Here is a 70069-nt window from a genome sequence, read left to right on the forward strand (position 1 = left end):
CTTGTGGATGTAATGGGGATTTATATATAAATTTTTTTTTCACAGTACCAGAAAGAAAATGTTTTATTTTTGAAAATTGTTTTCGCACTTTGATTTCTACAAGGTTTTAACCTTCTTTATAGTAAAATCAAGTATTTTATTAGTATAATGCACATGAAGATGACAAATACACTTAATTCTTTATAGTTATAGAGACAAATTAAATATATTAATGGTTAATTTAAGGTAGATTATTAATGTGATTACTGTTTCCACTATACACTAGGGGTTTTGGTGTTGTGTTTGAAAGTACAGCTTTTACAGTCACCCTGAATTTGACATACTCTAATTTATTACTTATCTATTTTTTAAGTTGGAGGTTTATTTTTATTGACCCCTTTTTCTTGTGGTTGTTAATTGTTACCACTACTGGCAAATTCAGATGAACTTTACTCTTTTTATAGGTCTGCTAATACACACAGCTTTAAAGTGTAGTGTAAACTTTCATATACTAAGTAACCTGTCTAACCTTATTGGCAGCATTTCTAATCTTGCTAGAATTGCTAAGTGGAGAGCCTTTATAAAGATGTTCACGTATTCATCTACTGCAGATGTATGCTACCAACTATGTATAAATCATGGGGTTTTTTTCACTTACATGGTCGCATGCAAATATGCCATGAGTGATTTTAACTTACTCAGAGTAGTATCAGCATGCTGTATTCTGCAAACTAGATTTCTTTTTATAAAGTTAGAGTTCTGAATCATTTGTATTTTCTGAAAACATTGAGTCACTTTAAAAACTTGCTTACTCTTTAGGAGATAACAGAATTATGTTGCTTTTTTCACAGGCTGTTTGGAGTTTCTTTGTTAGTGATTATCAGTTACAAAATCATGCTTGTTAATACTTTTTCCCTAGACAATCATGCAGATTTGATTTAGAAGTCTGAGACACTTTATTTCATAATTTTTATTTTGCTAAAACTTGAAATGATTTAAATTTTTATTTCATTACATAGCTGTAACACTAGCTTCAGATGAACATCGTATAACAGTAATATAAAAATGGAAAGCATAGAAGCTTCAAAATGCTTACTTTATTTGAAAACAACTTTTGAACTTTTAAAAACACTTCCTTTTTGTTGCCTTGAGCAAACAAAGAACAGTTTTGAGACATTGATGAATGCAGCTGGACCCACTCAACAATTTAAAGAACAGAGTGGAGAGCCTGGTTTCTTTCCCACCTCCAGCAATTGTTCATTAGATTAGTGTGGTGTGGTTCCTTTACAGTGTATATTTTAAGTTACAACTCTGTACAGTGCGCTCTCTCTTTCCTCCATTGCTTTCTCAGCCACGATCAGTGCAGCTCAGAAGTTGATTTCAGTGCCCTGGTCAAAACCCCACTAAATCAATGGAGAGCTCTTCATTGACTTTGGGTTACTAGATTCAGCTTCTGCTATTTTTACTTGGTCACTTTTGTCTCAGCTTATACATTGAAACAGTGTAATTAATGTGAGATGTTATGAGTATTGAGAAAAGAAGGTAAAAAATTATGGAGAAATACATAAAATGGAGGCCCAAGATAATGAAGTGTGTTGGTCCTTGCTGTTTCTTTCCATTGTTCTTGCTCCTTTGTTTTTCCACTTTCTTTAGCCTTCTCTGGCTCATCTTTGCTTTTCCCTTGTTCTGTTTCTCTTCCTACTCCGGGAAGTCTTAAATGGAGATCAAATTCATAGTGTCTATTTACTTCTCTTTACTAAATGAATTTAACCCCTGAATTAATTTTGGTAAATTTAACTAGTTCAGCAAATCTTTTAATATCTAAGGAACACTTTGACAGTGAGACTGCTTTTTTTCTCCATTTAAAAAAATCACTTGATATCTGGCATTGTATTTAGAGAAAGATAAGCCGATTCCTTCAGATGAAGTCAGCCTACTGTTGAGGAGGAGCTGGAGTCGGTTCTTGCGAAGAGGTTTTTGAGGGGAGCTGTCCTGCTAGAAGGAAGAATTGGGTGGAAACTAGCCTACTATGAATATTGAGCCAAACTTTTTAATTCGCTGTCAGGAAAAAATGTTAACTCTACTGTTGATTAGAATATCTGAGGGAGATGGTTCATGCTGAGATACACAGGAGAGTGAAACTGGCTGCAGAAGTTTGTTTTTCCATGAGACATCCTGTTCTTTTGGTTTCCTCTTGGTGATTATTCACCATCGTTTAGTGATCTTGGTTTTGTCAGGCTTCAGTGATTACTCAGCTTTCCAGCTCAGTTCAAAAGTTTATTCCCTCCAGGTTTTGCATCAGTCTGACAGTCTTGTGTTCCGTTCTTTTATAGACACAGCTCTTACTGTTGCTGCATTGCCTCTGCCACTAGACAGCTGGCTCATATCCAACAGATAGTAAAGTAAAACTACCCATAAAACCAGCTCTTACAGAAATAGAAAATGGCATTTAACGTTAAAAGTGCAGGTAGGGTTTATTTTATTGTTTTCTAGAACTGAAACAGTTTTAGCACATATAGGCTGGAGTTAGCATTCCTGTTGCTTCTGAAAAAGGTACTATCAGCTTTGGAAATACTAACAATATTTTTCCATTTCTGTTGCTCAGCAAAGTATCTGTTTTAAAATAGCAGCTGCAGTTTTCAGGAACAAGTCCACAACTGGAGGATTGTTAAATTAATCTGGAGGATTGTTAAATTAATCTGGAGGAAAGTTTATTCTTATGGATGACAATGAGATAATAAATGAAAAAGTTTATTTTCAGATCTCTTTAGAAAAAAATATTGAAAACCAGGTACATAAAAGTGCAACTCAAAGGCATGACGATATTGACGTTCCTTGCAGTGCTTTAGTTACCTAAAACTCATAACCTAGAACTGTCTGCTTGTGATTTGCTCTCGTGGACTCCTGTTTAAATGTTAATATGGCTGGTACTAACTGCTGGCTATAAAATGATCATTGATTTATAAAGGGTACAGTCTTTCAGTAAATATAGTGCAAAAACCCCAAATAAAAGCTGCTTTGATTAAAAAAGTTGCACTAGAATTGCTTATGCTTGAAGTCATTTGATTCCAAAGCAACTAGCACCAACTCTGTAGGTAATCTTAACCGTTGTTATTTCTTAATGTTATTATTTATTAATTATGACTGTAAATGTTACATTGATCCAGAATCAGTCAGTCAGACATGTGTCTTTGTATCACAATGCATTTGCTTTGGGCTTTGTATAGCTTGTATATTGATATCTCTGCATATTACTGTTAGTCTTTGTAGTCACATTGAATGGTAGAATAAAGTAATTAGTGAAATAACATAAAATATTTAAAACTGACATTTTTGTAATTTTTCTTCTATTCAGCTATAATCCTCTGATAATCATGGAGCCATATTTTGCTGGTTTTAAGCATGTGCAGCAGGACTATGAAGTCACTCTTGAACTTGCAAGTGAGGAGACTCAAAAAACTAGAAATGCACAAAATTCTAGGACGGGGTCTTATGGTGTCAGTATTAGAGTCCAAGGAATTGATGGACATCCTTACATAGTACTAAACAATACAGAAGGATGTTTGTCAGAAAATCCCCCTCCTTCTGGAAAAGAACAGCAGGTCATTTCTCAGACTGTAAGCAAGCCAGCCACAGACTCCAGTACTGCTTTTAAGTTGGAGGACAAAAACAGTGAACACACAAAGTTTCCTGGAACACAGCACATGCAGCCCTGTGTGCTTAAAACCCTAAAGATAACCAATCTTGATGAAAAGGAAAATGGAATATCAGATTTTAAAGATGGAACAACGAAATCTTCCAATTTGTTGAACTTTCAAAGACATCCTGAACTTTTACAGCCTTACGATCCTGAAAAAAGTAACATTAACTTGGATAATTATCAATCTTCTGTGTGCGGTAAATCTAAATCTTTTGCAGATGAAGATAAGACTGAAGCACATCCTTGGATTTCCTCATCTAAAGTAGTGTCCCTACAGAAAATGAATACATGTCCTGCAGAGCCAACCAAAGCAAATTCAAAAAAGATACATTTGAACAGACCAGGAGAGGACCAAAGTAAGCAGCTGTTGGATTGTCCCAGTAACACAATCAGCCCCGATGAAGTGTGTGTTTCAGAATCATTTTCATCTGCAGGAGGATCCCCATGTGTTAGTCCCACTGCTTATCCGGAGACAAGAAAACCTAGACCAGATGTTCTTCCCTTCCGCAGACAAGATTCAGCTGGGCCAGTACTAGATGACTCGCGAAGATCATCATCCTCATCAGCTACTCCCACTTCTGCAAATTCCTTATACAGATTTTTACTTGATGACCAAGAGTATGCCATCTATGCAGACAATGTTAATAGACATGAAAACAGAAGATATATCCCATTTTTGCCTGGAACTGGCCGTGATATTGACACTGGTTCACTTCCAGGAGTAGATCAGCTAATTGAAAAGTTTGATAAGAAAGTTGATGCTCACAGAAGAGGTAGGTCAGGAAAAAGGAATAGAATTCATCCAGATGATCGTAAAAGATCGAGAAGCGTTGATAGTGCCTTGTCATTAGGGCTTGATGTAAATTCAGATTATTTAGGTGAATTCAGTAAAAGCTTGGGTAAGTCAACTGAGCACTTGCTGAGACCATCTAAAGTTTGCCTTCACAAGCAGTTATCCAGAGATGAAAAGTCACTTTCCAAAGAGATGAAGATTTCTGCTCGAAGTATTGGAAAACTGCAAACGCCTGATAAAGACGCTCAGAACAGCAATTTCAATTCTTTGCAATACCATAAACAAAATGGAGCTGATACCGAGAGCTTGATGTTTAGGTCGTCTACGCTGCCAGGACAGAATAAGAGAGAAGAAGTTAGAACAGTAACTTCTACTTTGTTGTTGCCAAACCGAATCACAATTCCACCTGATTCAGGAGCCAAGAAGATTTCTGTAAAAACATTTTCATCCATCCCTAATACACAGGTATTTTTAATGTAGTCTTTAAGTTGTGTTTTGTAATCTAGGATACTAAAACTGTCATATTGTTAAATGCATATTTTTCTGCTCTTCATTAGAACAAACTCCCATCGCACAATACTTCCAAATGGGATAGCTGAGTTGTTCTGGAGAAATGTAAATACAAAAGTTATTCCTGTAGTTGCAGGTATAGACAACATGGGTAGTAAAACAGCTTGTTCTTGTGGGGGTGAAGGAAGATGGTGGGGCCAAAGAAGGTTAGTGTAAATGATATTAGGATGATTCTTAAGCATAAATGCACAAAAGTAGAATGCTGAAACATATGTAACTCCATGCAAAATTATGTTTTCTTTCTTTTGTTGTGGAGTAGGCTTTCTTCTTGCACTAAGCCAAAATTCCAATGGATCTTTGTGAACTTCAGGTCCACAATACATAAACTTTTTCATAATAGAATAGAATGGGGAACTTAAATTGTACAGGTTGTATTTACAACCCTCATAGGATTATATTTTTTGACACTTTATCTTGTCCTTTTAGGCAACTCCTGATCTCTTAAAAGGGCAGCAAGACCTTGCACAGCAAACGAATGAAGAGACTGCTAAACAGATACTTTACAATTACCTTAAAGAAGGGTTAGTAAACATAGTTAACTTTTGGAGAGGAGATTGTTTTTTCTCAGTGTTTATCTTCTATTACATTTAAAATGTGAAACTGTAAAATCAAAGCTATAACTAAATGAAATGTCTGTTTCGTAATTCTGTAGCTCAGCTGTGTCCTTTAAGGCATTCTAGGATGTCAAAATACCCAGGTAATCAGGACTTACATCAGGTATTGTACAGGATTTAATTAAATGTACTTGACATTTGTGAATTGGAATACGTTTTGTCATTTAAATACTTCTGGAGTTAAACTTCATGTGATATGGAGCTTCATGAAGAATTCAAATCATACCTCATGGGAGTTTAAGCCTGTGGATTTTTTTAAACAACAACAAAGGGTTGTCTCTTAAGGTTTGACAGAAGCTCTCTTGTTGCTGTGCATTTAATCCTTTGTCCACCTGTAACTCTTTTACTTGGTATTTTCTAATGATAACTTATTGAAAGATGAAGGAAGGAGAAATGAATTAAAACACACATGATGCACTTAAATTTCTTTGCATTCCTGATGTAGCAGGTTCTGGGAGCTGTTGAAGTGTTATTTTATGGTGCAGTAGTCAGGACTTGAAAAACCTAATACTAATTACTTCTAATTTAAGTATGTTTGAATAATATACGTGCTGAATACCTGTCTTTCCACAGCTATAGTCTTGTAGAAGAGAGTTGCAATTAGAGTTCTGTGATTTATTTATTTATTTAAGAAAACATTTGGAATACAAATTCTTAACAACCTCTCTTTAAAGGATTTAATGAAATCATAGTTAAGATAATTTCTGACTGGTTCATACCAGATTTTTTTTTTTATGGTGATTTTCAACAGTTTGGACACTCTGAATTTGTTTTGATATTAACAAAATAGTACCTTCGATCATATCGTTGCTTACTTGTACTGTCTGTGTTTTAGAAGTGCTGATAACGATGATGCGACAAAGAGGAAAGTCAACTTAGTTTTTGAGAAAATCCAGACTTTAAAGTCAAGAGCTGCTGGGAAGACACAGGTAAAAAGTTTTTTAAGTTGCTTTGGCTTGTTTCATAGCAATACAGTGTTCAAACAGGGCTTTAAAAATTTGAATCCCCTCACTGACTTCAATTAGACTGTTCTTGTAGTCCCTCAGTAGTACAGCTTAATTTTAATCATGCACTGAGGTGACTTATGGGAAATCTTTTTGTTAACAATTTAAAAAAAAATGTAAAGGAGTCTACCATGAGAGCTTCTACGTTTTGCTTCTACATTTAAGAAGGAGAGATGCAAACTTAACGTGAACATCAAAAGGTTGTTGGATTGAAGAAAAAGCTAACATACATAGCTTTAAAAATAATGGTGGAGCATCTTCTCATTATAGTGATGTAAACAGATATCTAAGTGGAGAGAGTATTTTGATCTGTAATTTAGAAAAGCGGTCATCTAGGATATTGTTTAAAAGCCATATTATAGTAATAGCATTTGCCAGTCAGCCTGCAGAAAAGTTTGTTTTCTGCTACGTGGTGCACTGTTTTTTCAGTTCTAAAGCAAAGTGAAGAAAAGCCCAGTTGTTGCAGTGATGGCATAAGTGGGATTAAATGCTTACTTTTGATGATTATTGTATCCTGGGCTATAATTAGTAAAAATAAAAATATAAAACACATCTTAAGAAATTACCAAAAAAACAGTGTTTGAAAATCTGTCTTGACATATGAGCATGAATCCCTTTGATGTCCGTTTTGTGTAACTGGTGATACCTTAGTCAAATTTGGCCCTAAGTACTTGTGATTTAATTCATATGTTGCCTAATTTGAATTTTTCTTTACGTTTATATGTTTTCTGTACTGTTGGCAACATGCCTTGAGCAATTACAAGAAGTTTTATGAAAATCAAATCATGGTTCCTTTGAAAATATTAGCTTGGCTTGACCCATATGAAAAGTCCCTGGTGAGCTCAGGCAGTTGATTCTACACTTTATTAGCCTTGCTTGTAGCTTTACTTTAGATTTTAAAAAACAATTGTCAAAGTACATCTTGGCTTTGCGGGAATAAACATCTCTAATTGTAGGTTTCGGATTCTTCAGCTGAAGTAAAAGCACTGGTGGAACAAAAAGCAGAACTTGAAAGGAAGGTGGAAGAACTAGAGAAAAAACTGGATCTGGAAATTAGGGTATGGCACTTCGTTGTTATAAAGCGCTTGACTATTTCAAATATACTTTTTTAAGTAAGTGACAACTAATCAACCAACTAAATCTTTTTTTGCTTCATATTCTTTTTAATCCAGATATACCTGGGGTTTTACAGAAGACTTTTTATTTTAAGTGTAGTTGCTCATAGCATAGTAACCCTTTTTAAGAAATATCTTCTTAGTATTTTAGGAGGAGTTTGGAGCAGCGAATAAAAATGTTAGGTACATGCACATAAAATTTCTTAGGTATCTGCAGAGGTAAATGTGAATCTGTTGACTGCAATGAGACAGACATGGAGTGACAGACAAACTGTATTGCTCATTAGCTGCTGTTTATTAATTACAGCATTATTTTTGCAGCACTGAATTCAAAGTAATTAAATACAGCCATGCTCTGAAGACATGAGAAGGACAGTTTGGCTTCTTTTGGTTTGCGTTTTGAGTCTGTGATAATAATCAATATACTTGAAACTGATTAGATAGTACTGAGGAGACTTCGCTTCTCACATTTCTAATAAAAAATTTAAAAAAGTGTTTTGTGTGTTTTAATAAACATGCTAAGCTTTTACTAGTCATAAATTAGTAAGAATTTCTACATGTGAAAAATATCGGTCTTGAAATGGCTTCTTTCATATAATAATAAAAAAAAGCCTTTAATTTATTTATGCTTGGTCTATTGTCTTGCTTAACTTGTGGTGTACAAAATTCAGAATCAGCAAAATTCCAGAGAAGAGAGAGATGCTACACGAGCAAGCCTGAAAGATCTTCAGTTGCAACTTGATGAAAGTATATGTGAAAAAGAAGCATTAAAAAAGCAGCTGGAAGAAAATGAGAAGGAACTCAGGCAAAACCTAGAGGAGTGAGTTAATTCTAGAAAAGTTATTCATTGGAATTTGTGCCTTTTCTTAAACCTTTTAGATTAAAAATACCTGTGTCTTCAGAATATGTTAATGGAATCAGACAGAGTGACATTTATTATTGTAGGAAATACTTCTACCATTTAAAAACTGCATGTTTTTAGAATATCTGGAAGGAAAAGAAAGATTCCTGAATTTACAGTCTCCTCAGTGCAAATTGCTTTTAATATTTCATAGTCATAATTTATAGTTGAAGACTTTAAAAGCACTTGAGTGCTTTAGTCAAGAATATAGTACCAGGTTTAGAATAAAACACAACTTTCCACTTAAATATCTACTTAAAGGACTTCTCATTTTTACCCCTCTGACATTTCATTTTTCTGCCTCTTTATATCCCATTCCCATGTGGGGAACATGGGAATAGATACTCTTATCTTTTTAGTACTTGAAAGAACAAATTAGTATTTCTATAAATTAAAAAATCCTGTCTGATTTTTCCTGATGAGGCTTTTTCAAGTGAAGATGGAGCAGGAGCAACACCAGACTGAGATCAGAGATCTTCAAGACCAGCTCTCTGAGATGCATGATGAACTGGATAACGCAAAACATACTGATGAAGGGGAGAAAGAGCTTCTGATTGAGGTTAGTTATAACCTACCAGAAGAAGGATGAAAAAATCAAAAGAATTGCATAAAAAGTGGGAACCAAGGTACAGGCAGAAGAAATACATGCCGTAGCTTTTCCCATTTTATCAATCCAAAACAATATAACGTTATTAGGTAACCTAAGCAAGCAGGTTGTAATAACTACATTAACACTAAAAGGAATACAAAGTATAAGTACCATTGTTTTATAGGAGAACATTGTAGAATAGGAGAACAAATAACATAATGGTTGAGGGACAGCTGAGTTATCCGCTATTACCAGATAATCATCTCAGTCAGTTTTAACAGTTAGATAGGATTTTGAGTCAGAACAGGGAAGATCAGTTTAAAGAAGGTGTACATACTAGCAAGGCCAGATGAGATTCAACTAAGAAAATTAAAAACTCACCAAAGCAGCCTCTAAATTGTTGGCTCCCTATTGATGGGACCAAGGGCGAAGGGCTAGAGTCTGAAGAGGAACAAGAGAGTTATGGGTTTTCTGTTACCTTGGGATGAAAGAGGAGTTGGCTGTAGCCCTGGTTATAGTAATATACTGATGATGAAATAGAGAACACTGCTTGCTAAATTTATTGATAAGGGTGTGTAAGAGTATCAGTGCATAATGGTTCAAGAGGAGGATTAGAATTCGGAATTATCTGAATACATTGTAGTACCAAAACAATTAACTTCACTTAATGCTAGTGCAAAGAACTAGCTTAAGTAATGGAAGCTAAATGTTAAAATGCAAAATAGGTAGCAAAAGCATAGACGGGAATATTAAAGATGTTCGTATGCAAGACACGCTGAGTAGAGTAACTACCTTGTTTTGTGTAGGTGAGATGTGATTACTCCCTTAAATTACTGTCTTAAATCTCAGGCACTGCAGTTGAAAGTTGTACATAAGTAGGGGAATATCTGCAATGATGGCGATAATACTGAAAAACATTACCTATGAAGAAGGACTTTAATCTGAATGGAGGAGTAAGGGAAGAGTCAAAAGCACATCTTATATAATGTTGCTATAAAGGAAAAAGTGATCAATTTTTTTTATGTTGTGTGGGGATAAAGTAAGAAATAAGAGAGTTAGCTGCAGAGATTTAAAGTAAGTGAAAACATTTTCTGTCAATATGGAGAATTAAACAGTGGAACACGGTTATTGGGGTGGTAGTAGAATCCCTTTCATTGTAGGCTTTTAAGGACAGAATAGATGATGTGTGTCAGGAATGGTTTAGATATTCTGATCCTGCTTCAGTGCAGGGGAAGTTTACATTATTTTTGAAAGTGCAATTATTCACAGCTTGAGAAATACAGAATTAGATAATTCTTGAAGCTGTACATTTTTGATTGTTGCTGTTTTATTCTGTGTCTGTATACATGAATGTGTGTATTTATTCTTCAGATTCACTGACGACCCTCTTCCTTCCCAGCAATTTGGAGGGGGAAATGACTTCTAGGGGAGAACACGGTGGGAGGAGGAAGGGTGTAAAGGCGTGGACTCAGTTGGGAAGCACTTGTTTTGTCTTCAGTACTTGCAGAAGCAACTTTCTTTATTCTTTCCAGCGGAAAAGACAACAAAGAATTATCATTGGGTTTGCTTCTCTTGCAGTGTGGGAAGCAAAGGTTTTTCTTTGTTCTTATCTGCCTCTTTGCTACAGAAGGTAGGACTGAGGGAGTTGTTGAATTGCAACCTTAGTTTGACTCCTGCTTTATTTACAGATAGCATAACATACACCAGCAAAGTCTTTTCATAGTTTTGCAGGATCAGATATGTTGACCCATTATATAAAACATCAACTATATGTTATACTTCTAATAATCTTAGGGTTTAGTAAATTTTTAGCTTACTATAAAAGGCGCAGAAAATACATCAGTCATAAAACAAAGTCAGCCTTGGGGAGCTTATACTTAGATGTTTTCTTTCTCTGAAACACAAACAGAACATCCATTGGAGCTATTTGTCATGCAGTTGTGTTTAATTTTGTTCTTTAGGAGCTGATGCAAATGAAGCAGGATCTGCAAGCAGTGTTAATAGCAAAAGATCAGCAAGAAGAGATTTTGAGAAAAAGAGAGAGAGAGCTTACAGCTTTAAAAGGAGCACTAAAAGAAGAAGTATCTAGCCATGACATGGAGATGGATAAACTTAAAGAGCAACATGATAAAGAATTGCTCAATCTACAACAGAGCCTGGAGAAAGCAACAGAGGTGAAATAAGTCATTACAGTTAATCTCTGCAGGGAAAAATCATGCCTCTCACAGATATCACATACTAGATGCTTTCAGATACTAATATTTTCTTAGCAAAATGAATAGGTAAAGATTTGGGCTAGGAGATTCTTAGCTGCTGATAATAAGTTTTATTTCATACACTTGTATAATGTTTTGATGGTTTGTCACAGCTGAAGTTGTGTCCCTTTCTTCAAGTGGTTATTTACTAAGTTTGCTTCACTTCAAACTTTGGGAGGGAATAGATGGGAGTATAGTAGAGAGGACAATTTGCTTGGCTTGGCTTAAATGGAATCACTGAAACCTTGAGGATGCCCTGAAGAGTGCCAGTGTGCTTTGCCAGTGATGCTGTTGAAATTACAGTCTGGGAGCTTCTAGCAGTTCTCTGCAGTTCTTTGCAGTGGTTCCTACCTTCAGCTCTTTGTGTCATGTCCTGTTCCCTGGTTACATTGTCCTACCTTGTCCCTTGAACTACTTAGTGCTAGGGGATTTTTTTGTTTTATTTTGTGTGCTTTTCATTTATTGAGCTTATCTTGTTTACTGAATGGTCAAACGAGTGCCAACACAAGGGAAACAGCAGGGAGTGAGTGTCTGGAAGCAGACAGGAGGAGAACAGAACTGAAGGAATTGCCTCTTCCAGCGTCAGCAGGCAGTCTTTGTGAGGGGGAGAGTAGGAACAGTTTTCAGATGTGAATATCTGTTACTGCTTTCCAAAAGATGTCCTTTGTGAAGTTATCTTTGCAGAGATGGCAGCTAGGAATTTATTGCAAGATTTTTTTTGTAAGGGAACAGTTCTCATAGAATTTTGAGTGTTATTTTTACAGTGACAGTTATTTGTGTCTTTTCCATATGCCCTTCCCTCATTTTATTTCTGTCAAATATTTGAGAAAATTTCTAAAGGCAAACTGTGCTTGACCAATATAAGTCAAAATTGTAAGCTCGGTTTTATGCTTAGAAATGTCCGTGCTAATTTATATCTTTTACCCACACCTCATTGGTATTAGGTGAGTTGCAGTTATCCTACAAGTCATGGCTGAAAACATAATGTAAAACTGAATTAAAATCAAGCTTGAAACTTGAAAGAAGTTTCCAAAGCTGTATATGCTTTATGAGCAAAAAAGGAGCACATATGGAAGATGCTGGATAGATATTGTATGACTGAATTCTGATAAAGAGTAACAGGGTTGTTCTTAAACGTGCAGTTTTCCTCAGTGGTTAGAAAAGTTTATATACACTGGTTTGTTTTTGCAGCCTAGGACTTCTACTTGAGATTGTTTGGCTTTGCTCAAATGTGTTGTTTCTCTCTGTTTACATCATCATGAAGATATTTGACTCATCTGAGCTGCTTGAACTGAATTAATTTTTTTCTTTGAGAGAAGTAGAACATTTAAATTATCATTTTTTAATTATACAGTAATTGTAGTGACAGCTTAACCTCAGTGAACCATCTTTCAGAGTTACTCTATGGTAATTTACTGTATTTCAATTATGGAACTGTAATTACGACTGACAAGAAATGAAAGAGTGGTCTGTTTGGCATAACAATAACAGTCTGGGAAATGGCCCTATGACTGGGTTGCTGTAGCTTAGTGATGGTTATAAATAGCATTTATTAACTTGCATGACATAGTCTATCTAATAGTAAATTTAATAAGATGTTCAAAAGTGAAATTTAATTAATTAATGTTGCTCTTCCAATTTTACTTCAAGTGGTTTTTGTTGGTTTTAAGTAAAACTTTCATCATACTTAATTGGAAGGTTGGGTTTTTTTTGTGGTGGTGTTTTTTGGTTTGTTTTTTTTTAAAAAAAATCTCACTAGTATTAGTACCCTTAATGATTTTTTTTTTGAAGCCCAGCATTATCTCTGTGCCTGCTGGCTGAGATTTGTTGTTGAGTTTGATATATCATCTATCAAGAAAGTATAATCAGTCTCTGCAGGGAGTTAGATGGGTGATCTGCTGTGATCTTACATATGATGTTAGTTATTGGTCTTATAATTAATCTGGAATACCCAACAGTGTGTGTGAAAATCATATTTTATACAATTGAAGCTGCTTGACCTGTTAATTTTTTTTTTTTAAATATTATTGCAAGCTGGAAACATTTATATTGGATGGCGGGATAGAAGAAATTTACAAAAAAGATTAGTGGAAAGGGCCATTCTGTTGTATTTAATGAGGGAAACAGGTGTGTGAATGCTGTAACAGTGGTTTATCATACAGAAAATACGGATACCGATGTTTGATAGATCAGGGTATATCAGAGTTTGTTAAAAAAAAAAACAAACCCAAAAACCACAAAACCAAAAACCAAACAAAAACCCCCAAACAAAAACCCAGAATTTTTCAGCTGCTAGAGATGTCAGATAGGTTGGCAAGTAATGTGCTGTGCTTTTAGTCTGTGTGATTAGAATGTCACATAGATCTGTTTTGAAACCATGTTAGAAACATACTCAAGGTTATCTGATAGGAGAACAGAGCACGATTATTTGTCATGTGCGATTCTGTTCTCATGCTCACTGATGTGGTGGTAGGTTGGGGTTTTTTGGGTTTTTGTGTTTTGTTTTGTTTTTTTAAATAGAGAGTGTTATATAAAGCCACAGATATTAAGATACTAATTTTCTTTGCTACAGTTTACCTTTTAAACTCATTTTTATGTTATATCTTTTGCTTGTGGTAGTCTTGAGGCAGCTGTGATTGTTCTTAACTTCATTGCTTGTTTATTAGGACTGAGACCAGACTATTTCCATTTAACAACAGTAAAAGTTTTACTCTTCCATAATATACCTCTGTGGGGTAATAATTACATTTAACTTAAGAAATTAAAAAATTAATGTCTTTCTAATTAAAAATTAGATCACTGCAAGTGCTAGAGCAGAAATGAATATGAATCCCCTCCTAGTTTTAATGTAGTACAAAAATTTATATTATTTAATCTGATCCTACAACACAACAGGCCAGAATTGTACTACTTAACCATGAGTGCTCTGTTACTGTAAATGAAGTGCCACTGTTTCAGTAAAATTTGGAAATATCTTTTGGAACGTAATGTAGGTAAAAGGTTGTAGCAAATAGCAACTAGTACTGTTCAAATTCCACTGAAATTGGATCAGCTCGGGAGTGCAATTGTGAACTGCCCAGCACTGTCAAATTTATGTCTGTTTTGAGAAGCAGGCTGCTCAAATTATGTTGTTCAGAAAAAGTTGTAATCATCACATTATGAAGAGGCTTACCTAAGCCTGGCCTTTACTGATTTTTTCAGGGTTCATCATACTTCTGATCTTTTCCTCAAAATGATAAAACAGACAATCAGAGTTTAGAAACCAATTCATTTATCAACACATTTAAGAATGCAATGAAGCTTCTGGTCATTTGAGGTTTAACTGACATGTATGTGTTAAGACATGCGATATGATTAAAAAGAAGACGGAATTTTGCCAGAGCAAGTGGTAGGAGCAGCAAAAGACAGTGGTTACCTTCTGCACATGTTACAAACTAAGAGTGTACTCCTTTAAAATAAGAAAATAATATAAAATTTTGAGCATTGTAGATGAGAAGAAGCTTTTGTTTTGTTTTTATTTTTTCCCCACCTGTATGAAGTGATTGTGAATTTAGGTGAACCTAGCACAGAGCTGTAAAGATCTTCTTCAGAGCTAAATAAAAATCTCCTCATAGAGCAGAAGCTTAATAAAAACTAGTTTAACATTGTAAATAATACTGATTTATACTGTGTGTGCCTTTCTTGTAGAAATGGCTTGGCATATATAGTTTAAATGTAAAATGATACAAAACTAAATTTAGTATACTCTGAGAACCTGTTTTGGAATAATGCTGTACAAACATGAAACAGTGGTTACCCAAGTTACTCAAGGTAAAGTGAAGACATAACTGATTGTGGAGCATCACAGAGACGTTTTGGTACATAAAGTGATAGACAAATTTAATTTTTATAACTATAAAATTATATATTTGGAAAAAAACAATAGGATCCAAACTAACTTGTGCCACTCCAAGATGAAATCTTGGGGATATAATAAATATAAAAACATTGTCTTGTTAGCAGTAAAAGAAACAAATTATATGATAGGAGTTACTAGGGCATAAGAACATCATTATGCCCTTGTATGCATACATCCATAACTCATCTGAATCTGCATCCTGAATGCCGTGTCTGAGTCTAGCCCGTTCACCTCAAACAAGATACACACAGCTGGAAAAGATTTAGAGAAGATGAACAAGCATTTCAGATGCCACTGCTGGGTTTTTTTTTTCTTTCCTCTGCTTGCCTCAGGCAGCCTTTGCCATGTTGAAATAACACTTCTTTCTGTTTCAAGGGTAGAAACCAGTCAGTAACTGATCTAAACTGTATACAGAGTCAAAGAATAGTGGAGTGACTGGTCCAAGTCAATGTTTCCTCTTTCATGACCTTCCCCCCTCCTCTTCATTTTCTGCCCTCCTTTGCCATCTCTCTAAAAGCCTGGTGTGTTTTTAATCAGTTTCTATTGTGGTCCTACAAACACAGATGGAGTGGGGGAAAGAGAGGGAGGGTGCACAGTCAGAAGTGTGATGGTGGAAGGAAGGCTACAGGCACTCCTTAAATAGGCATCATTATTGGAAACACATATTTTAGAATTGTATATGGAAAATGTGGGAGACAGATTTGATTTGTTTTGCTCTAAGTGTCTGTTCTGTGCATGGAAAGGAAGCTGTTTGGTAACAGCATCATGCGTGTTTTTAGGCACCCATTAAATGAAATACCAAACAAATTATGAAATTGTAGCTGTGTTGTTGACAAGAACAGTAAATGTGACGCTAAGGCGCACTGAAGATGTAGTTTGGTGACTTTTTGGTTTTGGTGCTAAAGCAGCTTTTTAAGTTCCAGCTCTTCTGGTCTTTTGTTTCCATGCAATTTACTCCATCATTTATTTAGTGTGGACATGAGTTTGTTTGGATGCAGACAGTACCATGAAACTACAACTGGGTGGTTTTTATAGTGTATGTAGAGTCAAGAAAGCCTCTGAACAAAACCGTCCTGCAAAGTTCTATCTGAGTTGGATTGGACCACTTCTAAACAAGACAAAGAAAATCTGTTTCATCTGTAATAGTAATTTCACCATTGTGAACCTTATTCACCCAGGACTATTTCAGTTAGTCTGGACTGAGACAGGGGGTTGGTTGGTTGTGGGGTCTTTTTGTTTCTGAAAGTTGGCAAGAGCCTGTGCAGTCAGATACTTCTTTAATACCATCAGGAGGATCTCTAATCCTTATCAGCAGAAGACAGTATATGTATTTTCAGGTGGTTTGTCCTGTGAAAGTATGTATGTTTGTGTATGTGTATGAAGTGTTTAACTGTGTAAGTCCATTCAGTAGGGTACAATGTGGACACAGAACTAGTTAATATTTTACTTCAGTCTTTGCAACAACTTCTGACCTTGCAAAAACTGTTAAGCCAGTCTGAGTATGTCATGATACATAGCTAGGAGGATAATATGACATTGATATAGCTACTGGTTGAGAGTTAATACTTTCCTGGCTCTAGATTTAACTGTGTAAATATTAGGTCATGCCTATAGTGGGAAATTTTGTTTAATATGCTCTGTAGTTTGTTTTTGTTTTGTTTTGTTTTAAAAAAAGTGCATTCTGCAATATCTTTAAAATGTAGGTATTTCAATCTTTCATTACATCTCATAAATGAAAACCTAAATAGTTTTGGAAATAATATTAAGGATATGATGCTGTTTAGACTGGTGAAAATGGCCTTGCAAGAGAACAAGTCTTGTCTCTAAACTGTCACAAATGAACAATTTTTAACTAGTTAATAGAATGGATCTAGCTGAAAGGAACGACTGACTTGCTTGTAAATTTGTGCACTTGCTTACTGAATAATCGCTTGAAGTACAGCTGAGGACTCAGGTTGGTTGCAGTGTACCTCACTAAGATAAAAACACACTGACCTTTTTAATAGGTAACTAATGATAGTTAACTTCCAAAGGCATAGGCACACGTTAAAGTAGGCTAGGCCTCATTTTGAGGTGATGGGAAGAATTAATCAGTGTAAGATAGAAAAGCAGTAAGTAAAGCCATTTAGGCCATTTAGTCTCTTTTCCAGAATGTTGGGGGTTTTGTTTAGGGTTTTGGTGGTTTTTTTGGGGGGGTGGGGGGGGGTGTTGGTAGCCTAACATTCCATTTTGCTTTTAAGGAGTTTTCACATTCCTTTTTTAGAGGTATGAGATTTTATCATTCATGCTATCCAACGTTACTGTGTCATTCATCCCAGGACTTCCAACTGCTTTAAGAAATAGTTCTGAGGTTAGAAGAATTGCCTAAAGGTACACAGTGGGGAAAAATACCGGAACTACAAACAGAGCTGCAAACAGAAATAAAGACCTGTTATTTGCATTCATGAGCTTTAAAAACTAGATGACTATACCTGAATAATACTGATTTCAGAAGCTCTCTTTACTGAAGAGCTAATAAAGATTACAATTAAAGGGCTGTCCCTATGTTGAGACTTGGTATGTTTGTCTTTTTTCCTTGGGTGTCAGTCTTTGGGTGTAGGTTGATTTTGTTTTTTTCTTTCTTTGGAAATCACCTGCATATTACCTAGGGAAATCAGTGTCTAGTTGTTTTATTTAAACTTGATTTGTTTCTATACAAAAAGGACAGGAAAAGACAATAGAAAGGGATTTGCTATCTCCATCACTGCTACCCCCTCAGGATTGTCTGAGGGAGCTGGGTAGATCTGAATCCCTGAAGCTGCATGAAACTCTTTACATGTAGTTCAAGAAGTTAAACAACTACTCCAGCATCAACCTAAAAAGGTAGTCCATAAGACTTTAGAGTTGGTTTCAGCAGACAATATCTTCCTTGATACCTTAAGTGTTCCACTCCAGGAACAAAATGAAGTGCGCAGCCACACCATACCCTTTTTTTCAGAAGGTTTTGGAAGATTATCGTGTCATTTGCTTTGATTCCACAAGTAGGAGTATGGAAAGAATATTTGAAAGTCTGTTACTTTTATTTAAAAAAAAAAAAAAAAACTTCTGTTTGTGCTCTAGCTCATTTTGAATGGAGATTTATTCTTTAGATTTGTACTTCAAGTATGGCAATTAAAGAACAAACAGTTAATTGGTTGAATTCAGTTTTACTCAGTTGAACTTGATTCTGAAAGGAAATGTAAAGGTTTTTAGAAAAATTGGCTGAGTTGTGCCTAATAAATGTTGAATCGAGCCAAAATTTAACAATTCTAATAAGCTGTGAATGAGATACTTAGCTTCCTCTCACTTTAGCTTTTCCTGTATTTTGTAAAAGGACTCTAAAGGTCCTGTACTGTGCGGTCACTGCCAAAGGGGGAATTTCACCAGCTGAAACACTGAAGTCAGCCAAAACCATTTTTTAATGATCAGTTACACAACTACTCTCATGTCTTTGCCAGTGTTGAGGGTGTGGTAAAAAAAGGTGTGGAGCCACAGAACATTTTCTGCATTCCTATCCAAGAGGTTTTTTGCTATATTCAGGATGAAATAGAATGTTTCATTTGCATCTCGAGGACCCTGTTTGTGTGTTCTGTCCAGTTTCTTTGGGTTTACACAGTAAGGGGCGGTGGGAAGGATTTTGATGCCCTTGGTACTAACTGAGCTTCATCTCCAGTTCTTTAAATCTGTTCCCTGCTTGCACCAAAGATGAGAGTAGAATAGTATATAAATACATTTGCTTTACTGAGATTTCTGCAACAAAGGAGTTGGAACAATGTTTATTGCTTTATTTAAACTTGGTCTTGACTAATTTTAATATATTTTAAAATATATCTGGACACATATACAACTTTATATAAGGACACAAACCCAAATTTTATTCAATTCATTTCTTGTTAGGCAAAACACCTGAAAGGAGCAGGATGGGAAGTGAGGGAATTGAATTTCACTGCTGAAGTGCCCTTACGGAGAGTAACTTCCTTAGGCCCAAAGCTGAAAACTAAATGCTGCATGCATATGAACTCCAGCAGCTGTGACTATGTGGGCTCAGATAAGCAGACCTGCGCTAGGTAAAACTTTATAAATCCGATATACATACCAAATCAAATAGTACACATATATATATGCAATGCATTCTCTCACTTTCTTCTCATCCATCTGAGTTAAAAGTAGCTTTGTATTGACTTAAAGACAACGTTAGAATATTTCATTTATCAATGTTTTTCAGACTTTGGTCTGTTCCTGCACTTAGTACATTCTATTAAAAACCTCTTCTGAAGAAAGAATTATATTGATTATTTCACAACCTTTAATTCCTTTTCTCAGCATAGCTGCAAGCTCGTAAGTAATGTTATTTGCCATATTAAGTATAGGAAAGTAAGAGGTAGAGAGATTACTGTCAAAAGGATCCATTAGTTGTGCATGTTCAAATTAAGGTGCCTAGGTTAACATAATGTTAACCATTATATAGTCCTTGATATATTCAGGGTACAATTTTTGCTGACCTCAGTTGCAGCTGTGCACTCAAGACTTTGGAAACCACACCCTAGTGTCTCAAATCAAGCACCAAGGAATTTAAGGAGCATGCAGTTATTGATCCCCTCTGGAAAGTTTTGGTTGAGTGATTTGCCTCAGGAGTTCTTTGGCAGAGTCAAGAATAGAGTCCAGATTCTCTAGGGCTGTATTTAGGTATCTTAGCTGTGAAACTATCCTTTCTCTTACTGCCTCACTCATTTCTGCCAGACTCCTTTATTTCTGCAGCAACAGACTTTTTCAGTGTAAACTCTTTACTTGTTCTTGAGCTGTTTGACTAATCCTTTAAGCTTCAGAGTTAAAATGTATGAGAACTATTAAAAAATTTCAGTGGTTATTGACCTCTGTAGATTATTTTCCTCCATGTGTGATCTTTTTTTGTGGTCAGAAACTGATTTTTTGCGGTGGACCTTTCTTTTAGAATTTGATAACTTGTTTTATTCATGGTGGCTTGAGTCCACTGTTGGGCTAGTAAGTAAAGCTATTGCATGTGCAATGTGGCACAATTACAATGTCAGAATGCAGAAGCTTATCTTCAAGCAGTCACAGAGGACTTTGTATTATGGGACCTCATCATTACAGCTATGTTTTCTTTCTTCTAGATGGCTTCTTTTTCTTTTCTCAGCTTTTCTCAGAAATTTGCAACCATTTCCAGCTTCTTTTGCCTAATCTCTGTAGCTTAAGTTTGCTGATAAGGCTCGCTCAGTCTTAAATCATGAATTTAAACATGATAAAATTTGAGAAAGCATAATAAAATATTTCATGTTTTCAAAACTAATAAATGAGAAGAAGGTATAAGTGTGTTTAAGAAGTCTGCAAGGATGTGGGTATTAAGAGGAAGGTATTCCTTCAGAGATTGAAGAGATGGAAATCTGAATGTGAAACAGGCTAAACATAGGAAATAGAAGACACCGAATGCCCTGGAAGACAGAGTAAAGACAGATTGGAAGGAAAGACAAAGCAAATGCAGGCAAACATAGCAAGGAAAATGCTATAAGGTTTTTACCTTAGATAAATATAATTCCATAATATAGTAAAAAGTTGGCTTACTAAAACATACTGCCACAACTAGCAAGTGGGAGTAAAAAGAAATAAGCATGTTTTATATGTTATAGGGAAGAAACTGCAGCCTTTGAATTGAGATATGTTAATTTTAAGATCCAAAGAGCCCACTTCAATCCTTGATACCATTTCTTTTTTTTTCCCCCTGTTTTCTGGGGGGATTGGGGTTTTTTGTTGTTTGGTGGGTTTGGGTTTTTTTTGTATGGCAAATATGTCTGAATATACAGTATTTCATTCCAGCTTTTGTCTGCAAGAATCTCGTTTAACCAGTTTTATCTGTTATGTGCTCCGTATGTGTTTACGTACATAATCTCATTTCAACTCTCTGAAGAGGCTGATCCACAGTTCTGTGAGCTAAAGATAATGTTACATTAACATGTTTGTTAATGTTTCATATTCAGCTTAAATAATTATTTTGTGACCTTTACCCAGTTCTGTTATCACGGGTTAAATTTATATGAACTTAGTTAAAATGATTGGCAAAACTTTACCAACATCCCCAAATACTAAATGTAGCAGTATAAAGGATTTATGAATGGGTACCAACAGGAGTCATTAATTGATCTAAGTCATTAAGCCTTAAGGACCTTTTGTTAACTCACGCTGTTTATGTACAGCACCATTACAAATAAGTCATGTGTGGACTGAAGGATACGGATCCACAGCACAAGCTGTACATGTGAGTTCTCCCTGTCTGGCTTTTTTCCTCATTTGTACTTAACTAGCCCTGTAGCGTTCTGTTATCCTTCTGCTTTCATCCTCATCACTAACCTGCTCTAATTCAACGCTTTTGCAAACACCTTTCAACTCCTTTTTTGAATGTGTGAGCCAGTCACTAAATTTTAAATGAAAGCTGTGCCTTCTTGCTCGTGTAGACAGAACCAAAGAGAATAGGATTACCGCTGGCTGTTAGTAAATACCATCTGTTGTACAGTTTAAACTGTCTATGCTGGTGCCACTTTCAGTTTTAGCCTATGAAGTGCAATAATTGCCATTCAGTATTTATCAATGTACCTAGTAATTTCTCTGTAATTTCAGTGCAGTGGTTTTCGTATCTTCTACTGGCATGTTTTATTAGGGGGAATTTTGTGCAGAACATTTTGTGCAGGCCATCTCTAGCGACAGAGCGGTGAATTTAATGTATGGTCTCTACGTGAGTAATATTGTCTTCTAGTTGCTTGGGGCTGGTTGAGTACACTGCCTGGCAGGGTTCCATAGTCAACGGACGCAACAATCTATTTCTGCTTCGGCAGTGTCCGTGTATGATTTGATAGCTGCTGGCCTGAACCTTATGTAACCGTTCAATATATGGATAGGGATCTCTCTCCACCAGGTTCTGCCCTAATGGTGTTGCTACAAGGTCTGTCAGAACTACATTTCAGTGCTTGCTTCCTTTGCATAGCCTTTCTAATGATACCTAGGCTCTTTTCTATCTTATTCACCTTCTTCCCAAGAGAAGACCTGGAGGGGAGGTAGAAGGTGATGTGGGGTGCCAGATGAGACTAACGGTGGAGAATAGGAGAAGGGAAGAGGCACGGAGTTTCTTGATACCCTAACTGTCTGTGGCAATACGCTACAGAATATGGCATGTATTGCTAAAAGCTATTATAATCCAGAAACTTCATTTATGCTAGTGAAGAGCTCTGCATGCAATTCTCATTACACTGGGGATAAATGAATATAGGCTTTTTTCCTATTGAAACCCAGCTGTGTAATTTGACTCTTCTGGAGAAGTGATGCTCTGTACGCATTTTCTCCTCAAAGAACATGTAAATTGCATTTGTGTGTTTGACTTTGTTTAAATTTCACTATCAATGTGAAGATACTTGTGTGTTGTTTTTTTCTAATATCATCCTGAATGATACCATGAAGGTCATCTTCCATGCCTTATGTGTATAGTACAATTGTGTAAGGTAAACTGATAGGATAGATATTCCTGTGTTTCTTTTCAGCCTTATCTGAAACAAGTTAAAAAAATGTTGAAACAATAGTGTACAGTGAAATGTGCATTGTGAAGAAAATTTCTCCTACTCCCCCCAGAAGATATGCAAGAAAAATGCCCGCTCTCCAACTACAATACAGCAAAGCTCCCCATATATACTAAGAGACTTTTTCCTACCGTCTTGAAAAAGTGTGTATGTGAGTGTATATATTTATTGCTGACATTTTTTAAGACATACCCCTTCCAGGTGAAATAAAGGAATTTTGTACTTAACATGTTAGAGAAATTGTTTGGGAGCAGTTCGTTCATGTGAAGGTGTAACCTTGTAATGATGCCAAGGCCATTAGATACCTGTGGAGATCTGCTGGTTAAGTGCTGGTCACTCAGGCAGCTGGAACTTTAGGCAGGTTTTACTTATATACCCAATTTATTTCCAGTATTTTAAATTAGGTTAATAAAGATAATGCTTGCAGCTTGCCCTTTATATGTCTCTACCTTTTATATATATTCGCCTAGCATCTTGCCAACTTACTGAAATACATAGTGAAAAAGGAGAGAGAATACCAGTTTAATTTTAGTGGCTGGAACAGTATCCTAAGATACATACAGCAAAAGGCAGAAATCTGGAGCAGATTTCTACATATGACTGCGTCAGTGTAAGTTGAACTTAATTTTGAACCTGTTAGGTTAAATATAGATATGTATTTATGTGTATATTTATGTATGTAGATCTGGGGGGGGTTGTTTGGTTGTTTGCTTTTGTGTGTGTATGTACGTGTACTTCTAAGTAAATAATGCTTCCTGTGCTGGGAAAGTAGAGCAAACCATGGTAGATGAGGTAGTGCAATCTCCAGGTACAGTGTGGGTCTGCTGCAGTCCTCTGTTACTGTGCAGCTCTGTGTAGGCGGTTGGATGAAAAAGAACAGACAAATCAACATTCCTTTCCCTGAACTCCCCAGCATGCCTCAGCTGCTTTCACTCAGCTCCAGAAAGGGGAAATGAGACAAAAAGGAGCCACTGGTGGAGTGCTTGCTAATTAGTAAAACTCTGCTCTATGCTAAAAGCAAAAATTAAAGGAATATATAAATGCTATTGAAACTTCAGTATGTGAGAACTTAAAGCATCAGCAGAGATTTATTTCAGAGTTTTTAACTAGTCATGTACTTAGAAGAACAAGTTTTTTCAGTATTTTCAAAAGACCAGAACTTGTCAGCCTACTTATGCTGCCAGTTTTTTTATAAGTTCATTGACCCTGTAGACAGTCTGAGTGTTTTCTGTGTTACCGCTTTATCAAACTAATTTGCATGATTTTAAAGCTGTTGCTTGCTAGAAAACAATCTAGTGAGGGCGCACTTTGTAAACACCCTTTTATATAACTTTACTTATTCCTTTTGGGGGTGGGGAGCGAAAAATTGGGAGCTACAATCAAAAATAGAATAGCTGAAAAGTGATTTTCATGCTTTCATGAAATATTTCACAAAATAGTTTCTTACCAAACTACTCTGTAGGATTTCGTTTGTTTTCAGTTAGATAAACACAATTTCACATGCAAAAAAGTTATGCTGCAGTAATTAATGTGTAATTACCTATTGTCACCAGGTAGTGTAGAGGCCAAAGGTATAAATGGATTCAAAAAGGACTGGAGAAATTAATGGATGATACATTCATGGAGGAAAAACAGTGAGAGCTGGGAGTGTGTAATGGGGAAAGGCTCGCCCCGTAGTTCTTCCTCTTTTTGTCCATAAACATAAACTGGCCACTGGAGAGAATACTGGTCTAGATTGACTCGTATGTCTGTTCTGCTGTTCTTACTGTTGTTTAAGGTCTTAATGTAGAAGGCAGTGAGCCTATACATGAGAACGAGATCTTTGTACAGAGTATTGCTTTGTATCACACCCTGAATGCCCAAGACCAAGAACCACAAATTGTATCTTGGATTATGTTCTTTGGAGGGGATTCTGACTGACAAGTCAATGAAGAGTAAAGAGTAAAGATTAAATCCTTCCAGCTCTTTACTCCACAGAATTAAATGTTTACAAGTACATAGCTGATCTGTGTTACAGTATAACGGTATAGATAGTATAATGATATAAATACATACTTGCACTCATGGTTTCCACAATAAATGGTAGGGTGTTGTAGAGAGGGTAAGTGGTGAGACTAAGGTGATGATTAGCTCTGAAAAGTTATATCCTGCAGCCAGTTACTCTGAAAAAAAAAAAAAAAAAAAAAAATCTGTATCACCACGTGATAAATTGTGATAAGTAGTTTATTATAATTTGTCTTTGTGCTGTATATTGATTTTCTGAAAAAATGCAAAGTGTATCTTTTTGAACACAAGCTGAACTCAGTAGCTAAACTCCCTCCATCCTCGAGTAGTAACTGAAAACCAAGCAGAACTTCTACTGAGTAAGTAGTGTTGTATGTTAGTGCTTGGAATAAGCAGTAGGGCGAGATTGCCTAAATTTTCTGTTGTTGTGGAAGATACTCTTCATAAGTATGTTCTTCCTTAAAGGTTCATACAGCTTTTGATGTGTCTCAAGTTTTTTTAGATTACTTGGAATTACCTAACAGTGGGATTTGGTAATACAAATATTTTAGGGCAATAAAGAGGAAGATGTTAAGGTGAAAATATGTGATGGCAGGCATGAGACTGTTGAGGTGTGGTATGTTACTTTAGCACGTAGGTATGCCTGGGGAAAAAAAAATACTCCTTGTGTGTTCTTCCACAGTAATATGAATAATAAAAATACGTGTTTGTAAGGCATACAGACTTTAAGTTAAAATCTTTCTTGACATTTTAATGTTATATCCTAGCATATTTGCTGTGGTGCCACATGAAACTTCTGTTGGAAAACAGCATTGGGTTTTGGCAGTTTTTTTGTTGTTTTGTTTTGTTTTTTTTTTTTTTTAAACATGACATGATTTATTTTCACTAGAGTGCTGCTGTCCTTGCCAGTGAAAGAAACGCTGCACAAGAGGTGCGAGATAGTATAGAAAATCGAGTCAAAGAGCTAACTGAGGAAAATGAACAGTTGAAGAGAACGGTTGATGAGCTAGAGAGTAAAATTGAAGAGTTGCACAAACAGATTGATAATATGAAAGGAGAAGAAAATTCAGTGAAGGAAAAAATAAAGAGATATGAGGTAAGTTTAAGAAAACAAGCCAGTTATGTATCATTTGCAAACAGGAAGGAGACTACTTTATAGAACAAAAGCTGACAAAGAGGGAGATGGGCAATGTCATTGGGAAGGCTAAGCAAAACCAGCAGGTTTTCAAGAAGCAGGATGTAGTTTGCTGACATGTATAGGAAAGATTTCCCCAGTGAAAACCAGTGTAAAAGCAAGTCACAGCTTGGAATGGGGGAGATCAGTGATAGGCCAGAATGAATGTACTTTATAGCTCAGCTTACTTGTCAGATTAAAGGCCTTGACACTATTTCTAAATGTATCGAATTGTATCATTGCAGGAGGAGAAACAACAATTAGAAGCAGCTTTGAAACATGCTGAAAAGGAGGCAAAAGAATTGGTAGTGTTAAAAAGGTCTTTGGAAAGCCAACTGGAAGATATGCAGGTAAGAACAAGAGCAATTTGGAATATTTAGATTTTAAATTTCCTGTTTGTTTACCTAAGTCACCATTGCTTTCTTCAGAGTAACATCTCATTCTTTTTGAAGTACACTTTGCTGCGAGGTCTGGACTTTAAAACAATGTTCAAATGTTTCCTGAAAGCATAGCATGACCTAATTAAAATTGTTTTCTTGCTAAAGTTTTTTTGTTTTATTTTTGTTTGGGTTGTTTTTTTTTTTTAATTCCATGGATCTTGCAAAATTTCAGGGAGATGAATCGCAAAATAAACTGCCTAAGGTTTTATAAATCTATTTTATTATTTTGGATGATCATACAACTCCGGTTCTGTGTAGGTTTTTACATGTGAAAGAATAAAAAGCTGTACTTGGATATAAGCAAAAATATTGGTAGTAGACAAATATCAGGCAATTGGTTTCTCTCTCTATTTTTTACTAACCTGTCTTATTTGTCTTAAACTCTGTATGAAGTCCTCTTTCGACCTTGCTCCCTGCTCTACTCAGTATCCAGGAAAGGATATGCATTCTCCCAGATTAGCCCAGACTTAATCATGTGGAGAATGCATCTACTTCAGAGCAGTGGAGAGGGATATTGGCAATATTGTGTATGAGTAAAGATGGAATGATTCAGTTCTGTTTAGTAAGGAGACGAATGTGTATAAATCTTAAAACTCTTCTTACTGACATCATATTCTGTACCTGAAAAAGTTGCAAAACTAATCTTTCCTCTTTGTAATTCACTTTTTACATGTACCAAAGAAGCATCTATTTCTACAGTATCGGATAGTTTAGAATTCTTAGTTTTGCTTCTAGAAGCAAAGTTTTTAAGTGATTCTATCAAACAAGTCAGACTCAAAAGTGAGGTACATGTACATTGCTAGTCACCCTTTTTTAATTGAACAGATGCTTCCCCTTGTCTTCAACACAAATTTTACATTACTGTTCTGAAAATCTGAAAATGAAACTTGTCTATAAGTGGATTATAAACCAAGGGAAGATTGTATTAACCAGAATGTTCTCATGGTTCGGTCAATTATGGTAAAAAGAAAAAACTAACAACAAGAAAATACTACTATGTCTTTAAAATGGAATGTGCTTCAAGAACATAAGGTTTTAACAGTATGGGTGAAGAAGTTTTGTTTCTACAAAAAGATGATTTTAAGCTGATGTTCCTTGTAACTACATCAATAAGTGTTTCATCTGAGGCTTTTGGTCGGTTGCTTTTTTTTTTTCCCCCCTTTTAAATCTGTTTGTCTCTTCTACTTCACTGATCCTCCAAATTTGCTCGTCTTTGATAGTCTGCAAGTCTGCACAGTCACAATAGATGGCCCATTGCTCATCACTGGCTTGCATTTAGCACTGTTCTCTAAGAACTCCCTTCTATCACAGTCTGGCTCAACCTTCCTGCACAACGTGAATCAATGCACCATATGCATCTCCTGCATCTTGATTAGCTTTGAGTCAAGATGCTTGGAAAGTGTGTCCTTTCTTTTCTGTTTATGCATCCTTCAGGGCATCGTGCCAAGTCATGCTGCCTCCAGGCTGGGTCTCCAAATTAATCTAGGAAAGGTGACAGATAGAAGAGTCTGTCTTGTGTTTTTATTCACAACTTATTTCTAATTTCTGGCATACCAAGTTTAAACCTCGTTCTGATTCTACACTCTTCTTGTCCACCAGATATGAGCACTAATGGACTTCAGTGTGTAATCAGTGGTCCTTTTTGTTTAGAACAATTCAGCCTTTCTGTCTTTAGATTTTTCCTTGTTTTAATGAACAATGTTGTGCAGTAGGCTGATTTGGCCTCATGTTACCTTTTGATAATTTAATAATTTAGATGACAAACTTTGGCACAGTAATAATGCTTATCACCGTGGAAACTTAATTCCTGACTGGCCCATCTTGCTTTTTACATAATACAAATGACTTTTAATGGTGGACTAGCATAAGAAAGACAATGACAATATGAATAGAATTGTAACAGTTACTGTAAACATAGCCAAATCTATTCCTCCTCCATCCTAAATTTCTACTCAGAAAAGTTACAGCTGGAATACACTTTATTATTATAGACAATTTGTTTTAATGCTTTTTTCTAAAATCAACTTCAGTATATACTGAAATTTTCTTTATGGATGGTCAGGCAAGTAGTGTCTCATGCTGTGTTATAACATCTGGTTTAGGGTAGCGTAGGGTAGCGTCCTCTATGTAGTCTGTTGTTTCAAGAAATTAAATACATCTTAACACTTTTGCAACATTGAGAAGACTTTTGGAAGTTTCTTGAGAACTCTCTTGGGAAAGGAAATAATTTCATATAATTATTATGCACCTTAACCATAGCATATATGGTACTGCGATATATTAAAAAAATATCAATTATACCAACATTATGAATGCCAGTGCCAAGTATTCTGTGCTTGTTAAATTAAGCAATCAAAATACAGGATCCTTTCAATGGGTGGAAGAATATGAAATGTATCTTTTCATTGTGGTAAGTAATGGTAGGTACATAGAATTAGTGTTACAGAGCACTGTAATTGGAAATACATTCTTAATTTTCAGTTATCAGTTGAAAGAAATTATTAATTTTGCAAAGAGATGGTTCAACTAACATTGTTTGGAAAAATAAGGAAGTATTGCAATAATCTTATAGGTTACTATGAAAACAAATTACTACTACTTTTTTCCCCCATTTTGTTTTCTTTCCTTCTCTGGGTATGTGGAAACATCAGTGTGTTCTATTATTTTATGGCTCCCTGTCTTCTGGACCACTGTCTGTATACCAACCTGAAATTGAGAAATACTGCTGTAGAGTTAGCCTCACTTGGGCTGAAATATCACTTAAGCTTCTTCACAAAATGATTGATTGCCACTACAGATTGGCTTTAAGATGGCAACTGGCAAACTGTTTACTTGACTTGTGGTTACACTGTAACTGACAGGCCAGCCAATTCCGGTGAAAAGTACTCAAGGATTGTTGTATGTGAAGGGGACTCAGAGGTTATACTTGAGTTGACTGTTGAAGCTATCCTATAGGACATCCCAAATTTCAAGTATTGAAATTCAGTATAGTGTATTGAAAGGCTAGATGCTGAGGAAACTGCAGCATTTGGATAGTTGGTAGCAACATTTCCATTGCATCATGTTTTTTAATACTTGAGTTAAGCAAAGTGATATAAATGGAATTTCAGTTGATTCTAGCATGACGTATTAGTCTATTTCAAATATTAATGTTAAGCTATGCATGCTAATTTTTAGTATTTTTCTCTCTTATCAGCTAATCTATAAAAGTGAAATACCATATCCTAATTTGTGTTGCCCAAGGAAAGTGGTTGTTGATGGGAAACTACATATGACAAGTTATTTCCCTTGAATAAGATTACAAGAATGAAGTAGTATCTGTTGTAATGCAGGGTTTTTAGTAAAACAAAGATAGTTTCTTGTTGCAATGCTCACTTTTCTTGAGGAATATTTTTAGCCTATACCTCTATTACCAAGTTTTCTGCTGGCTACATGTTAGCAAAACAACAAGGACCTCATTATGCTTTGGTGGTAATTTTGCTATTTGAAGAATAAATTATTCTGTGGCATAGTTAAATAAATAAATAGCTAAATAATACAGATCATAATGTGGACACCTATTAAATAGATTTTGGAAAGAAAATTGTGCAGAATGGTGCGGTGAGGAAACCACCATTTCCAGGCAAGTAGAATTCATCAAGCCTAGAGGACAATCAGCTGTTATACACTTTTCCAAAGAGAACGGTTGTTCATGTGAACCATTTGTTCGTGCATTAAAAACTTGTTGATTTGGAAAGAAACAACACTCGTGTAAATTTATTTTCAGTATTGTACTTTGTATGTACCCAGAGAAGCCTTTGCTTTCTCCCATCACTAAGAAATGTGATGTACCAGAAGGGTAGGTTGGAAAGTGACAGGATCTTTACTGTGTCCAGGAAATGCTTAGTCCTGTGATTCTTATGGCACTTCAGATGGCTCAGCAGATACTGATGCATCACAAGAGGGACGTGGGCATGAGAGATTTTAATAGATGTGGGGGAATGAGAGCATGAAACACCTGAACTTCAGTTCCCATGATACTCTGAAGCAGCATTGCCCCTGTCAGTTTATTATTGAATGAACTAAAAAACAAACTCAGCAAAACTGAAATTTCTCATTGGAACAGGTCAGTTATCTAGGAATTGCATTTTCTATTAAAATAATTATGATTACAACTTCACAACACATTCTAATTTTTAGTAACGTACTTAGTATTTGTTTTATCATCCTCCTTAGTAATGAACGGTAAAAATATGTTGATGAAAATAGGGAGATGCAATATGTGAATGTGAAAAGTACAGATTTTTCTTTTCAGGATGCCAGAATATAACTCAAAGGAGAAAAAGCTAAATTGCAATCTCAGGCATCTCAGTCTGCTACATATTTGAAAATCAGGCAAAAGTTAGCATCACCTGTTGAAAATTGAGCTGATCCACTGCTTTCATCAAGCCCCTACTTAACTATTTTTCTTAAATATTGTAGTTATTCATACTTATTATTACTTTGGCAATTGCCCTAGTTAGTAGATGAAATTTCTCAAATTAGTGATAGATTTTTCTGTTTGGTTGATTGTTTTTTTTTTTTCCTTTGCTGTTGTTAACTCTGAAGTAAAGAGAGTCACCAGATTTGCTCTGATGTTTACTTGCCTTTTCAGCACACTGGAAATGCAGAACAGCATCCCGCTGGCACCATTATTCTGCCACAATGTATTTCACTGATCCGTGTCTGTGCAGGTTGTTTCTCAAGGATGTGTAAACAAACAGTAAAGTTAAATGATCTGTGAAGGGCTGATGGAGGGGGCGCATATGAGGGTTTTATAACCTGTTCAAATGTGGCACATTAGCAGAGTCCCAAAACTTCAGCGGCTTTTAGAGCTGCAGTGCTAAAGTTGAACCTTTTCAAGGGTCTTGAAATCCTTTCGTATCGGCTAAGCCAGTTCTGGTGTAGAATTAGGCTTAGCAAAATAACATCTATTAGCCCCCAGCATGGGTTATGTATACAATTCTTAGGCATCCACCATAACTCCTGTATCAGAGGCGTCTTTTGTTGACAGGTTGTACAGGAAGGTAAGAGAGACAATGGATCTAAAGAAATCTCTTAACTTCTAACATTTGACAATGTTCTTTCTTTTCTCTTCTAACAGAACAATTATTTTTTGAGATTCTGATCTGTATTGCCTACAGAAATACTACTGTGTTTTCACATTTAAAGTTTTTTGAAGTGTAATGAAGTAAGCATCACAGGTATTAGATATTCACCAAAACTTTATATTTCTAATATTAAAATGTAAAACAAAGCTTTAGAATGCTTTTTACAATTTATGGCCATTTTAATTATTTACATTTTTCTGTTGGAACAATTTAAACTATCCATAATCTGGTTTTAATCAATTTAATGGTGCCTCTCAGACTTCATAAAAACAAGCCCTTTCTCTAGTCTTGTGGTGTCTGTTTAGAGTAGGGCCATTAAGGTATTTTATTATGGAGGGAGAAGGAAGAGGTGAGACTCCCAACATGCAGATGGAATTCAGTTATTCTGCTGATGGACAGTATTTAGAAGTTGGAGGGTGGGAAGTTCTCAAACATCCTGAATGTAATAGCAGACATATTTGGAGCTTCTGGTGGATGAGCATACAGCATAGCCCTGCAGTTCATTCAATATTTAATCTGATAATGAAGGTCTGGTTTGAACATTAATGGCATAAGTTCTTTCAGGAAGGGGGCTTCTGTGCTAGGAGCTGCAAAGTTCTGTTTGCACAGCAGCTGTCACAATGAGACATCATTTTGATTAGGGCTTCTGGGTGCTATAGAAGCACAGCAGTGAGGGAAAAAAATCACCACTAGTTATTTCTCACTCACCGTAGGAACAGATTTGTATTTTATTTTTTTTACCTAGGAAAAAAGGTTATTGTTAATAAAACTTTTAAGGGAGCATTAAAGGAAGCATAAAGGAAAATGTGAAACCTGAAATGGATATTGAACCTTGTGCAGGAGGTAGGATTTACTGACATGTGTGCAACTGCAGAGGAATGTATACTTTGCATGTAACAGAATAATGAAAAGGGTTTACATTTGAGCCTATGAATGTTGTTTTAGGAATTTATACGAAGGAGAAAGCACTGTATTGCTAAAATAAGATTTGTCCTATACTGGCTAGCAAACTGTAACTCCATAATGGTGCGGTGTTGGGTTTTGGTTTGGGTTTGTTTTTTTTTTTTTTTTTTTTTTCATTTACGTTTGTCTTGATGTTACAACAACTGGTTGTATTACTGCTGCACAGAGTGTTATATAACATTCCTTTAAGGCATTAGAAAAGAGGGTCTACATTTCATTGTACGTTTTTTTAAAATCTGCAGGAGAACATCCATTGTATTTCACAGGAACGGCAACAGTTAGCTCAGCAGTTAAAAGACGCAAGTCACCAGAAGGAACAGTTAAAGCAGATAAAGAATGAAATGGAAAATGAACGATGGCATCTGAACAAGACTGTTGAAAAGTTACAGGAGGAGGTACGAGATTACTCCAGAGAGGCTGCAGGAATCTGAATACGTAACAGACAGAAGCAAATGAGCTGCCAAATTGTAAAGTTTTTTTTTTTTTTTTGATGCGTAAAAGAAAGTGAAATGCAAACTTTATTATTAGTCTCTTTAACCTAGAGACTATCAATAAAAGCTTTCAGGGTTGGAACAGTGGTTGAACACTGCTATCTCAAAATGCTGTTGTAAAACAGTTCTGTTTTGTTTAAACAAGATCCCAGATTTGAGTTTAGTTCTAATGTATGCTGCAACGATGTTTCAGAGTTTTATAGCTGATCCTCAAAATACTACTGCATTAGAATTATTTTGCCATCTCTGTGTAAACCGTAAAACTTAATATTGATATACTGAAGTGTGACTGTGCAGTTCATTATGTCAGTCAGTTGGAAGAACTGCTGACAGACAAAAAGAGAATAGTCTTGCCACACATGCTACTAGAAAATAACCTTACTGTTTTGTGTTTTCACACTTCTGCATAGAAAGTTTGTTTGGGAACATATTTGATAAATTTTCCATTTGAAAATACTGAGCTGAATATTGAAGCTGGAGGAAAAAAACCTTTTGGTGTATTAAGCATGATAGAACCTTTTGTAGCACTATTTTAGGAAAAAAATTATATGTACTTCTTTCCCAGATATCTGAAATAGTAGAGGTCTCAAGAACATCAACTCTGGAGCTTCAGAACCAGCTTGATGAATACAAGGAGAAAAATCGCAGGGAACTTGCAGATGTGCAGAGACAATTGAAAGAGAAAAACCTTGAGGTAGAAAAATCACGCCTGACAGCGATGAGAATGCAAGATGAGGTAATGACTGATAAGTTCAGTGACAAATTCTAACCTTTGCCCTAGAATTAGGCTCAGTTTTCAAGACAATGAATGTCTGCTATCACACTTTTGTATGCTTCATCAGGAGACACTGATCTCAATCAGCATGCTTTTGAGCTTCATTCTTCATGATGATGATCAGCGTGTTACTTCTGCCAGGGAAATGGGGTTTCCTGTTTATGGCAGATAAAGGCAGTGTTTGACGAATGTATCTTAAGTGATGTGACAAGGATTCCTTTGATGATCTACTGCTCTTTTAATGCCTGCTACTGAAGGAATTGAGAATGTGGAAATATTCTTGAATTAGGAAAAATCCACAGCAGTTACATAGGGGGATTAAAAAACAGACAAACAAAGCCAAATTCTGGCTCTAAACAAGTTGACATACATTCTCCTCTTCCTTCATATGAGCCAAGTTGCAGATTTAAATGACAAAGGTGTCTGTGCAACCAAGAATCAACCACAGTCTTGAAGTGTCTGCCTCTTAGTATGTAAATTTTGCTATACAGGCAATCCAGTCTTTTAAAGATCTGCATATTCTTGTTCTGTAATTGGAAAAGCTATGAGAATACACTGGTCACTGATGTTTTCTGTATGTTGAATATTTTAATAGTTTGATTTTTCCAGTTCAGAACTTCTCTATGTTGCCCTCCTTAACAAACTTCTTTTAAATTCAGTTTAAAAGAACAGCAATAAAAGAAAGTATAGTACCTATATATTATTCTGTCTTCCTTCTATATTTATTCCATTCAGGGATGGAGAGCCTTTGTAAAGGGATGAAGACTCATAATGAAATGTGAAAGATAAAACTGGTATATTGAGAACGTGGCTCTTAAGTTGAATAAATGAGAATAGACAGCATAAATAAAAGATATGTATATGTGTGTGTAAACATGTATACACACAGTGTTTACAGTTATGAAAAATACTTCTAATGTTATCTATTAGAACTACAAAACAAATACAAAGAAAAAATTTCAGAACAAAAGAAACCTTCATTATTTGACAAAAAGATAATCCAAACACTATATATAAAGGACAAAATATTACTGGTTGTGGAATTCTACATCTCCATAAGGCAATATTTAAAATTCTAGGGCTTTAGAAATGTAGTATGGCAACTAGCTGCAAAAGAGGAAACAAAATCTGAAAATATAGGATAGGCAGGTTAAACAGCAGACTTTCTAGAGAGACTAAATATTCAGGACAATTGAAAGTCTTTTATTATCTCTTCCTCTTTTGTGTTTAACAAGTAGTACAAATACATAGTCCTTCCATTCAACATGAAAGAGTCTGTTTTCTGTGAAAATCCTCTTGGGTAGGTGTCATAGTGCACAAAACGTTTTTTTTGAGAGTCTCATCAAAAGCCAAGGATTGTAATGATCATGGCAACATGAGTATCATCATCTTGTTCTAGCAGAAAAATTATGAAACAGTCTTGCAAGGTAGTATGGGAGTTCTTCATTGCTGTCTCTCTTGTATGTTCTCTGTGGATACATAAAAGATAACAATCTAGAAAGTCATCAATCCAATGTCATTCTGAAACATTAAATGCATATGAAGTGCTAATAATATTGCTAATAATGTTAATAACCGATCTCTGCACTTAACTAGCTCTTTACCAGGTCATGCAGATGTTCAGCGTTTTGTGGTCAGGACTTAGCAATAGGTAGCAAATTCTTCAAACAGTCACTAATACATTATTTTAGCTTCATCACTAAAATAAGCACTTGACTAAACAGAGGAAGAATGTGGAAGACTCTATGCTGAAGAAAAAAACCCCTCATCATATATTATATACATGTCGTAAGTTAAGGTACAAGTCTAAGGAATGATCACAGTCTCAGCTAAAACCCCTCACTACTTATTCTAAAGTACTGTGAAGGTTTGAGATAATTTTATTGAGTACATGCTGTTGTTAGAACAGGAAACTCTTGTCCTCAGCTGATAGCCCTACTGTATCTAAAAGTTATACTAGTACGTGTGTGTATATATGTATATGTGTGTGTAAGCAATTACGTCATTGGTAAAATGCTGTTATCAAAGTGCCTCAGACATATAAACTACGTAATTATTTAAAAGCTGAAATATTGGTAGTCTGAAAAAGAAAGGAATAATATTGCAAAAGTTCCAAAGATATAATTATTTAGAAAATTGTAAAAATTTTGGCTTGCTGCAACTGGGTAAAATAAATAAATAGAAAAACCCCACTATGTGGAATTGTCACTGTAAAACCTGTAGTGTGAAGCATTTCTTTAGATCTGATATTTAATCCAAGTTTATTTTCTTGGTGCCATCTTGTGGATAAAACAAAAATTACTGTGAAAAGCATATAATTCGATGCAGTTCCTGTCATGCTTCCAGATCTCTCATGTTTGTAGTCAGTCCCCTTTACTGACATCACTTATTTATAGAAAGTACAGTATAAAGTGCCTTATTAATCTTATTGTTTCAGATGCGTCTTATGGAAGAAAACTTGAGGGACCACCAAAGAGCTCAGGATGAGGCAATAACAAAAACTCAGCTGCTAGAACAGACTGTGAAAGGCTTGGAGTATGAACTGGAAGCCAAAAACCACTTAAAAGACGATCGGGCAAGACAAATCAAACTAATGGAGGTAAAAGACATTTTTAAGGGTTGGTATCTTACTAGAACTGATTAAAATAATTTTGGTATTTCACATGGTTTCTGCCTGGGAAGAAACAAAATAACTTGATGTCGTTGAAAATCCATGTAGTACTGCTGCAGGAATTATTCTAAAGGTGATCTGTTAACATATCTGTTGTAGCATGATGTGTTCTAAATTGCATTTGTTGTTTCATCATTTTAGTTAGCTTTCTTTTTAATTAATTTTCTCTAGAATTTATCAGGCAAAATTGTATTATTTTTGTATGTAGACCTATCACTCAGAAGTTCAAAAGTATTTAGAAGCGTAAGTTCTATTTAGCATGTAATATCAGTTCATTTCAGGAGCTTAAATAATGTCATTATTCTAATTATGTTGTTACAGGGTTAGCTTCATAACTGTTCAGTTCAACTAAGCTGTCATTTGACTTTCATAAACAAACACTTTTATATCACTATACTTGTATGAAAAGAAATTTGTCTTCCAAATTTATAATGTAACTTGGACATTCTAAAAACAGTCTCTAGAAACATTACATAATTTCTCTTATTTTCTTGTGGGAGTAATTAAAAAAGGAAATGAAACTTCTATTTTGCTTCTGTCAGACAAACAAATTCACTTTAAAGGCTTATCTGCCTGCCACCTCCTTTTCTAGATTCTGTACGTGTTTTCAGAGGCATTTCAGTTTTCAAGCCTAGTCTTTAAGACGGTTTGAGTCCTTGAAGTTTAAGGAAGAATGCCCTGGTAGCGATCTGAAGAGGATGGGAAAAGTAGTATGTTGAAATTTCTTTTCTTTGTTCCACTTAGGACAAGTTATCTCACCTGGAACTTGAGCTTGATGAAGAAAAGACTAATTCAGATCTGTTGTCTGAGAGGATCAGTAGATGCAGAGAACAGGTACTTGAACAAGTTTTCCAACTATTGTATAGTGATGAGGAAAAAGTGTTATTAGGATCACAAACAATATTGATCAACTAAATAATGATTAGCAGTAGGGTTTATATGCTACACTTAAGCAGAGTATGTAAATCCAAAAAACCAAGGTTCACAAACACGATTAAATATGTTCCTCCGTGTCATCACAGACCCAATTTTTTTCCTGTTTTCCTAACTGAAAAACTGACACAGATTGCATATAAAGACTGAAGACCAGTATCTTCCTCTGATATTCTTAATGCAGTGAGCTTCATCAAGTAATAATGGATGCATGCAGAGATGATGCTATCTTAGGCTTAGCATTAGGCGGTGAGGCTATCAGAGAAAGCCTGGTTGTAGAAAGTATCTTAGATTGAAAGATCACAATTTTTTAACCTTACTGAAAAGCAGGCCAGCATAATAGAGTCTTGATTTCAGAGGAGGAGGAGCTTAGGAAATTGTGGAATTAATTAGTGAAGTCAGCTGAACTGAAGATGCTGGCCAGTTTCAACAGAGAGGAAGCATTATTTTCATTACAAGTGTAAAAACTGATAAAGGTATATCAAAGATAAGACAGTTGGAAAGCATTTTCCACATAAAAAACATCAGTCATTAGTTACAGAAGTGTTATATGAGTAGATAGCCCAAAAAGAGGGGAAGAAGGATTTATTAACAAGGTTGCATCCCATGGGGCAGAAATGTAAAGATAAAGTGAGATTTGCCAAGCTAAGTGAGACCAATCACAGTAATTCAGACAAGTAACAAAAAGGTTCTTGACTTTATAAGTAGAAGAAAGAAGTTGTCAAACTGTATGATGAGGTATCAATCAAAATAAAAAGTAATCCAGCTATGCCTCCTCAAATAAATGAGTATTTTGCCTCTGTCTTCAGTAAGGCCAGTGAATGTGCAGGTGGGGGGAAGTGGAGTGGGCTAATGGAAATGAGACCATTGAGCTGGAAATCACCAAGTCTAAGAGAATTAGGAGTTCATTGTTCTGAAGAAAGAGGCCTTAATAATATTATTCAAGACTTCTGAAAGAGCTGACATATGAAATTATAGGTCCTGTAACAAAGATTTGTAATAAACTAGAAAAGTAGAGAATAGGGCCTGATGACTGAAAAAGTAACCAGAGCATCCACGGCCGAGTAGTCAGTATTATGCAAGCTTTTGATTAGTCCACGGAAAGGAATACGGTGATATATGGCTGTTGTGGAATAGCATGGCCTAGACAATGTTCTTTGCCTTAGTTTTACATTCTGAAACATGTGAAACTGATGTGTAACTCATTACAACATGTCTGCTGCTGTAGCTTTACGTTAAGTACTATACCTCATTAGTAATTTCCTAAAAGTCCAGGAGACAATTTGAATTGCAGTACAACTGTCCTGGTTTCAGCTGGGATAGAGTTAATTTTCTTCCTAGTAGCAGGCACAGTGCTGTGTTTTGGATTTAGTAGGAGAAGAATGTTGATAACACACTGATGTTTTAGTTGTTGCTGAGTACTGCTTGTGCTAGTCAAGGACTTTTCAGCTTCCCATGCTCTGCCAAGGACACAAGAAACTGGGAGGGGGCACAGCCAGAATAGTTGATCCAAACTGACCAAAGGGCTATTCCATACCATATGACGTCATGCTCAGTATATAAACTGAGGGGGGTTGGCTGGGGAGCAGCGATCGCTGCTCGGGAGCTGTCTGGGTATCGGTCGGCGGGTGGTGAGCAATTGCATTGTGCATCACTTGTTTTTTGTTGTTGTTGTTGTTGTTGTTGTTGTTATTATTATTATTTTACTATTATCATTACTATTTTACTTTATTTCAATTATTAAACTGTTCTTATCTCAACCCAGGAGTGTTTCTCACTCTTACTCCTCTGATTCTCTCCCCCATCCCATCAGGGTAGGGGGAGTGAGCGAGCGGCTGCGTGGTGCTTAGTTGTTGGCTGGGGCTAAACCACGACAACAACCCACAATAGTCTTCTGTTTTCATTTCTCTCTCTTTGTCTGGCAAAAAAGAATTGCTGACATTCTTTTGAATAGCTTTAATTTCAGAGGGAGAACAGAAAGTAAAATCTTAGTTTCTGTGTCTTTTCAATTAAATTGTATGTTCCACTGAAACAGCTGGAGAATTTTAAAGTGAGTTAGAGCTCAGCTTTCTCTCATGCATCCTTGAAACACTGAGGCACCTTTACTGCTTTGTTGGGACTCAGGTTACTGAGATTCTATTTGACTGCAATATAGTCTTTTTGCTATTATTCCATTGATATTGTACAGACTCTGAGTCAGTGGGTGAAATAGAATGTAAAGGACCTGTAATAATGTGGAGTCATGCTATTGTTAAATTAGGAAGCCTTTAGTCTGTGTTGTAAGCCTGGGATAAAAGAACCTTAGTCATAGCTGCAGTAGTGGGTACTATAGTAAGTTAATTTGCTAACTGAATGGAAACCTAAAATACAGATGGGTGACCAAAATGTTACATAATGGGTAAAAGACGTGTTTATTTTGAGGTCTGGAGTTTCTTATTTCACACAGGAGTTACAAAGGTTGCTTTGTTTTGGTTTTTATGCCAGAATGACTAAATAGTCAAATTACTAATGAGTATTTCAGGGTCTGCTAAGTATTTATAATGACATGAGAAATTATAATGGATTTGTTTTGGTAATATCTGTATTCCTGTAAATGTTTTTTTAATTATAAATGTGTTATTTCAATACACTGATAATGAACTATAATACTCAAATTTCTAGTAAAAACAAATTGAAACAACTGGTTCTATTTTACATAAAGCTAGATGTTTGAATAAACATTGGCAAGGCTGATGGTTCACATTTCATTTACCATGAAATGTTGTCCTTTTTTAATTTAAACACCCTTTCAAATCTGGGAATGACTGCATGAGACACTGTTCTCATCTTCCCTACCTCATTCTTGGAAAGTACCACAACAAAGTGGCAACAGTAAAAAATTGGGGAATAGTGGATCATATCCTATTAGTTTTTAAATGATAAGGTATTAGCAACTCTGGGAGGAGCAGAATGGTCAACACACACACACAAAGAAAGCTAGAGCATTCAGCTGCCCCTTGAGTCTAAAGTGAGCAGGGACAGGGCACATTTTAGTACACGATGGGTTTTTTCCCACAAACAAGTGAAATGAACTACCTCTTGCCATTTTGTTTTTGCAAACATAATTGAGAAATACTTAAGATACCCTCAACAATTCTTGTATTCTGTGAAAATGCAAACATTAGTCTATTGACTCCGCAGTTGTTTCCAGTAAGTGTCAAAAACGGGCTAGTTAGTTTCTGTGACAATTTTAGAATAAATACGGTGCGATAAAATTGAATTAACTGTATTATTAGCTTCCTTTTGGTAAAGCATTCCCAATGAATAGCTGTATACCTGCTCTTTAGCTGGCATCAGCTGTGGGAAGCAAACAATGAAAAGGTGGACATGAAGGTTGCTTTCAATTACAAAGGATCAAAGGGGTTTGTTTGGCTTTAGCTTGCTTGTTTGTTAAAAATCGTGGGTTTTGGTCATATACTTGAGAATTGTGTATGTAGGTCAATATATGTATGTATTTTACTTTTCCCTGTTTAGGTAGTAACAAGAAACATAGTCCGTGAACCTAGTGCAAGATGGTAAACAGTGGTGATAGCATCTAAAATATTATTAGAAATCAAATTGCTGCACTAATAATGAACTCAACAGCTGCTTCTAATACTAAAGCTGGCACAAAATGTTGTTATGTCTAATAAAGCTTTGTAAAATCTATTGCTTTTCTCAATTCTTTGTTGTTAGCATTCTTCAAATCCAGCTGTGATAACTGTTGCCTTAAGCTGCAGAAACAGTTTATACCTTTAACATAATTAGAATGTATTAGATATAGGAAAGGTAGAATGCGAAGCACAAAGCTCTGCATGGTACGTACCCAGAGCCTATCTTAACTGCTGTGAAATAAGTGAAAAGTTTGAGCACATTTTGGCAGACAACTGCTTTTTTCCTTTGTGTATGTTAATTATGTGTTTACTAATGAAAAGTGCAAGGAGATAAGTGAAAACAGTTTCCACCTCCCCCAGCAGGAATTGTGTCCTGCTGCCCTTCTCTTTTTACAAGCTCTTGTACATATTTGCACGTAGCTTTCTGATCTCTCTCCCACTGTTTTTCTGTGAGGTTGCTTTTACCATGAGGTGTCCAACAACAGTGGCAGTCATCTTGGAAATATAATAATTGTCCTCTAAATAATGCCTTAATTTGAGATCTTGGGAAGGTTGCACAAATTTCACAGCCTTTGAGCACAGTAAGAGCACAGTAGAACTTTAGAGTGGTCCGTTAAGCAAGTTCCTGCATAAAACAAAAACCCTTTCTTCAGTTAACAGTTGCATTTATAATTAGTCATTCATTTTACTACAAATTTGCTTTATTTTTTCTGTGTCTGTCTGCAATTACAGCAGAATAAAATCTATGTAATCCCCCACATTATTAGTTTTTAAAAATACATTTTATGAGTGAATGCAGCTATTGTACACATGAGTGATTCTGATTTTTATATATAAAATAATACTCTAATATATAATGTATAAAAAAATTATTATTTTTAGGCTTCTATGCAACAATGAGAGCTTTTAGGAAATTACCTAGCTGTTGAGAATGCAACCATGTGCTAACATTTGTAGTCCAGTAACTGTTATGACCTTAGTTTTCAGGAGTGCCTTCTACTGTTCTGAAACCACGCTATGGCATAACATATGCAACTGCATGCGTTGCTACCATTGTTAGTATTCATATATTCATTTCAAAGCTACAGAATCAGTGTAAATGACTTCTTTTAAGCATGTGATTAACTAAAAATATATCTTTTAATATTATAATGTGGTAAAAAAAAAAAAAGGCCTAAGGTGAAATTTCATGTGCTGTACTTGTTCAACCTTCACATTCTTAGCATTGCTTTTGGAATTTTTTTATTTTTTTAAATGCAAGAATTCCCAGTGGCTTTTGAAAGACCTTTAGTGAGATAAGCAGCTCTAAGTTACAGATTTAACAGTGATGGTGTGTTTATGCAAGTTCATATGTAACTGTTGTAAAGCAGGGAAGAATGCAGTGGTGACTGAAACTTTTGTTGGTCTTTTTGCAGGTACAGTAAATGGCATAGATGTTCACTGTATTCCCCAGGTTACATTCATCATAGTAAACATTGTGCGGGCAATAGTACAAATGCTGTGGTAACATTAGCTGTGCCTGCAAAGGCATTGTAAAGACGTGAGGGCAGTCTCAGTAGGAATGAGAGACAAGAAAAGCATTTGGGCACTACAGACTTTTTCCTTTAGCCCCAAAGTTTCAGTAGCAGCTGTTAGGCAGTTTAGAATTTATTTGATCCTCAGAATTTTTTTTTTTCCTCAGTGAAGTCCAATAGTGAGACAAAACAAACTAATTCTGTATTCTTATCTTGATTCTGTATTGATCAGATAGCTTTTTAACATCTTACATATGGAGAATATACTTTCCTTTTGGTTATTAAATATGCAACTGAAATATTTACAGAAACTGTGGCAAAAGTTGTGTTTTAACAAAACAAACAAAAACCACCCCCTCCCCAAATCCAGAAATTGGTGCTCTCCTGGAATGACAGACATAAAATGGGCTGGAGGAGGGGAGCAATGTTCATATCCAGTATGTATCAGAGTGTTGAAAAAGAGATTTTACTATTCTCATGGACATAGAAAACTGTAATTGTCTGTAGAGTGTCTCAGAGTTCTAGGCACTTCTCTGTAGCTATCAGTTTGTGTTCAGTAAAGTGAAACTTCACAGTAGACTAGTCAGCAGCTTAAAGGTAGGGTGCCATTTCAGAGCTTCAGACTGAAGTATGAAGAAAACTGTAGAAGGTGTTTGAAGATTGATGTGATGTTCCGGAACTCGATTCCCTCCCACGTGATATGTCTGTCATGCAACATTTTAGAGTTCAGTTCCCTGCTACAGAATATATATACTGAACATCAACAATACCCAATGTGGCTGGAAAATGTCTATAATAAGTACTGGTAATAGCATGGGCTTCCCAAAGTGGAAAATATTGTTCGAGGTTGTAATTGTAAACTTCATCTGAAATAATGCGTATGTCTTGAGTTCTAAGAAAAAGCAAGCTTTTTCTCATTGCATAGGTATAGGTATTTTATGTATGTGTGTATATGTATATACATACAGTATCATATAGATAATTGTAAATTAATTCTTTTATTAAAATTTCTGTCTTTTCTTTCTATAATAGATTGAACAAATGAGGACAGAGCTACTTCAGGAAAGAGCTATAAAGCAAGATTTGGAGTGTGACAAAATTTCATTGGAAAGACAGGTAATTATGGCTGGCATATTATCACACTAGCAAGATAAGAGGCTGGGTATCTGCCTTCATTAGGAAGCTCAAATAAGCATTTAAGGAATACAGTATTTGGTAGCTGGCACTATCCCACCATAGTGTGCTGCTGGAAGTACGTGTTAATAAGAATAGATTAAAAACCATGAGTATCTTAATACTGATACACAAAAGGAAATGTTATAATCTTGAAATAAGTCTTCTCTTAGTAGTATATTTTTTTTTTCTTTCAGTACCCCTAGTTTTAGCTTGAGGTTTGTCACAGTTTATATATTTCATGTACTAAACACTCATACTATGCATACATCTGTTTATATAATATAATAAGACATTTTTGTTGTAGTGAGTGCAGGCATCTCTCTACCACACAATTTCTGTCTATACATTTGAGAATCAAAGACAGTAAAAATAAGAAATGTGACAGTTGATATGGTAAACTTGTTTTAGAATAAGACTGAGATATCAATATAGAAAATTTAAAAAAGAATATATACAGAAAAGACTATAGAATATCAGAGACACTGTTACGCAGTTCAGCTGTAAATCCTTTGACTACTTTTGGAGGAGCTGTTCTTCAAAGTCTTGACAGTACTTCAGGAACACTGCTGAAGGTAGATCATAATTTCAAAGAATTGTGATTTTAGTTGAGTATCTTCTTCTGTAGGAGCATACAAGTGAAAAAATGACATGCCTCTGAAAGAAAAGCTACAGATTTGATAGAGAACTGCTATTCTCTGTCGAGGAAGGAATATCACTTGTATGATTCAATATCTGCGATGGAAAGTACATTAAAAATACTTTCCATCTTTTTGTGACATTATTCTGCAGCTCAGTGGTCTTTGAAAGCAAGATTACTATCATATTCCCTAGCTGAGATCCAGAGGAAAGCTATCTTTGCAAGTCATATTATTATTGACAGTCTCAAGAACGTAAAACAGGTTGTAATGGGAGTTTAGAGAACATGTTTATACCAGACACCTAATTTGGTGCCTTAAATTATGTGACATTAATCCCATCTTTGATCTTTGCTTTGTTTGAGCAAAAAGAATGCCACCTACTGGTATATCCCATGTACATCCTTATACTTCAGTTCTGACTTTTCTATCGTAGCTTTTTTAGTGTTTGAGATCTGAGATTATGGTTTGAAGTTCTGTAACAAAGAGCTTTATTTTCTGTTCCTCATGTAACTCTTTTTTTTTTTTTTTTTAATGGCAACTTTATCATTAGGTCCCCATTGAAAATCTGAATTACCTAGCCTCATAAAAATTGAAGTGTAAATCTGAGAAAAAAGTCTGCTTTTACAAATCATGCAGCTTGCAAAGTTTTTCAAACTATTTATGTAGTAGAACTACCATTTGATAGTTAAGAAAGGGAGCAAAACAACCCAGAGTAACAGCTTTGAGAGAGGAAAGCGATACTGGATGCAAGTAACTTCTTTGTCTACTTGTTTTACCCGTACACCAGTGAGTTACAGGGGAAGAATACAGAATTTGACAAAAGAATTGTGTGGCGAATAGGACAGATCTAATGCTATTTGAAAAATTTTGGCATACTGAAAAATGTTGTTGGAAGGGGCTTGCAGCCATCTGAAGTTCAAGGGTCCTAAAACTTTAATGCAAGCTTAACACTAAATTCTTTTTAATAAAGCACAGTAATAGAAGATTAGTTTGTAGTGAACAGTAAAATCTCACTGACTCTTTTTTTTCCGTATTTACTAAATTAAAAATACACCGATTACCTTACGTTTTCCTGGATAAATTTATTTTGTATCAAGGTGATATTTGTTAATATGAGCATGTATGTAGTAATTGAGTATGTTCTAACTATAGAACAAAGACTTGAAGAGCCGAATCCTTCACCTAGAGGGTTCTTACCGATCCAGTAAAGAGGGACTTGTTGCTCAAATGGAAGCAAGGATCACAGAGCTAGAAGAACGACTTGAAAATGAAGAGAGGTGAAACTAGTTGTGTTAAGATCAAAATATGCATGTTTATGTCTGTTAATATGGCTTCTTGCTAAGTCTCTAGTACAATTAACTTGATTTTCTTTTTCCTTACAAGCACCAAATTAAAATGGTTGCTGTTTCATAGAACTGTTGAAAATTTTCTTTTTGACTGAAAGTACACTAGAAGTATAAATTGGAAAATGGGCACAGTGCTAACACGGTTCCATACCTCATTATTTTATCAATGTCTAATATCAGTAACAGGCCTAGAAATATTAAATGTACTTTAACGCTTCCATTTTCATGTTCACTTCATTGTTTAATCTTGGAGGAGTGGGGTTTTTTCCCTAAATGGTGCTCTGGAAACAAGAAATTCCCCTTTGTTGTTCATGCTTTTGAACAAATTTCTTAAATTGTTGCATGGAATCAGTAAATCAAAGCAGGGGCCGTTAGTATTTAATTCTTAGAAGATTGCTAAGGAATTGTCAGCAGGATTGGAAGTATTTCAGTTCCTTTTTTTTACAAGCCTGTCTTTTTTTTGTTTTGTTTTTCCTAGGGATAGAGCTAATTTCCAATTAAGTAACCGCAGACTTGAGAGAAAAGTGAAGGAGTTAATGTTGCAAGTAGATGATGAACATCTCTCATTGACTGATCAAAAGGACCAGGTAGAGGGAAAGACTACTATGCAAATATCTGATATTAATCCTACTAGCATAAATCATCATATATAAAAGATATGCGAAGAATATAGGTAGATACCAATTACTCTGTTTATGAACTCCTGTTTAGTGAGATTCGCAGTTCCCATTGTCATCATGTTCTTTTGGCTAGTGCTAAATTGTTACTCATTTCTAAAATTATGAAAAGGAAGCACTTACAGAAGCAATGCTATAATTATTTTAAGAAATAAAGCAAATAACAGACAGTATATGATCCTATAAATACATACACAAACAAATAATACATTCTGTTTTGCCACCATAAAATTTTGTTTAAAGAAAGAAGTTATTGTAAATATAGACTACAAGTATTAAGCATACATTGATATTCTAATAGCAATGTGCTCTACCATTCCTGGGTCTTTGTTGATTCCTTGCTTAAAACATTTTTTTTTCAGTATGCGAGTCAAATAGTTAATGTTTTGCCTAGAGAATGAACAGTATGTTTCAAATTGCAGACATCTGTTAAGGGAAACAATCTTTTAAAATCCTCTGCGTTTTTAAAACCTATTTTATAGTATTTGTCTGGTAAAGTTGCTTAACTTAGACACACCAATACCTCTTCTTCCCTTATTGATAACCAGCTCTTGCTATCACATAATACTATGTTACTCTCCCAAAGCTATGTTTGCTTGTTGCTGTTTTTTCTTCTTAAAAAATTTTATCCAATTGCTTTTCTCAAAATCTAATGCTGACTTTCAAATATTTCTGACGCATAGGATTACAGTGTCACTACACTGGCAAAGTTGTGTCTTTATTCTCCCTCTCATAGATGCTGGAAGAATAAAATTCCTTTATTAAAATAGTCTTCTAATCAGCTGACATGTAAATATTTCAGTTGAGTTTGCGTTTAAAAGCAATGAAACGTCAAGTTGAAGAAGCTGAAGAAGAAATAGACAGACTGGAAAGTGCTAAAAAGAAACTCCAGAGAGAACTGGAAGAGCAACTAGACATGAATGAACAATTGCAAGGGCAGCTTAACGCTGCAAAGAAGGAATTAAGGTAGGATGACTTGTCAGACGTTACAATTACAACACAGCACCACTCACAAGATTGATCTCTTGCCCTTTTAGTCCATAAACTGAGCACTTCCTCTAACAAACTTCAAGTTTGTCATAAGCAGTCAGAGTTAAGAGACAGACCTGTGAAACTCTTCTGCGTTTCCTTTCTCTACAAATGTTCTCCAACTCTTTCCAGGGTGCTCTAGGTGCCCAAACCTTCTTTCCAAGATCTGCCTGCTGAATAAAGTCATTGAGGCAGGGAATAAAAATGGAAAAAGGTGGTGGGACTCAAGACTGTTATCATTTGTAGTAATAAAAGTTTCCTGCTCATGACTGAGAGGTACAGCTATCTATCCTGTGTTAGTTTTCCTCAGCCATCTTTGAACGTCTCCATGTGCAAAGTTTACAGTTTACCCTCTCTGTGACTTTAGTTAGAGGTGCTTGAAAATATGATTGAATGATCTTCATTCTCTTGCATAGAATCATAGAATCATAGAATCATCTAGGTTGGAAAAGACCTTTAAGATCATCCAGTCCAACCATTAACCTACACTACCAAGCCCACTCTAGACTAATCAAGGGTAGACCAGACTAAACCATATACCGAAGTGCCACATCTACCCGTTTTTTAAACGCCTCCAGGGATGGTGACTCCACCACCTCTCTGGGCAGCTCATGTAGCATGTAGTCTATGATAAACTACCCCTGTTGGACCACAAGTTTCTTTGACATCCTTTAAAAATGTAAATTCTACCTGTCAGTGTTTTAAGGTTTGCATAAGTGTTCTGCATGTAGATGTACAGTTTTAATAGCAAAGACGTATTTTTGTTTTAGTAGACTGAAGAAGTCACCAAGTAACGTGTTGGCTGATTCTGATGATGATGACGATGATGATGATGATTTCGGCACGGATGGTGATAGTCTCTGTGAAGTACCTTCAGGAAATAACTTTTCAAAAGATGATGACACAAAAATCTAAATAAGTATTGAATCTGTGATTCCTTGAAAGTACTGGAAGAATAACATTAAATTATCGAGAAACTGGATATTCTAGAAGTCAAATGATATAAAGGGATTTAAGAGTTGGGAATATAATGTTTCCATCCATACTGTGCCATTTTCTTATTTCAGATCTCCACTGTTTATTATAGAAAAGAGGATTGCATTATAAAACAGCTATAAAACACGTGTGTGTGTGTGTATATATATATATAACTGCTACTGAAAACATGGGGATAATGTTTCTCATTGGAAATGTGATTTTGCTAAAATTCTGTTTAAGTCAAAAGCCATTTGAAAGTAATACAAAATTAGTTTGTAGTTATTAAAAGCTTTTCCCTAAAATTAAGGAAATCACAGAAGATTATTTAATAATTGTAAGTAGGGGGAAATGATGTATAAAATGTAAATATTTTAAACCTGATCTTTTTATTTACTACTTTAGTACTATTTTGTAAACTTTCCAATATTACATAAATCAGTTCCATAAGTAAAGTACTTAAATTTATACTGAATGCTATATTTGGGTTTTAACTAAGAAGAAAACAAATTAAATGAATACATTTTGTGCATTACAGAGCAGACTCACAGTTCCTGAGCCAGGAAGTACATTCCCATTTTAAAACCAGTGCAAGTTTTATTGTATGTATTCTGTATATTGGAGATCAAATGTTAGTCCTGCCTGTTGACTTTAAAAGGACCATCACATCTGCATGATGAGTGAGGCTTGCCTACAGCTTTCTTGTAAACTTTGTTTGGGAAGGTTTCTGTTCTTAGTAGGGAAGGGTGAGAATGAGGTCAATTATTACTTTGATTTCCTGAAATGGACTCCATACTGCCAGAGGCAGGACATTCTAAGCCTGCTGATTTGAAGGCATCATGACAGGCTTATCTTAAAGTCTCTAGGAGAGTCCCACTCATTCCAGTAAAATTACTTGTGGACTTTGAATTAAGTACATGCTTAATTTTTGTTAATACATGTTTGTTAATTGATCCCAAAATTTTATGCATCTGGCAAGAAATTGCACCAAGAAAACAGAGAGCATGTAATCTTGATTTTTCTTTCTAAGCTGTTCTTGAGCATCTATTTGTGATTTATTGCAGTGTATGGTCATATATGCAGATATATATTAGTATTTCAGTTTATGGAAGTATCTGCATTTTGGGTAATCCATCGTTTCAGCAAACTTTGTGGGAAACTTAAAAGAAAAAAAGCATTGCAGATTTTATTTTAAAAGCATTTTCCATTTTATTGCTATTTTTTTTTGGTCATTTATATTACACCAGACCGTCTTTGCCCCTTTGCAAATCTAGAAATCTAAGGAAAGGGTACCACTACATATTTTTGTTAAGAAACCATAGCTAAGTCCTGTCTGATTATTAGTATTTTTCCCCAGTTACAGGTTAGCGAGCACTTATTTGTTGAAGGGACCAACTAATAGTATAATGTGATTGTAAAAACTATTTTAAACTGAAGTTGCTGGGAGCTTCCATTACTCCCACAAAGGCATCTACTGAAGAGGACAAATTTAACAGCTCTGAAAGTGAGGCTGATAGACTTGGTTAAGGCAAAAGTCCTGACAATGGCAGTATCCAATTTCATACGAATATATGAAATGAAATTCCTGCCTGTGGGATCAGAAATACATTCATGCATAGCAGATTACAAATGCTTTTGACATGTAATTCCCTTCAGCTTGATTTTGATGTTTGAGATACATGGGAAATAATATGAATGGCATAGTTGTAATGCTCTGAATCTTGTATATCTTTTCAAGTAGCATACATTGTATAATTTTTTTGCAGCGCTAGCTCTACTATTTTGGCAACACAGAAACAGCCTTTCCTCCAAGATCTGCACTCTACTGTACTGACAATCATCATATAACCTGCTGTGATTTATTTCTTGTTGTTTCATTTGCATGTTTATGTAGGCTTAACTTAAAACAGTGGATTCCAATCTCCAGTACTCTGTTCTAATGTTCATAGATGATTATTATTTCAAACCACTGGAAGTAAATCACTTAATATTGCATCTACCTCCAGTTATACTAAACTGTAAAAGAAAAATTCACTTAAAATAAAGTCAGTCATCTCTTCCAGTTCTACTTTGTATGTGTACTTAGCTTGATACGACAATTGAATTTCGTATGGAAGATGCATGTGTTTAAAATATAACAAGAAAATAATGGTCTGGGAAATACTGATGCTGTAAACAAGTTTCTGCATTTTCTTCTTCTTGGATAGCTACTTTCTTTGTAACTTACAGAGCAGGTGGCAGGTGTAGTATCTGGAAGACTACTTTTCTCATTTGAACTGACAATAAGTTAGGAGGAGGGAGACGCATTGTTGCGGACTCCTAGTGGGAGACCTCCCACTTATTAGACCTCCCCCCCATGTCTTCATGAAAAGAACTGGTCTTCAGTTTGTTCATTTAGACTTGTAAATGGCATTTCCTCTTTCGAGTTCTCAAATTATATGACTAAAATAAAATCTTAAGATGTTGAAAAGGGTATTTCAACTCATTCACAAAACAGTCGGTAGCTCTGTTTCTTAGTACATGCTAGCTGTGGTGAGGGTAGGGTCTAGATCTTGATTGCCACAAAGGAACATTGATAATAGTTTAAAGATGTCTGATTTGTTCGCTCCATCTCATGGCAGTTTTGGATCAAAACTCATTTTAAATCAAGGTTTAGTTTAGAAAAATGTTCCTGATATTTCCATGTAATCTATTTTTAAATGAATTTCAGAAGAAGCTCTTGACCTGTAAAAGGAAGCAAGAGGGAGAATACGTGAAGAAACATGGTTGTGAGACATTCAGTCCCTAGAAGTTTGTACAAACATCAATGTTTCTGGTGTATTACAGAGACACGGCTTAAACTCTGAGCTGTAGAGACCTTCAGTTTTCTTTGATGATACCATAATATCTCATAAACTAACAGACCAAAGCTAAATCAATTTTGATATAAACCTGACCTGATAACTTATATAGTGGATGCTTCTTTCTCAGTGTAAGTAATCTATGATGAACAATGAACTTTTTGTCCTCTCTGGGATTAATGGCCTTTCACATCCCACTGAGATTTTGACTATTTTTGTGTGGTGAGAGATTTTCTACAAAAACAGTATTTCTTCCCATTAAAATTCTATTCTGCCTAAATATACATGTTCTTCAAACAGCTGTGTAAGATTAATATTGCCATATTCAATTCCTGACAAACTTGTGCCTTAAGAGGACTTGTATGGTCATTTATAATTCCTGGTTTTGAGAATCAAATCCAAGTTCTATTTTGAGCATTTTACTAATCGGTTATGCTCTGGCAGATCCTCTTGTTTTTCTGAGCCTACTTTTGTAGATAGGAGAATAGATGTTAACTTCTACAAGAGTGTTTTGATGTTTTAAATCACTAACATTTGGCAAGTGCTCCAAGATCTTTCAATGGCAAGTGCTATACAATGCAAAATATGTAAATGTAAACAAAGAAGGGAACAATATCCTCCTGCCCTCCATAGACTCCTCACTGTCCAAGTAATAAAGTTGAGTATATTTGTCACATATAAAGGATTATAATGCCCTTGAGTTTGGAAGGCATCTCTTTTCATAAAAGCATTAAGGTCTTTCGGATGTCATATCTTTTTTTAGTGCATGAAGAAAGAAAAAGGGAAAGTCGTTGTCTTCTTGCTGTCCCCTTTACCTGCTTCCCTGAGCTGCACTGCACTTTAAGGAAAACCTTATATTATGCAAATACTTTCTTAGTTCAGCATTGGCAGTTGCTTTTTATTGTTCAATCACCAGGCAGGTTTCCCCCCCATAATGTAGTCTCTTGGTGATGAGACTATAATTTGTTGATTAATCTGTGTATTCCTCTGATTTATCCTCATTCTTCTCAACTAAATGATTTCCTTTTTCCTGATTAAGTAATCTGTACTGATTTATAGCTGATTTTCTGAACTATTCCAGAAGCCATGTGCATTCCTCATTTTTTACAGACCAGCTGTGTGCTTTGCTGAGTGAGCTACACAGTGCAATAGCTTCAGCTTTTGGGCCTTTTCTGGATCATGCAGCATATTTCAGTAATTAAATGTTGATGGTTTTAGCTTACTGGAGCTTCCTATCCTATGAGTAGAGCTACACATTTCAGCTGCTTAATTTCTGCCAACTGCAGTTATCAAGTAACATTGCAAAATGTTCAAAGACTTTGCTGAGAGCGCAATGTTCTTTAGAAATTGCCAGGGCTTATAACACATCTAGTTTGTTCTTTTTTGCATAGGGTGCTGATTAGGTCACATATTTAACCCTCTGACCCTACTGTGTTATAGTGGGGAAAATTTCATTGTTATTTCCAAATTTATTTGTGAGCACTGGGCTATTGAGAAAAAGGTATAGAAATTAATTTTTTTTGTATTACATGTTTTTCTTTTAACATGTAAGAAAGGAAAGACTTAAGAAGAGGAAGGGGAGTAAAGTTCAACAGACAAGGTCAAGTGCAGTAGTGAATTGGGCTCACCTACCTCAGTAGCAGTGTGACAGCCTTAATGGTTAGTACCAGTGAATCTCATGTGAGGTCAGCAGAGACTGTATGCTTTATGTTAAGAGGGAACATTTGATCTTTTTTCCACTTCTAATAACAATTTGCTGTTTTATTCAGATCCTGAAGCTTCATGCCATTAGCAGAACAGGCGATAAAAAAAAATACTTAATTTCTGAGCACAGGTGGATGATAAAAGTGTAAGCTCTCCAAGTTGCCAGCAGGAAAACTGTAGGAACACTTCTATGTGAGTGCAGAGAAGGGACTCATTACAGGTAACTCAAGTTTTTCTGTGCTTTCTGTGTTCTTATGCTTCTTCAGCAGAATGGGCTTTCTGAACAATGCTTTATATATTTGGTTACAAAGGTGTTTTCGCTAGTTTCAAGCAGTCCTTTTGTTTTGGTTGCATGCAGTCTGGCTAGGATGAAACCTACCAATGGCATAATGTGAAATAAGGGAGAAAACATAGACAGTAAGAAAGATCAACGCAGGACCCAGTTCTGGTTAATTTGATTTTGACCTTCCCTTTACTCCTTTTAAAGAGCCTGGCACTGAATGTTGCTTAAGCCATCTTAAACCTACAGATACCTGACTTGGGCTGGTATGGGTGTAAGGTTTTATTTCCAGGGAAATACTGTGAAGGTTCACGGTCTGGATGGTAGGGAGCACATTGAAGTAGTGCTAGGAAATGCCTATTTCCTGTATGCATTTGCAGCAAAGATACTCAAGAGAGTCCAGCTGAGACAAATGATAGTGCTGAAAAAGGAGCAACATATGTTTCTGATATTTCTGTGGATGCACTGTTAATGAAGACTGATTAGCTGCATACCCCTGTGCAGCACGGGTAGTTCTGTTTGGCAGAAACACTTTCAGCATCTTTAAACCTTGGATACCCAAGTGCCTGCCAGTATCAGAAACACCTGTTTTGTGTGACTCGCTTTTTATCTTATCCTTTTCGCAGAAAGAAATTGCGTGTGTAGTTTCTGTGTTTTCCCTTGGATTTGGCTGTTTGTCAAAGATGTGTTTACTTCTGTGGTTTTTTGTGAGAAAAGAAAGAGAAAGAAAACATTGCTGCCCTTGGAGTGGAAAGAGAGACGAGACTGTTTGGGACTCATCCCTGGGAAAACTCAGTCTGTGCCAGAAAAGAAATTTACTTTTCTAGAAAGCAGTTCCACTGTGCATAGGAACGATGAGCTGTTGACTAAAAGTTCACTTCTCACACCCACAGAGCTGGCTATTCTCAGCCCAGCCTGGCCTTTATTTTCCTGGGAGGTTAAGGAGTGCGACCTGGAACTTGACTTGGCTGAGGCTGCCAGCATGCGATTTCTGTACTACAGATGAGATTGGTATACTTTTAATTTTGTTCAAGTCTTTTGGTTAAAGTGCAGCAAATACTAATTTGTGACTAGAGCATGCAAGAGTAAATACATGTGTGCACACACGTTCTGAAGGCAGAGAGAGGTAAGTGTGCATTGCTGCAAGTGCTGTATCAGCTGGTTTGGTGCCTCCCTGAAAACATAATCCTGACTGTTTAATATTGATACACAAATTCATTGGCTACGGTCACACTGTGGTTACTGTAAATCCTTCCCAGCACAGACCACTGTCATCTGAGTTCTGGCGTTTTCTTGGGTATCTGCTGTGTAAAAGAGCTTTTTGACAGAGTCCCAACAATCTGCTTAATTTGTCTTTTAAACACTTTACCAAAAGGAAAACAAAGGAAGCTGAACCATCCAGAGAAGACAGGGTGGTCTAACAGTTGGAAGTGGAGCACTGGGAACCAGGAGGATTCTGGCTTCTAATCAACTTGAGCTGCTGCTTCAGTCATACTTTTGTCAACATGCCTAGAAAATGTAGCACAAAACTAGACCTTGAAAACTTGATACTGTGTCTGCATTGAAACTTCCTGGATAAAAATATTAGGAGGAAATGCCAAGGATCTGATTTTTCAGAGAATCTGATTTTTCAGCATATCTGCTTTCTGTGCTGTGCTCTTTCTGTGCCCTTTGCCCTGCAGTCTGTGATATGCTGTAGTGCTTTCCAAGTGAGGAGCTGTTTGACCTGCCACATGTCTGAGATTGGAGGTCTTGTGCTGGCTGTGCAGTAACCAGCAGGCTCTGTGGAGTGTCTTTGCTGCAGAACGGCGGACTTGAGTCTAGATTTCCTTGCTTTAGGGGGAGTCTCAAGTTTGTTTTTCTTCAAATAAGAAAATGGTTTATTGTGTGACAGGTAGAATGGCTATGAAAAGAGGGAAGGAAAAAATAAAGTCAGTCCAATAAAACTGTGTAAAAGCTGTAGCATCAGCCAACCAAAGCAAGGAAGCTTCCCTGAATCGGGCTATGTTTACTTTAAACACAGCTCACTGTGCTTTGCTATTTCCATACATATTGTGTGTGGTATCCAGCTGCTTTAAAGATAAAGATCAAATTCACAATGCAGATCCCAATGTCTCTGCCAACTGTGAACTTTTTAAGCATTGCTAAGAGTCACAGTGGAAGACCGTGGTCTGTGTGGACTGCATAAGGATAAATATTTGTCAGGATGTCCAAGCATAGTCTGAGCCTCCTATAGAGCTCAAGAGAATTCATCTCTTCAGTTTGCCTGGCATCCTTTTGCTAGGAAGCTTTTTCAGATGCACTGAATTTAATAAGTATTGAGGGATAAGCAGAGAAGAGAAAAGAATGAGTAAGAAACAGGGCCACTACAGCTGCTACCTGTCTGAGGGGAAAGGAATCTTTGTAGGTGTGTGCACAATAAGCCTCCTGTATGCGTGTACCGTGCTGGTACTATTGATATGGAGTGGGGATGGCAGAAGGAAAACTGCAGTCTACTTAATCTCCTTTCCTCTTCTGCCCTTCTGGCTGTTGCTGGCTTCTCTACTGAGAAAGTGAGCTATAGTGGCACTGGGAAACTCCTACTCAGTACGCTAGAGTCCTTCATATTGTCTGCAGGAGAAAGGTAGCTCTAAGTTTCCACATACATAACAAACCAACTCAAAATGCTCACAAACTCAACTATTTGTTTTTAAAATGAAATAAGTTCAATTTAAAGACATGTATATCAACAAAAGTATGTTTGTAATAGGTCCCATGAAAGTATTTTTTTCAAAGACGAAACTGGATTTTCATCAGACCTGTCACCCAGTGACAACTACCATGAAGCAAGCCCCAGCACCATCCCTGCTGGGCCAGCTACTTACCACACAGTAGCCCTGCAAAGGTGCAGGTAAGTATCTCGGGATTACCAGTTTGTGTTATGCTGTGGGTGTGCTTTCTAACATGGCAGCTGGCTGACGGTCTCTCTTGCACTTCCCAGCTGTGGTCCTTCCTTTACTGGTGACAAGGGCAGACACTGTTGGAAGACCCAGTGCATGGCATTAGATGCCCCAGGGCAGAGAGGAAATGGGGAGTCCTGACCACTAGATGTTTGGAAAACGTAGAGTTAACATTAGCTTATTCACAGCAGACACAGGTTCCCAGGTGCTGACAGAAAGGTCTGGCTGTTTGATAGGTGGCTGTTGGGACATTTTGCTTTTTTGGGCAAGTTTGGTGTTTCGGGGAAAAAAACCCCAAACCTGAACTTGGTGAGGTTTCTCTTCTGGTTTTGTTCTCTAGGCATCTGTTGGGTCTCCTCTCTCTTGTTGGTGAAATCTTGACTATGTGTATGGGATTTTATTTTACTTACGTCTTTAACTTACCTTGTGTCCACAAGTAAAGTGAGAGGCAGTCAGTATCTGCAGTGTGCTGTGGTGACGCTGCCCGGCTGGTAGTACAGGAAATGTCATGACGCACTGTGAGCATGATCTTTCAGCTTATTTGAGCAAAATAATGAGCTTTTTGTACTCATGCAATTACTGCTTATTTAGCCTTTTCTTGCAAAGTGTTTGTATTCACCTGGAGGGCTTTCACTGTAAGGCTTCACAGTGCTGTTTGCAGGAAAGGTAGGTGCTTGTGACTCAAAGTGGGATGACACAAGCCTCAGGAGCCTGTGTATAAACTGCAGCATCTGTAGATGTCAATGTGCCATCAAATGAATGACGTTAGCAGTCGCTTCTGAAGGGCAGCGCAGGTGGCAGGAGGGAATTGAATACCTGGAAACTCAGTGGGGTGGGGAGTCTGCCTAGATTTGTTCTATATGGTGTCAAGCTTACCACCAGTGCACAGGATGAGTAACTCCTGGATAGAGTAGGTCTCCACACTAAGTGATTAAATAGACCTGTACCTCCTATACCTGCTAAGCCTAGAGCATCAGGTATCAGGTAATTGAGCTTTGATTCTACAAACTTTTATAAGTCTTGTTATTTTAGCTTTTCTTCCGAAGAATGTAAAGATGCCATACCGGTGATACCCACTGGACAAACTGCAGTTACACTTCCCTGAAGCATACATGCGGTGGCATGCTGCTGACCACAAACATGAGTGTGCACAGCTGCCAGGGACCAGCTGTGAGGCCCTTTGAGCGTACTCTGCAACTGAGTGCAGAGAATCAGATAAAAGCAGCACGTTTTAACTTTGGGACTTTATCTAGTCAGTGTAATTGTTCTCATCACCTTTATAATTTTTACAAATTTAGAAGAAATATGGAGGGGAAAAGGGGGATTGATACCTGTTAACTTTGTTGCTCGCCTGAAACTTTTCTGTGCTTAGCAGAGCTTGACATTTCTGGCTCTTGAGAAAAATAAAAACAAAAAAGCCCCCAAAAGAGAAAGCTGGTGCAAGTTTTCTGGCGAGAGAAGGACTATTTTTCCACGGAAAACGTGTGAAAGTCTCAAACGTGGGAACTGCAGTGGTGCCTGGGACGCCTGAGGGAAGTCACCCTCGCCGAAGGCGCCGGGGAGCGCGCCCCGCAGGTGGCAGCAGAGAGCGGGCGGCGGGGCCGGGGGGGTGCCCTGCCTTCCTCCCCAAAGTCCTCCTGCAAATGTGGGTCTTAATCCCATTTTGCGGGTATGTTTTAATACACCGTGAATTGTGTTTAATGACGCGATGCCCTCTGTATACCACGATGGTATGCATTTTGCCAAAATACAGGGGTTGGTGGCAAAGAATCTCACATCCATGAAGCTGGTGACCCCTTTCCATGGGGGTGATAAATTGCCCAGTGGCACTACTGCCTTGCTTTGTTGTTGGCATCCTTCAATATAGCGAGGATGGCAAAATTCATCCCTCCGCACTGCTAAGCAGCCAGGGAGTCTTGCTGTGGCTGTCAGTGCAGCTTGAGGTATTGCACACTCCCTGTTGGCTTGTGTTAATTATGCCCTAATAGTGCACCTTTTGTCTTGTTTTCTCAGGCAGCAACTGGCGTGGAGCCAATTGTGATGCTCCCTCTGCAAAGAAGGTTCATGTATAAACCAACCTAAGAGAGAGATGGACCAGCTAAAGGGTACCTTGAAGCTTTGGAATCTTGAGATTGAGCTCCTGTCAGAGCACAGGTTTCTTGCAAGATGGGGGAAATTATTTAATCCTTCTTGGATATCAATTCTCCAGCGATGAAATACAATACAGAACAGCAGGGTTGCCATTCAAGAAGTAATCTGTACAGAAAGTGACCTGCTGCTCAACAAAGATCCTTTTCAGTACAGAGTCCCAGTCAAAATAGCATTCAAGATGTTAAGGTGCATGAAGTGACTAATGTGAGAAAGTGTGTTTTCCTATAAAAGTGCTGCTGCTGTAAGAAGTACTCAGATACTATTGCATGACTTTAAGAGGACAGAAAACTGAGTGGTCCTGAGTCTGGAGAAATTAATTTATGAAGGACAGAAAAAGCATAGATAACATCTACTCTTCGCTGTTTTGTAACACTGTAACAAGGAGATGATCACTAGAAGGGAGCAAGGAGAATCAAAATTGGTGCTTTTTTATACAGCATGATTAGACATGCTGGTGCTGATGGTGATAATTCAGTAAGAAACAAAAGTTCATAGCTGGTAGGAATACCCATTGTTCATGAAAATGTGTCAGCAGAAGTTACTAAACCTATAGTTCAGGAAGCAAGCTGGTCTCTAATGATTAGAAATACAGGGAGCTATTTGGAGGGTATGGGAGGATAATTAACATCTGTCTCCTATGAAGTTCTTGCGTATCTTTCTGAAACAGGAAATCCTGGCCACTGACACAACTTAGACAGCAGCTCTGATGCAGTCTGGGCATTTGTACTACTCTGCATAATACTGAGTGATGATCTGTGAGGCAATATGAGGTAGTTCATGACTATGGGTGGACTATCACTTGACAGAAAGAATTTATTGGAAACCAAGTTGTCTTTTGCCTCAACATTTTAACGTATTCGCAAACAAATGATTTTCAATGCTGCTTTAGACCTGGGTTCATTCCACCTACCTTCAGGCACTGACCTAGGAAGAAAAGTATAAGCAGGTATGTTCACGCTTTCATTAGGGGACTGGAGTGTTCACACTTCTTGTTGTGATCTTTCTCAGAAGTTTCCCTTTTTTTCATCTGACTTGATGAGATCCTAGTATCGCTCTCTTTCACTGAAAACATGATCTGTTTGACGTTTGCTTACTGGAATATGGATCAACACCAGTCGCCAGCCCAGTTGCAAAAATACTCTTTGTGACATGCAGAATATGACGTCTGCAGACTAGTGAGTTTTGAGCAGTCACCATTTCACAGTGTGGTCCCTAGGAGTTCCTCCACTTTTCCAGAATTCACACAGGACAGAATGAACTGTGGTGAAATGTGTGTGGTTTATTTACTGGTGGCCTACACTAGCCATGTTATCAGGAATCTGTAAAATTTTCTAAGTTAACAAGACCACAGTTTCTACTTGAACAGGTTCTCCATTTTGTGTCACCAAGCTCTCTACAAAATCATGCTGTTCTAGCCCAAGGGAAACCTCAGAATTTCTACACAGGGAAAATCTAATCTTTTTGGAAGGTTTTACATTAAAATGATCAGATGGTATTTACCAAAAGACAGCTAAAAATTCAGCCAAAGCAATTATAAGTGTCTAGACCATGTGGGGCTAGAGAAACAGTGGAATTCAAGTTATATCTGCATAACGGGGTAAGTCAGTGAATTATAACCTTCGTGTTGCTGTTGCAAAGTGGTTGCTGGTACCCAAACACGCGAACTTAAAGGTAGCCAAGGAATCTGACCTCTCTAGTGCAGCTATTTCTGGTACTGTCAGAGAAAGAGCAATCTAACCACAGGCTGAAAACTTTCCAGAGAATTTGATGGGATCTGTGGAAACTATGCCAAACACCTGTATTAATAGAAAATTAATAAACAACATCAGCCACAAAAGGTTAAAAACTGAAGAAATTGTATAGGTTCTGTAGATGGGGGAAACAAACAAAAGACATTTGAACTATGCCAGCAGTGCTATTTTGGCAATACAGAAACAGATTCCAAACAATCTTAAAGCTATGTGGTTGGCAATATGCACTCAGGAAATCTGTGGATGTGGGCCAGTAGCAAGCATGCAAAAAAAACCCACCTTATTTCAGGTATCCTTAATGCTGGTGTTCATCTGTATGTGTGTTTATGTGGTTGTCCTGCATTGCACAAATCCAACCTACAGATGTGGAAGTTAATACCAGGTTCCCATCAGAGTCAAAATTTCAGCCAAATATCCAAATATGTTTCAGCTTATTATTTTTCTAGATCCTTCCATTGCTGTCAGAGAATCACCTTTATACTGAAATGATTCCAAATCTGAGGGTGAGATCCTGTTTATGGTTACAGCCGATTTATGCAGAAAGGGCATACCATTGAACAGGAAGATTTGGCCAGCTGGGTAGGACCTAGAAAGTGTTCTAGTCATACTCATCTTCTGTTGCAATTTATGCCCACATATGCCACTGTCCCTTGCATAAGCCAAGGAAAGGAAAACAATATTCTGTTGAGAAATCTGCTTCAACATTGTCTCCCTAAGGACAGGGACAGAAATGCTCAGCAGTAACACAGTTCTGGAGGGCACTCAATGATTTTTGTCCAATGTTTAATCCTATAGGATATTTTTGTCTACGTATGTTCTTTCTCTTGTTAATTGATCAAAATACTAAACATGTATATCAACACAGGGGAACCCCAAAATTGTGAGAGACTCCATAACTACAGTCATATGAGGAGAAGTGGGAAATGTACCAAAACTCTTCCTTAAGAGCTTGCTAGCCTGTCTGCTGTCAGAATATTTTTGTGTACTTTTCGTTCTAATGCTTTAGGAAAAGCAGGCTGTGTGTCATAGGACAGTAGATTGAAGATTTCAGAAGTGTTTGTTACTCCCCCAAATGGCTTACTCAAATAAAATGAGCTAGAAAATGAACAATCATCAGGTGTTTTCAAGGTATCCAGTGCATGCTGTTAATGTATTAATATATTTTAGTCTCTGTGCAACGTCTGTAGAAATTACTGGGAATTTTGCTGTTGATTTTAGAGGGAGGAGGATTGGGCCTTGTGTGCGATACAATTAATCATTCGGTAAATATTTCTCTAAAAGGTAGGAATATAGAAATTTCCACGGGCAGAGTGATAGTCTAACATCCTGTTTTCAACAGGGGCCAATTCCCAGGGCCCCATAGGAAGGCAAATCCCCTCCTTTCCTTTCCCTCCATGTCTAGTGTCAGTTGTGTCACAGGAGACTACTGTCAGTCTCTCTCTGATCATTGCTAGCCATGTGGCAAACCTGATTGATAGCTCTGGCTGATTTCATGCTAGCTAGCTCACCGTTTTGTCTGACCCAAACATGATCATGTATATATATCTGTACGTATCTCTTCCTTCAATGCTAGTAACTTCTTCGTTCAGTGACCTGTGGCAGCAATGGATCTCCAGGTTAGTTATAAAAAGCAATAAGATATTTCCTTTGTACTACTTTAATTCTATTAACCCACATTAATATCCAGAGCACCTCCGTTTACTTCTCAGTTATTATCAGACAGATGCTAGTAAAAATGAGAGCAGAAGTAGGGCAATTGTCTTTTAGTGATTTTTTTTTGGTGTGTGTGTCTCTGTTCTTGTTCTGCAGCAGGGAGAATAGGTGTTCCAGACAGGTCTGTTCTAAGCATTCATTACTATCCATACCCCTCTTGTATCTGCTTTCTCTGCTTACGTTAGAATACTGCAGTTCTAAAATCAGCAAGATTAAGTTGTACTAACTAAAAGACATTGTTAATCAACTGTCACGCATGTGACTGTATGTGTGCATTTAAAAAAAGCTTTGTGACTTATACTTGGACAAAGCTAATAGGAAAAGAACACCCCTTGCAGCAGCTGCATTTTGGAATAAATACAGCAGTCCTATAGTGCTCACTTTCCATGCTGAAATACTTATGCAAAAAATAAACCTGCAACAGGGAAGAATTTAAATACACCTCTTGAGATATGCCATTTCTGTTTCCCCCTGCCAGGGGAAGATGAGATTCTGCCCAAGCAAGCAGGGATATATGCCCTATTAGGTGCCCAATAGAATCCCGCGTGTTACTCAGTCCAACTGCTCTGGTAGGTTTCTAAGCTTTCAGGTAACTCCTCTCAAAGATTTCCAGAAGTGGGAATGGTGTTCTGTTGACCTGTAATAAATAAACTTCTCAAAGAAGTAATCTGGGTAGGCCAGAACTGCAGCAAAGTGCCTAAGCACGGTGAAGTTATGAGAAAGAGAAGGAATAGCAGTTAATCATTCAGAGAAATTAAAATTTCAAGTTAACGCTAATGACACCTTTTAGAAATCTGTATCTACAAAATTAAATAAATTTTATTAGGATTGATTTGGGCAACCAAAGACTTCATCAACAGACATAGTTTGAAATCTTTTTACAAAGGCATGTCAGAAGCACTAGAGACAGGGCCAGGCATCTGAATAGAAAGAGTAAGATAAAATGGAGTTGAGTGATACTAAAGAGAACTGGCCTTCCCCCAGAGCCTGCAAAGAGTTTGTCATAATATAGTCACTGTGCATGGCTTTCTGTGTGCTTTTTTCCTGCATGTCCCTTGGATTCAAGTAGTTATATTAGGCACAGTAAATTTTAGGTACATTCTGAAATGCAGGGAAAGCAGAAGAGTTTTATGGAGACTTTTGCCATCCAAATCTCCTGACTGGAATAAATTTATGGAATAAGTCAAAACCCAATGGAAGTGAATGGATCTTTCAAGTAATTTCAAAGGTCTTTTGATCAAGTACTCACTACTTTTTATTGTGGTTTTCTCTGGAGAGAGAAACCTGATGGGAATAGTTCCACTGCAGAATCAATTTAATTTCATGGTAGAAACTTTAATTTCTGAATTATGAGTGATCTTGCAAACTGGTTTATTTCCTTTTGTAGACCAGCCTTTGTGACTAAAAAACTACAGGTTTATTTAGATTTCACATTATCATCAATCAGGCAGAATGTCAGGAAATCCTGCTCTGCTGGCCCAAGTGAGTGATACTGGGTTTGATCTATTTCAAAGTCTGTAATATTTCTTGAAAGTGCCTTCCTGGAATAGTTCAAATCTCTTGCTCTGTGGTCGGGACCCAGAGCCATGCTACTCTCAGCTGCATTCTTGCTAACTGGATGATGCACCATATGCAGGTGAAGGAAAAACATACTCCTCCTCTTGGGCTGAAGCAGTCTGAAGGATGACACACTGGAAATCTGGGGAGTGGCCATCCAGATTCGCAGATACAATGTGTGAGCAAATATGTAAGCAGTTAGGTGTGTGAATCCATTTCCTTCCTAGGACTGGGTCTATTGTTAGAGGGGCATTTCCCTAAGTAATATTTAGTCACTGCAGTTGAGCTATTAGTAATACCCTTTTTAGTCCTCCCTACACTCCTTCCTAATAACTTTACTTCAGTTAGGCCCAACGATATCTTCTGTATTGATTATAACTTTACTTCTTTTTCTATTATTGTAATGACTTATGCACAGAGGAAGTGAGACAATTCTTGGTGACAGGATAAGAAAATTTCCTTATACTGTAGGTAATGATAGGTCCACTAGAATGTTTTTTGGAGCTGGAGGGACCAAAGTTTTCCTGATGAAAGTCCCTTGATATCAAGAGTCAGTATGACCTGATATTTTATGGTTAAAATACCCCTTCTACCTTATTTTCTTTTTATATGACTTTAATAAACTTCTTTTTAGTATGTAGAAAGAGAATAAAAAATAGAACCACATCTTCCACTTGTACTTCACAACTTTTATGCACAGCTCCCTGTCCCAGCTATGTGTGTGAACAGGCAATGGGCTGGGAGAGTCATTAAGAACTGCTAAATTCCCATGTGTATCATTCTGAGATGGAGAACATGGAGGCCCTAAACTGGGTCTAAAACAAGGGGGAAGCCAGGCAACCAAGAACTTCTGTAGCATCTGTGCAGATGTTCTAGACAAATGCCTGGTTGCTTCGTCGGTTAAAAAAATGTTCCATCATCCTCTGCCCTGAAGCAGGGTTAAAGTCCACCACTTGCTATTCTGGCCTTCTATCATAAAATAGAGCTGCAGCAGAATGTATTTTTCCCCCTTCTTCCTCTTCTGTGTTTCCTTTCCTGGGGGCAAATAAAGGGGAAATGTGTCTCATCTTCCCCTTTGTAAGCTAAAAGAAAACAGTCAAATATATGTAGTGATTTCCTGTCCTTAATGCTCCCACTCCCTGGAATATGTCCATTGCTTACACTTACAGAAGAACTTGCACTTCACAGTTTATTTCTGTCTCTAAAATTTCCTTATTTCCTGCCACAATGACAATACTGAAATAAGTCTTTTGGAGGAGATCTATCCTTTGATATTATCTCCAGGGAGTGGAATATGATTTTAAATGCAGCTACCTAACAATATAACTGTGGTCCTAATGGTGGGGCGTGCCTGTTTTCTACTCTCTTACCTACCTTAACCAGTTCAATTACGTGACCTGGCCAAGTCACACCCCTGCGTGAACAATGCTGCTGCTCCTGTGCTGAATTACTTTTACATGATATTTATGCTGAACTGTCCTGCTTGCATGGACTGACTAAAGCAAAACCTGCTGCTGAAGAATGAATGACAGGCTTCTAGCATCGCACGTGTGTCTTGGGCCACATTGCTATGGGCCGTGACCCAGTTGTTAACTGAATGGGAGACCTACATGAAAGAGGAAATGGTGAAGATGAATCAAGGGGTGGTACTTTTTCTGCTGAATCAGAACTGGATTGATGCCCTATATGTGTCAGCAAAAGCTGAAGTGATGCTGTCTAAATCCCTAAGAATTTGTGATTGAAAAATGACAGCGCTATTTTTTCATTCATATGCAGCCACGTATTCATGATAAATGAAACTGTCCTGTATTTGTCTCGATATGTTTCATATCTCTCAGTTGATTTTGGTAAAGTCCAAGCTTTTCTTTTTTATTTAATAAAATAAAAGCCATGGCTATGGCTGTGTAAATACTATGACTTACAGATGTGCTCAATCAAAAGCCTTCCCAAATAAAGCTAAAAATATCTCTTTTTCCTGAAAAACATGCCCTTCTAGTGCTTTGTAGCCTTCTGTAAAATCTTAGCAGTAATTTTTATTTCACTATAAATTGCTTTTTAACAGTCTGAGTCTGCAAATCATAGCTACCAGGTATAATCCTCATTTTTCTAACTGCTAGGTGCACAAACTGTGTGAAATACACTGACATACATATATATGCATAAAGGTATGTGGCAGAATCCTGTTATTATTATCGTTACCTGATTGGCTTTGATGGACTTGCTCTGTGTTCTTGACCAGATACGGCTTTGAGTGACTAACCCATTCTCTTTTGTCCTTCCTGTCTCTTCCAGAGGAAATGATAGTGCACATTGCCTTGTATTATTTATTGAGCTATCTAGCATTTTGTGACTTTATTGATATATAGTTAAAAAGTACTTTAGAACCTCAACAGGAAGATGGACTTTAAGTAGCAAGTAGGACAACAATTAAAAGCAGAAAACATTAAAAGAAACATTTATTGCAATTACATTTTGTGACTCTGCATTATCAGTAACGATGGGATCAAGCTATTATTGCAGGTAACTCCAGGAATTTCTTTTTTTTATTCAATTCAACCATAACTGAAATAATCACATAAAATGGGTACTGAGGGCTTTGCAAAATAAAATGTATATTCTGCATTTCAAACTCCTGGTGTGGGAATTCTTAATTATAGATTTGTATATGTGAAATCAGCAGAGGAGGCTCTGAGTTTCTGTAGTAATCCTGTATTAGCCATGTAGCAAGAGTGTTAAGTGACAGCAAACAGTTATATTGATAGGTTTGAGAACTGATATGATGTTTGTAGCTAAACCAAGCTGGACATTCAGATAGCTGTACGTGTTATGTCACTTCAAAAGGGTAACTATAAACCACACTAGCTCCAAATGCAGCAAAGATGTATTTGCCAGTGAAAGATGAAATACTGCTCAAGACAAGAACTGTACAATATTATATATTGGTTTGTATATTGCATATAAGGGGACCTATGACTACTGAATTTGGGGGCTCAGTTTCTGATATGCGTCCCCTAACAAGCTGTTTTATGACCATTAGCAGGCTAAAGTTTTCATGCTAGCTGTAATGCCCAAAAATAGAGCCTGAGAGTTACATGATGCTGAGCTAAGTGTGTGTCTGTAGAATACAAGGATGAAAGCAAGCAGAAAAAAGAAACAGCTCTGAGGAAAAATAGGTGATCAAGCCCACAAGTCTTACTGAGTCTGGTTCTGAAATACTTTACATGCGTCTGTCCATTTGATAATCTCTGCTATAAATGGGTTTCATGCCTTAGGGATTATGAAGGCAGAATAGATTTTAATCCCCCTGGAAAGTGAAGGCTATTAGAAGTTAATTATAACACCTCATTTTTGTAGAAATACAAATGGGACTTTATAACCTTAATGACCACAGGTGTGAGTTCTTGTTCAATTTGTAACTCTGCAATTATTCCCAAATCCCACAGGATTAGTATTCCAGTTGATCAAGTGTTATTGGAACTTTTCTTCTTCCTCTGGACTCTGCCAGCAGTTATCCTGAAGATGGAGAGGAGATTTTGATGAAAAAAAAATTAGCCTTTTATCATGCCCATGCTTAGGCAATTTGTTAAGGTAAGACCAGGCTACCCACTTCCGCAGGAATTCTTTTACGTTCTGTGAGTGCAGACCTACTTCCTACGCCATGTATTGTATGCTCTGTTGCCTGTCTTGTGACCAAGGGCTTTTCATAAAAAGGCCTGTTGATTCTGTGACATCCCATTTCATTTTTCCCACAGCATAACAATCTTTGGGCCTCCTGGGGAAAAAAACATTTCAGTAATGCTGGTGGTGGGGGAACAAGGTAATCTGCAAAAAAATGAAGAAGGTGCCTACACTTTAAGTTTCTTGCAATTTCTGTGTAATCATATTAGCTGTTTCACAACAACTATTGCTCCAGATATTATTAATATAGTGTCATCTTGTAATTAACCTGCTGTGCCTTTGGATCATGGCATTCACAAAGCACTGGCAGGTTTTGAACTGAAAGCTCAGCATCCTGGTCAGATTATGTTCTGCCACCACATTGTATATTGTCTGAGCAGTCTGTATGACTGTGTATACCTTTTGTGTAGTCTGTCCAACTGTAAAAATCAGTAGAATACTGTTGTTTTAGTCAAACTAATTCCCAAGTAGTGATTTACTTTCCATTCCCCTATCCTGTTTCTGTAAGCTAGTGCCATGACACTAACCACAGACAGCATGAAATGCTCACAACAGCATACTATGACCCTTGCAGGAAAGAGAGCTGTAAACTGTGGCAAATATTCAGACTGTATCAGAACCAGGGAGGTAAGGGACAGGCTGAAACCAAGCAGACATTTCTCCCTGATCTCTTAGGGAGCGAAAGAGGGAGTTGCTTCATGGATTGTCACTTCTTGGCTGAAGTCTTCACCGGGAGTGAGAGAGAATGGCAAATGTGGAATAATGAGCTGCAGCCAGAACTGCATGCACAACTTGCCCTAGGCAAGGACAGATGCTGGGCACGAGAGCTCCTTTCAGAGCAGAGGAGAACTGTTGCTTGCCAGAAGCCTGTCACCTTTACCACTATTGGTGGGGTGTCTGTCATATCAAGGCTGAAAAGGTAGTGGTCAGAGGTCCTGTCACAGGAGAGCTATCAAGAAAGCAAACCCACAATTCAAGGACCTCCCGAGTCAGTATTGTAGATATATCTTCACGTTTTCTAGCCCTCATAGCTTGCCTCCCAGGAGTTTATGCGGCTGCTTTCTGAGAGCATTTATACTTTTCATAATCAGAGTATCCTCTGCCATAATTTAATTTCCCACATAAATGTGCCTGGTTTACTAATGAATAGCCATTCCCCATTCACTTCTGCATACTACTCATGATCTTCTACGCCTCTGTTGCCCATCCCCCACCATTGTCTTTTGTCCAAGCTGAAGATCCCAAATCTGTTTATCCTGTCTTCATCCAAAAATAATTCTGTAACTCTGAGCTTTTTTGCAGCTCTTCTATGCGTGTCTCATATTGCTGCAACATCTTCTCTTGAGCTTCCTTTTTCCTACCTAGGGGTACCAGGTGTTCACTCAATACTAGTGGCTGGCTCCATAATCCATGTAGTGTATTAGATCTTTGGGGATGGAGAAAAAGTTATTCCAAATGTTGTTTTCATACACAGAGAGGTATTTGTTGATTTGGGGGGGTGGGGTGGGGTGGGGGGGTGTTTGTTTTTTGTTTTGGTTTTGGGGGTTTTTTTGAGTCACACTTCTACATGTTCATCTCAGCCTTGGCAGAGCTTAGAGATTATAAGGTATTTTCAAATATCTATTATGCACATAGGACCACACAGCCCACACAAGGGCTGAAGAGGGCTGAAGAGACTGCGGGTGGGTGCATAGGATACACAGCCAACTAGCAAGGCAGAAAACAGATTAGACTCCTTACTACACTTGTGCAGCTTGCTGACTGGGGGGAAGGGAAGGAGATGATTCATTGAGTATCCAAAAAAAGCAGACTACTAACTGTGCATGCAGGTTACTCTTTCTTGGAGGATTTTAGTTTGAGGATGCGCCCAAAGGTAGAAGATGCTCCTGTTCAAACAGATACCGGTAAATCAGGTAGATGTGGCCTCCTGCTATTTTCCAAGAAATGGGGAGAGCTGCTAGTAATGTAGACAAAATGGAGAAAACTATATTTCGATTATGTCTTTGTATTATCCATGGACAAGTCTTTTCCTCATCTGCACCAATAAGATTTCGATCAAAATTATCAAAATTCTCAAAGTTCACACAGAGCTTGCAAATTCTCCCAGAGATCTGATTATTGTGCCTTGCTCTCTCATGCTCTAGTGTATGGGAAGGGAGGTCCTTTCCCATGGCGTGGCACAAGTTTCGTCTCTGTGCCTGTTCTTAGAAAAGCAGTTCTCCTGTTTGTGCCTTGCAGTGACTAGACAGGCCTGTGTACACACCTTTTCCCAGAAGGGAATGAAGCCCAGAAGTCACAACTTCTCACTAACCAGGAGAATCTCACAGGTATATGAACTCCTTCCCAGGTGAAACCACAAATGCCAGCAGCTGGCTGCATACCAGAATTTAAATTGAGACTTTTGTGCTCAGCAGCATTACAACCAGGAGTTAAGACCAGTGGGTGATTCATATGGAAATGCAATTGTTTGTAGGCACGAGACACCTTTGCACAAAAAAAATTGTGTAACATGCAGCCAATCTTGAGTTGAGCAAAATCCAACTACAAGTGGTTGTTCTATCTCATTTGCCTTCCTCAGGTGGAGAAGAGAATAGTAGCTGAGAAAACAACAGAAAAGATGCTGAATACTAAATGCAGACCCTTCGTTCATTCCTCTGGGCCTGGGCAATGCTTTCTTCTTCTCTTCCTCATATCCTTGTCATGTTGATAGTTCAGTATCTTGCCCTGGGGACAGGGAGCTGAGAGGCAGAACAGAACAGATGCATTGTACACAGAAGGTGAGGCACTGCTAGTTCAGTGCAATTTCCATTTTTCCAATGCAAATTACTTCCTTCTCTTCAGCATTCTCCAAATCAGGAACCAGCATATAGCCA

At 36.9% G+C, this 70069-nt stretch overlaps 1 protein-coding gene across 1 annotated transcript; it reads left to right on the forward strand.

The window, feature by feature from the left end:
• The first annotated feature begins 3353 nt into the window (after positions 1–3353).
• Positions 3354–48523, forward strand: CGNL1 (cingulin like 1). Its single transcript, XM_075714339.1, is given in 19 exon segments — positions 3354–4937; positions 5469–5563; positions 6492–6585; positions 7617–7718; positions 8447–8595; positions 9100–9235; positions 11227–11439; positions 25910–26116; positions 26440–26544; positions 32969–33121; positions 33783–33953; positions 36430–36591; positions 37408–37497; positions 41110–41160; positions 43775–43858; positions 45709–45833; positions 46381–46489; positions 47382–47545; positions 48379–48523. Coding segments are annotated over 19 exon segments (3939 nt in total).
• The last annotated feature ends 21546 nt before the right edge of the window (positions 48524–70069 follow it).

Source organism: Pelecanus crispus, chromosome 7 (genome assembly GCF_030463565.1).
Source record: "Pelecanus crispus isolate bPelCri1 chromosome 7, bPelCri1.pri, whole genome shotgun sequence".
Lineage (NCBI taxonomy): Eukaryota > Metazoa > Chordata > Aves > Pelecaniformes > Pelecanidae > Pelecanus > Pelecanus crispus.